Source organism: Pteronotus mesoamericanus, unplaced genomic scaffold (assembly GCF_021234165.1).
Source record: "Pteronotus mesoamericanus isolate MK-2021 breed Mesoamerican mustached bat unplaced genomic scaffold, CSHL_Meso_final contig_221, whole genome shotgun sequence".
Taxonomy (NCBI): domain Eukaryota; kingdom Metazoa; phylum Chordata; class Mammalia; order Chiroptera; family Mormoopidae; genus Pteronotus; species Pteronotus mesoamericanus.
Genome location: NW_026555092.1, coordinates 5,433,449 through 5,504,750, shown reverse-complemented (window position 1 = coordinate 5,504,750; position 71,302 = coordinate 5,433,449). Strand labels below are relative to the sequence as shown.

The 71,302-nt window shown below is 47.1% G+C and overlaps 1 protein-coding gene across 5 annotated transcripts; it reads right to left on the bottom strand.

Moving 5' to 3' along the window:
* Window positions 1-18,678: 18,678 nt before the first annotated feature.
* On the bottom strand, window positions 18,679-55,582 carry RPS6KA1 (ribosomal protein S6 kinase A1). Of its 5 annotated transcripts, XM_054571785.1 has the most exons (22): window positions 55,352-55,582; window positions 49,255-49,299; window positions 41,033-41,149; window positions 40,684-40,765; window positions 38,574-38,654; window positions 38,328-38,407; window positions 36,903-37,009; window positions 36,130-36,167; window positions 35,646-35,788; window positions 35,168-35,238; window positions 34,750-34,838; window positions 33,713-33,777; window positions 33,355-33,457; window positions 31,779-31,909; window positions 30,344-30,469; window positions 30,042-30,131; window positions 29,536-29,694; window positions 21,638-21,799; window positions 21,378-21,454; window positions 20,984-21,101; window positions 19,959-20,096; window positions 18,679-19,581 (listed from the first exon to the last, which is right to left on the bottom strand). In XM_054571785.1, exons 1-22 carry the CDS (start codon window positions 55,412-55,414, stop codon window positions 19,459-19,461), a joined length of 2,208 nt encoding a protein of 735 aa, XP_054427760.1. In that variant the 5' UTR covers window positions 55,415-55,582; the 3' UTR covers window positions 18,679-19,458. The 5 variants fall into 5 exon arrangements, with proteins under 5 accessions (XP_054427760.1, XP_054427762.1, XP_054427761.1 ...); XM_054571787.1 differs by lacking the exon at window positions 41,033-41,149; XM_054571786.1 differs by lacking the exons at window positions 49,255-49,299; window positions 55,352-55,582 and adding an exon at window positions 43,990-44,087.
* Between the last annotated feature and the right edge of the window lie 15,720 nt (window positions 55,583-71,302).

Genomic DNA, 71,302 nt, shown 5'->3' with positions numbered 1-71,302 from the left:
TGTGACTTTCTGGCTATAAACTTTTTATGATTATTAACTGGGGAAATCTAGAATATGTGGAATTTTAACAATTGGCTTTCAACCTCCATTTGCTTCTTTCTGAGAAATTTGTTGGCATGGACACAATAACCTGAAGCTCAGAATTTATGTTGGCTACCTTGGCTTTTCTTGCTGAAAACCCACCTTCTTATATATCTTACTTTCAATGAAGAGGCAGACACCCTCCAGTCTGTTTATCTCAGGAAAGAAATACATGTGGGAAAAGAAGCAATTTCTTCTTTTTGCAATTAAGTCATGACCACCTGTTGTGGGATTACCCTGCCATCTGCTGTTCAAAAGAGAAACAGCAGCAGAGAAACAGGAGGACCAAGGGTTTTGGAAGTTAAAATCTTCTTTCTTTTAAGGGTATCACTCTATTTTTATTATTGTGAGGTAGAGAAAATACGATTAATAGCAAGAGTTGCTGATGGCCTTGACTGGTGTGACTCAGTTAGTTGGGTGTTGTCCCGCAAAGCAAAAGGTCTCTGGTTCAATTCCCGGGTAGGGCACATGCCTGGGTTGTGGTTGTGGTGCCCGGTCAGGGTGCTTATGAGAGGCAGAATGGATCGATCCTGTCTTTCTCCCTCACTTCTCCTCTCTCTAAAAACAAGTAAATAACATCTTTTTTAAAAAAGAGGTAAAAATAATGTGGATACAACTCTTTTTGAAAACACTTGACAATATTGTATCAAGAGTGGTAGAATGTTCTTTGCCTTGACCTAGTCATTCCACTCTGGAAACCTGTTCTAATGGATGAATCCATTAGAGAAAGCCATGTGTGTAAAAATGTTTATCACAATGATCATTTTATATTGACAAAAAAAATTTTTAGGAAGCAACCGAAATGTCCACCAATTAGCAAATAATTAAAACTTGGTGAAATATTCTGAAGCTATTAAAAATATTAAAAGTGTGAGAGTACATGATGAAGAGTATATTTTATAATGCAACATAAAAATAAAACAGATTAAAACAGCAGATTAAAACCTAAGCATAGAAAATAAATATTTGTGGAGAAAAAAACGCCACACCAAAATGCTACTGGGAAGTAGTTTTTTGTGAGACCATGAAGGACAATGCACTTTTTCCTACTTTTTAATGTTTTATAAATTGTCTTTAATGACACATTAATTTCTGCAATGGAGGAAAAACTCATTTCCCCTAAAAGATGCCTGGGTTCTAATTTCATATTTTATTAAACTACATCAAAGAAACACATCATGAGTGACTATGGGCAACAAATTTTGCTTCTCTGTGGCACAAACCTTTCAACTGTCAATTGCTTCCCTTCTCTCCCAGAGTTATTCCAGGATCAACCAAATAATGGCTGTGACGGTACTGTACTTTGAAGAGTGTGATATTCCATATGATTTGTTATTAATAATTTATTTTGTCTACAAGTTCTCCCCAGTCTTATCCATATCCCTGGTTTCCTGCCCGGGACCAAAATCCCTCATCGTTGGTAAAATAATAATTTCTTATCTTAGTTAAAAGACACCACTCTCCACTCAGGAATCTAAGTCGTGTGGGTGCCTCCCTTGAACTCGATTTGGGTACACTAATCGTCTCTCCTCTGATATCCCTGTCTGGTCCCTCTTCCAACACCACGTGGCCTGCCTAGTGATCATTCTAAAATGCTAAGTTGGTCAAGCCATTCCCCAGCTCAGAATCCTTCAGTGGCTCTCATTGCCTTCTGGGATTAAGCTCAAACTCCTAGGTCTGGTATTCAAGGCCTCTGTGTTGAACTTTCAAGTCTCCTGATATATCAGGCTGTTTTATGTCTTTTTTTTAATTTTGTTTGTGCTATTCCCTCTGCCAGGAATGCCCTTCCTGGCTGGCTGCCTGACAAACCCCTCCCCATCTTTTAGGCATCAGCTCCACTTGAAACCCTCCCTGACACCTTACCCTGTACCACTGGCTCCATTGATCCACAGTGTGCGTCTCTCCCCCAACCCCTGGGCAACTAGTACTGTGCCTGATTTATTGTAGAATTTCAATAAATGCTTGTTGAATTTTTTTAAAAAAAAGAATTCATGTAACATTTTAAGTTCCAGAGGGCATTCATTATATTGTTGCATTTGATCCTGGTAACTAGCAAAGCAAGGACTCGAGCCCTGATTTTCTAAAAGGAGGAAAAACCCAAATCCTGTAGCAGATACTATTCTTGCTCAACCCATATCCTCTCAGATCTCTTGCTAGTTCCTCCCACCCTTCCTTTGGCTGCTGTTCACTTTTACTTCCAATAACCACTACCTGAAGCTCTTCTGAGAAGGATGGTCCTCAGGCTACCAGCATGGCTTTGATCCTTCATTGCCTCTTGGTTTATAGCAAATGATCAACTGGATGTGGGAGTTTGAAAGCCCAGTCTACTTGTCTCCAATGGAATTTATACTCCTGAGTTCTCTGAAGGATTAATCTACCCTCGCTGAGACTGCCTGAAGTCTCATTTTGCTTGGCTGCTTCTCCTTCCCTGACCTGCATCCCCTACGTCCTTACTGACTTCTTGGAGCACTTCCTTGATCTCTTACTCAGGAATCTTTGTTTGGGGGTCTACTTCTGAGGTTCTCCAGGCATCCACTAAGCATGTCCTTAGCTCCTACTATATGTTAGAACCCATTAGGGAAAAAAGTGCACACACATACACACACACACACACACAAAGCCATTATGTGCTTTTATAAAAGCTAGTTTATTTACTTCTCATAAACTCTCTATAAGAGTGAGTGTGTGTGTGTGTGTGTGTGTGTATACACAAATTTTATTACACTTGAATAAAGAGGCTCAGAGAGGCTGCGTAATTTATCCAAGCCCACACAGTAGTTGGGAGAGTCAACGGTTTAAACTTAGTTGTTTTTCTCCAAGATATATCCTTTCTACTGTCTTGATGACTCTTCAAACTCTAAATTCATTGTGTTTCTCTTTGTGAAGACTGTATGGTAAGCTGGTCAAGGTAAAATCATTTGGTAGGAACTCTTATTTTTGATGTTTATCTACATATCTGGTTGACTTATTTGCTAGTTTGTCAACTTTTAGTCATGTCAGATTGAGTGGCAAAAGCAGATATGAGACAAAAAGACCTTCATTAAAATAGGCTCTTTTTTTCTTCTACTACAGGATTTCCCTACTTTAGTCATAAGTCACTCTAATGATGTGAACTTTGGCAAGTTTCCTAACTTCTCTGAGCCTCGTTTTTCTTATTTTTAAAGTGGAAAAATAAGATAATAAGAACTCCTGCCTTATAGGATAGGTTAATAAAAAAGACACTTAGAATAGTGTCTAACACAAAGTGTGCACTAAATAAATCTTGGCTATTCTTCTTAATATTACCACTATTTTTAAAACATGTTATTCTCCAAAAGGCTGTAAATCATTTTGTTCAAATGTACATTGTAGTGCTCAACCACAGAGACTCAGGATGAACAAAACACTAACAATGATTACTCATATAAGCCCTGGGTGTAACATACTAAGAAGGAGCTGGTTGCTCAGATATCACTATTGCTATTTTCAAGAGGGTAGATAAAAAAATATTATTGAATTGTTTTCACAGTCCACAAGAGTACATTCCTATTCCCTCTTGTGGTAACTCCTAAAATTACTATTACCACTTAAATAAATCACAGACCTTATAGGACCAAATTTGGAAGAGTTCTTAGAGACTGCTGAAAGGCCACTTTTAGTTTAAAGCTTATCAAGCTGAAGCCCCAAACCTCTGTGTGTCAGAGAAGGGGTTAATTAATATTCCAAATTTTGAAAAAGTCTAGCTAAAATTGTTCAGTTACCTATGACAGAGAAAAAAATGTTTTCAAACATATTAACCCTTGGATCCCCATAACAATCCTTTGAGTATGGTATCACATTATCATTCCCATTTTACAGATGAAGAAGTTGATTCATAGAGACACTGAATAACCTGCCCTAGGAAGCAAATAGCAGAGATAGGTTTGAACTCAGGCAGTCAACTCCAGGGCCTGTATACTCAATTACTTTGCTATATGGTTGCAGTAATACTAGCTCTATTTCCCCAGCACCTTCTACGTGCCAGACCCCAAGCTCAGTTCATACCACACATCCTTACAACTGAGCTGCATTTTGCAGATGAAAAAGCTCAGAATCAAAGGGGCATAAGAAAATAAGAAGTTTTTGAGGGTGAAAGATATATTTATTATCTATTTGTGAAGATGGTTTCACAGGTGCACACAAAAGTCAGAACTCATCAAATTGTAGCCTGTGCAGTTTAGTGAATATCAGTTTTATTTCAATAAAGCCCTTTTTATTGATTTATTTTTAATGGTTTATTTTTATTGTACTTTTCCCCATTACCTTTCAATCCCCAATACCCTCTTCCACCTCCACCCCTCTCCTCACCCCGCAATCACCATACTGTTGTCTGTGTCCATGAGTTCTCAATAAAACTCTTTTAAAAAACAACATGGAGCTATCAGATTATAACATTAGACTTGCAAAAAGATTACTTTGAAATGGATCATAAACCGAATCATGAAACTTTTGCAAGAAAACAAAATAAAATCTTTGAGACTTTTTATAGATATAAAAAGATATAAAAAGCTCTTCTTAGAACACAGAAAGAAAATTAACCATAAAAGCTTGATAAATTGGCCTTCATCGGTATTACAATCATCTGCTCTTCTAAGATACCATTAAAAAAATGAAAAGGCAACTCGTGATTGGTATGCTCTGTGAGTTGAGCATCGTCTTGCAGACTCAGGGGTCATCAGTTTGATTCCTGGTCAAGGCAGAGGCCTGGGTTGCAGGCCAGGTCCCCTTTTCAGGGCATGGAAGAGGCAACCAGTTGATGTTTCTCTCCCTCTCTTTTTGCTCCCTCCCCCTCTTTCTAAAATTAAATAAATAAACAAATAATTTTTTTAATGAAAAGGCAAGTTGAAGACTAGGGAAAATATTTGGAAAAGACCTGTATCCAGAAAATGTAAAGAATTCATCAACTTAATGGAAAGAAAACCCAATGAGAAACAAACAAAAGATTTGTATAAACTCTTTTTCAAAGGAGACATATGAACAACCAACAAGCACATGAAGAGATGCTCAACATCATTAGGCATCAGAGAAATGCAAATTAACTACAATGAGATATCTGTACATGTTCATCTGAAAAGCTATAATTTAAACAGACTGATAATAGCAAGCGCTGGTGAGGATGCTGAGCAATAGAACCCTCATATGCCACTGGTAGGATTGTGAAATGGTATATAGAAGCATTTTGGAAAACAGTATGGTAGTTTCTTATAAAATTAAACATATACTGCCCTGGCTGGTGTGGCTCAGTGGACTGAGTGCTGGCCTGTGAACCAAAGGGTTGCAGGTTCAATTCTCGGTCAGGGCACATGCCTGCATAATGGACCAGGTCCCTAGCTGGGGGTGTGCGAAAGGCAGCTGATTGATGTATCTCTCACACATTGATGTTTCTCTCCCTCTCTTTCACTTGTCTTTCCCCTCTCTCTAAAAATAAGTAAGTAAATAAATAAATAAATAAAATTTAACATATGCTTAACTTAAGATCCACTGATTGGACAATTGCTTTGTGTACCATTTTCTAATAGGATGACCTTGGGTAGGTAATTTAACCTCAAACTCATAAGTAAAATGAATATAATCAAAGCTTCGCTCCATAAGTAAAGACAATAACACTTCTAAAGCACTTGGTTCAGGGGTTGGTACCAGATAAGCACTCAAAAAACATGAACTGTTGCCCTGACCAGTATGGCTCAGTTGGTTGGGTTTTGTTCCACAAAGCAAAAGGTTGCTGGTTTGATTCTCAGTCAGGGCGCCTGCCTAGATTGCAGGTTGGGCCCAGGTAGGGGCGCATATGGGAGGCAATTGATTGATGTTTCTCACATCAGGGTTTTTCCTCTCTTTCCCTCTTTCTCAAAATAATTAAATAAAATCTTTTTTAAAAGACCATGAACTATTGATTAAGGAATTTAAGTTCTTTGATATTCTTTTTGATTTAAGTTCCCTGACATTCCATTTTTTCATGTGTAAATAGAAATATTAATATCTCCTTTGCTGGAGATTTTGATAATTAAATGAGCTAAAGCAGTTAAGGCCCCTAGTAAAGTGCTGAGTGTGTAGTAGACAGGAGGAAGGAATAGATGGCCTTTTAACAAATACCAAACCAAAGTCATACTTTTTTCCTCCAAAAAATTAAGTGCTGGGGGAGTACCCAGAAAATGTTTGTTGATTGACAAATGAGCAGATGCCAACATCACTGCAATGTATAGTATAATAAATAAATTTCATCTTTCTAAAACGTAGTGTTTTTTTGGCAATAAAAATACTCACCTATCCCTACACAGGCTTTCTAGCTTCTTGGGTTGGGGATCAGCAAATCATTTTGTTTTGTCATAGTGTCCCTGCAAAGTATCTGGGGATTAATTAAGGTTTTCCTTTGAGACCCTAAAGGCAGGAAGGTGGCTCTATAAGACTATGGTTAAGGGTACTGCCAGCTATTTCTTAATCTCCCAACCTCTTCAATTCTTAGGACAAATGCTTGGGACAGGACTGGGTTGTGGAAACACATACACACACATACGTGTTTTTTTTTTAAGTATGAGTTTGTGGCTTTATTTTTCTGAATTCATATCTTCATTTTAGAAAGTTTGTCACAGTGAAAAAACACTAAGAAAAGAATCACTGTGAATATTTTGTTTCTCTCATTTTGGGTTTTTTTCTATACATATAACATTTTAAAAATAATTTGATCTTGCCCTGACTGGTGGCTCAGTTGGTTGGGCATCATCCCACAAAGCATAAGGTCACTGGTTCAGTTCTGTTCAGAGCACATGCCTTGGTTGCAGGTTTGGTCCCAGGTTGGGGTGTATATGAGAGGTAGCCGACTGATGTTTCTCTCTCACATCGATGTTTCTCTCCCTCTCTTTCTCCCTCCTCTCCCCTCCTTCTAAAAATAAATAAATAAAATCTTTAAATATTAATCTCATCCTTGCCCTGGCTAGTGTGGCTAAGTGGATTTAGTGCCGGCCTGTGAACTGAAAGGTTGCCAGTTGGATTCCCAGTCAGGGCACACGCCTGAGTTGCAGGCCAGGTCCCCCGGTTGGGGGCCTTGTAAGAGGCAACCGGTTTCCCTCACACACTGATGTTTCTCTCCCTCTCTCTCTAAAAGTAAATAAATAAAATCTTTAAATGTTAATCTCATCCAAAAAACAAACACACATACACACAAAATAAATTGCTCTTATACTCTACTTAAATACTTGCTTTTTAAAAGATATTATATCAGCCCTAGCCAGGTAGATCAGTTGGTTAGAGCATCGTCCCAATACACCAAGATTGTGGATTGGATCTCGATTCAGGGCACATACAAGGATCAACCAATGAATGCATAGATGGAGGGAGCAACAAGCCAATGTTTCTCTCTGACACCCTTCCTCCTTCTCTCTCTCTCTCTCTCTCTCAAATAAATACATAAAAAAATTAAAAGACATTATATCAAGGATATTTCCCCATGTTCTTAATAATTTTCTCAGTTACATATTATAGCATAATATATAACATATTATTGTACCGTATTATACCATCATATATTGTACTCTACGCATTTGTGACTTTATTGGTATAATTTAAGTTTGACCAACTTCCCACCAATATAAAACACTTGGGAAGAGATTAGCAAAAACATACATGCATAGCCTGTGGACACAGACAATAGTGTGGTGAAGGCCAAGGGAGGGGAGGCAGGAGCTGAATGGAGGTGGGCAAAGGTAGGGGAAAACGGGGGACATTTGTAATAGTGTCAACAGTAAAAAATTTTAAAAAACAAAGCACTGTGGGGTATACTTGTACATATTTTTTAATATTCATTCCTAATTTTCTCTTTAACATGAATTCAGTAGTATGCTGGAGCCTACTTGTACTGGCTCATGAGAACCAACTGTGAGCATCTCTTTACAACTAAACATTCTTGTTAGTAGCTTGAAACTGGCCATTGTGGAAAAAAATTACATCACAAAATCAGTAAAGACTACAAATCAGGGGTCCCTCTCCCTGTTCCTGTCAGGTGTTAAACATTTCCCAGCATACTACTGTATAAGTTCCTCAAAGTAGTATTTCAGAAGCATAGAGTATGTATATTTTATGCACATTTTAAATATTTTGTTATTACTATATTACCCTCCAGGCAATTCTACTAGCAACTTACGAGAATGAGGCCTGGCAGAGTTGTTATTTTTGTCAGCTTCCCATGGAGGAGCCAGGATAATCCTTGCAGGTTTTAAGAGTAGAAATCAATGAAATAGACAATAGAAAAATAATTTTAAAATTGATGAAGACAAAAGCTAGTTCTTTGAGAGTATCAAGAGAACTAATAAACCTCTAGGCAGACTGATAAAAAGAAAAAAAGAGAGAAAAGACACAAATTACTAATATCTGGAATGAGAGAGGGGATGTTACTAAAAATATCAGACATTAAAAGAATAATTAGGAGGTACTATGAGAACTTTATGCCAATAAATTAGATGCTAACAAATTTACATGAAATACCTTGCAAGACACGAGCTACCAAAGTTAATTCAGGAAGAAATAGATCATCTGAGTAGCTGTTTAGCTCAGGAATGCAATGTTGGTTGAACATCTGAAATCAATCTTTGTATTTCACCACATTAACAGACAAAAACAACAATAACAACAACAAAAACTTGATCCCTTCAAGAGGTGAGGCGTTTGACAAAAATCTAACATTTATTCTTGATAAAAGCTCTCGGTAAACTAGCAAGAGACTAGCAAGAGAACTTCTATAGCCTGATAAAGGACATCCAAGAAAACTCAACAGATAACATCAAGTGTAATGGTAAAGATTGAGTGCTTTCCCTAAAGACTGAGAACAAGGCAAGAATGTTTTAAATTTTAATATTGTACCAGAAGTTCTAGCCAATGCAATAAGCAAGAAGAAATAAAAGTCATACAAACCAGAAAAGAATAGGTAAGACTATCTCTATTTGCAGAGGATAAGATTGTCTATGTAGAAAATTCTAAGGAATCTCTAAAAATAGGTATTAGAACCAATAAGTTAAGCAAAATAGCAGGGTACACAGTCAAAATACAAAAATCAATTGTATTCCTATATACTAGCAACACACAGTTGAAATTGAAATTTAAGAAACAATGCCATTGACAGTATTTTTAAAAATCAAATTCACAAAGATAAAGTCAATAAAAGATATATGATCTGAATACTGAAGTCTACAAAATGTTATGGAGAGAAATTAAAGAAAACCTAATTAAAGATGTATTATGCTCATAAATTGAAAGACTCAATCTTGTTAAAATGTTAATTCTTCAAATTAAGCTATAGATCTAATGCAACTCCAATAAAACTTTCCAGATATTAAAAATTTACTTGGGCTTAAAATTATGGAGGGAGTAAAGCAGTAAAGGTGGAGCAAAGAGTTCCAAGTTAGATAGACAGACCTGAATTTAATCCCAAATTCTGTCCCTTGCTAGCTATGTGCCCTTAAGTTTATTTAACTTTTCACTATTTAGGTTTTCTCGTCTTTCAAGTAGAGATGATAATCTACGTCATGGAGGTGCTTGGTGCCAAGGGCTCGCTCAGTGGTTGGTATAATTTTCATTAAAATTATGGATTTCCCTTGAATTAAAATTCTCTGACCATTAGATAGATTAAAAAAAACAACAACTATTTAGATAGAAAAAAATGAAACAAAATTAAATTTGAGAAATAATTTGTATTTTAGAAAAAATTAAAACTTCTGCTCTTCAAATAAAATGACAAGTTACAGATAGGAAGAACGTATTCACAATACATATATCTGACAAAGATCTTGTATGCAGAATATACAAAGAATTCTTTGCAATCTATAAGACAAATAACCCACTTAAAGGTTGGAACAGACAAAAGAATGTATAGGAATAGCCAATAAGTATATGAAAACATATTTAGCATCATTAGTCATTAAAGAAATGCAAATTAAAACCACAAAGGGAAACCACTTCACACCCACCAGGATGACTATTTAAAAAGGTTAATACCAAAGATTAGCAAGGGTAGGAAGCAACTGGAACTCTCCTATATTGTGAGTCAGAGTGTAAAACGTACTTTGGAAAACAGTTCAGTAGTTTTTTTTTAAATTTTTAAAGATTTTACTTATTTTTAGAGAGTTGAGAAGGGAGGGAGAAAGAGGGGGAGAGAAACATCAAGGTGAGAGAGAACCGGTTGCTTCTGGTAGGTGCCCTGTTTGGGACCAAACCCACAAACCAGCCATGTGCCCTGACTGGAAATTGAACCGGCGACCTTTGGGTTTGCAGGCCAGCACTCAATCCACTGAGCCACACCAGCCAGGGCCATTTAGTAATTTTTTATATAGTTAAACATACACCTATCCTGTGATGCGGCTATGCCACTTCCACGTATTTACATAAGAAAATAAAAACCTGTCCACACAAATATCATACATGAAAATTCATATTAGCCAAAAACTGGAAAAAATGTCCATTAATAGATGAATAGATTAAACAAATTGTGGCATATCATCCAGTAAATACTACTCGGCAACAAAAAGGGATGAATGTGCAACGGCATGGATGAAGCTTCACAGACACTATGTTGAACAAAAGTCAGAGAAGGGAACACACTGTATGATTTCATTTATACAAGTTCTAAAACAGGAAACACTATTTATGGTTATAAAAATCAGAATAGTGAATGGTGGCTTCCTCTGACATTGGGGGAGATTGAGAAGGGGACATGAGGGAATTTTCTGAGCAATGAAAATATTCTACATCTTGCGAGTAGTATGAGTTTCACAGGTGTTTGACAAAACTTATCCAATCATACTTAAAAACCTATGCATTTTATTGTATGTAAATTAAACCTCAATGTAGTTGATATAAATATACATGTAGAATTCCCTCATGGTCTGTGGCTTGTGTTAGAGTTTAGGAAGGGGAAACCCCTCCCAAAGTCAGCTCAGAATAGGACTAGTCACAGAAAATGACCTGCCACCTGCAGGCAATTCATCAGCACACCCAGGTGGTGTGCTGACAGCTCCAATCTGGCTCCCTCAGTGTGACCTCAGGGCCTTTCTTATGGAATGCTCATCCTGTTGGTCTTGGCCAACCAGAGGAAAGTTGGGCAAACCACAGACCTTTGAGAGCCCCTCTACTGATGTGGGAGGTGGCCAGCTTTGCAGTCAGAGATCTGGGGTTCCTATCCCAGCATTTTGCTTTCTTCAGAAGTCTGTGACCTTGGCTATATAAATCACTTAACCTCTCCAAAGCGCAGTGCTCCGGAAGGGCAATGAGTGTCTTTTTATCTGCAGTGCCTGGAACATACATGTCTACTAAATGAACAGGAAGGCTATTCTACATACTTGTAAAGTAAAAGTTTTAGTTATCTGATCCCTTGGAGACAATGGTTCTTATTATTTTGGGGGATCAGAAACTCCATTAAGAATCTGATGGCCCTGACTGATGTGGCTCGGTTGGGCGTTATCCCACAAAGCAAAAAATCATGGGGTAAGGGCACATACCCGGCCTGTGGGTTTGGCCCCTGGACTCGGTGTGTATTAGAAGCAACTAATCGATGTTTCTCACTCACATCGATGTTTCTCTCCCTCTCTTTCTCCCCCCCTTTCCCCTCTCTCTAAAAATAAATAAATAAAATATTTTTAAAAAACTTAAAAAGAATCCGATGAAAACCCTATATTCTATTTTCCCAGAAAAATTCACATACAGACAACATTTGACATATCATTTTCACATTCCTGGGAAGCCCATGGACCCCACGTTAAGATCCTCTGGTTCTAGAGGGTCTCACTCTGCTCTGAAGATTCTATCAAGAATTCTTTTTCTTTTTTTAATTGATTTGTGGGGAGGGGAGTCAATCTTTCTTTTCTCCCTCCATTTATATGCATTCATTGGTTGATTCTTGTATGTGCCCCGACTGGGGATTGAACCCACAACCTTGGTGTATCAGGACAATACTCTAACCAGCTGAGCTCCCTGGCCAGGGTTATCAAGCATTCTTGCAACTCAGCTACCATTTATTTTGCACCTAATCTCTTCCAGAGCATTTATTCTCCTAACCCTTTGAAGATGGTTTACAGATGAGAGGAAATGAGGCTAAGAAAAACCCAAGATCACACAGCTAGTCATAGCTGGTATTGAGATTTGATTTCAATCTCATGCCTTCTGATTCCAACTCTCTACTTATTCCTCCAGGTGAGAATTTAGTTCCCTTCAAGTCCTTTTGGAATCCTATGCAAAGGGGCTGGTAACCATAAAACTCTGTAGTGCCCAAATCCAGCCTGGTAAGAACATTCTGCAATGGGTGAGTGACTCCAGGCCCTTCCCAGGTACACCCCTCATGTCCAGCTCAAATATCTGCTCCTTGATTTCTCAATTCAGACCACAGCCTGGGAGGTGGATGTGGAGTGGAAGAGGGAAGAGAAACAGAGGAAATTACTTATAAAAGGAAGTTTCTTATTGAGTCACAAACATGAGTTATAACTCTAGGAAAGGCTCTGGGGTAGGCGTGAAAAAAATAGAGAAGGTCCTATGAGAGGGCTCCTTCCTCTCCCCATTGGGTGAAGATGCTCAGATAGGATGACCTCTTTCCACGCTGTGGATGTGGTACCCTCTACTAAAACAGGGAAGAGAGAGAGAGAGAGAGAGAGAGAGAACAAGAGAACTGAGAGGTTGGAATCTATGCTCTGGAAGGAGTGGATAGTAGCTGACACGTATTAAGCACTTCCCATGTGAGGTTCTATGCTATGTGTTTCTGATGCATTACCTTGTTTCGCCTAGGCCACAGCGTAGACAATACTATTAAGCCAATTTTAAAGATGGCACAGAGGTTAAATAACTTGCACAAGGTCTTACAGGCAAGTTGTCAAAACTGGATTCTATCCCAGGGCTGTTTATACTTCAAGAAAAAAGTTAAAACAACAAAACCAGAACAGCCTAACCCCAGAGTCTGCACTTAACCACAACTCAAACAGCTTTCTACATCCTGGTTGCTGTTTGCTTATAACTGAGCAGCTCTATAGAAGCTTCACACCCTCTCCTTTATTTTTTCTTTATTTTTAATTTTTATTTATTTTAGAGAGAGAGAAAGATAAATATTGACTTGTTGATCCACCCATCTATGCATTCATTGGTAGATTCTTTTATGTGCTCTGACTGGGGATCAAACCTACAACCTTGGAGTGTTGGGACAATGCTCTAACCAACTTAGCTACCCAGCCAGGCACCCTCTTCTTTGATGTTCATAGTAGCCCTGTCTCACAGTTGAGAAAACCTCAAAGCAGTGAAATGATTTGCCTAAGGTCACCAGAAGGTCAGCGTTGGGGTTGGGATGTGATCCCTGGTCTGTCTGACTATATGTCCAGTGCTGTTCCTACTACCCACTCACTTCAGCCTTCACAGATGAGCTGGGCAGGAGTCGAGGCTGGAGGAGTTGAGGTGGGGGCACATTGCACATCCCTGGGGAAAAGGGGAGGACGGCCCAGGAGGCCTTTCCTGCTCGCCCTGAGAGGTCTTTCTCTCTTGTCAGTGCACAGCCTTAGCACTTTTGCCGGCCACTGTAGCTGCCTCCACCGGGGGTGGGAGCGCTCATTTAGGGTTTCCTCCTGCTGCTGTTGAGTCATTTCTCTGAGTTCTTTGGAGTTAAGTGGGAACCCCCCAAGAAGTAGGAGCTACCCAGAAGACCTCAGTTCAAAGAGGAGGAACTTTCCAACCATGCAGGGGGCTGCATGTGGTGTGATGTGGTGAGTCTCCACTGCAGGGGGTACTTGAACAGAAACTGGATAACCATCTATGGGACATTCCTGCACTGGGTGGAGATCAGCCTTTAGGGTCCTTCCAACTGTGAGATTTTTATGAGTCACTGTGGAATAAAATTTAGCTCATGCATCAGGGTGGTATAGCACGAACTTTGGGGCCAGGTAGACTTGGCTTCAAAACTTAGCTCAGCCATCTCCTTGCTGGGAGACTGTGGGCAAGTTTCCTCTCTTAGCCTCAGTTACTTTGTGATAAGATGGAAATTATAACACCACCCTCATGAGATTGCTTTGAGTATTGGGGATGACGTATACATATTGTGCCCTATGTAAAGCAGGAACTCAATAAATCATGCCTACTATTATAGCCATTAAATGAATGGTGGCCTTTTATTACAAATTTGGGTGAGAGAAATAAATCCATGTGTTAACCAAAGTACCAAATGTTTGGATACTTAACATACCTAGGGAAGCAGCTTTTTCTCTAAGAAGGCCTGTCTCAGAAATAATCATGGAAAACACAATACCTAAGTAGGTAAAATGCAAGAAATGTTGAAAATCTGATACTTTGACTCAGAGGAACCATGTAAGGTCATCTAAACAGTACCAGACTGGGAATAAGAATTTCCTCCAAGATTGTGACAAGTCTCATTAGTTTTCTGTGTGTGCAGCCCAGGCGATAGGGAACTCACTACCATATGAGACTGTCCATAGGAAACTCCCCTAACTTTCCAGCTTGTTCTCTACTGTTTGCCAGCTGGGAAATGTAATTTCTAACAACTTCAACCCCTAAATGAGAGCAAACCCCAGTATTACAGGAACCTTTATGACCACATGGTTGGCTGAGAAGAGTGATAACCTGACAGTTCTGTGGAACATTGAAATAGATCATGGGCATTCTCAGAAGCAGAGAGGTGAGACAGCATACTGGTTAAGAGAGAGTTTCAGAATCACACAGACATTGTTCTGAGTTCCGCTCCTGCCATTTAGCTGTGTCCTTGGGCAAATCACTTAACCTCCAAGCCTCAGTTTTCTCACGTATAGAATGGAATTAATCATATCTCCTTCACATAAGGATCAAATGAAGTGAAGTATGGAAAACACATGGTGTCCAGCACCTCCACATAATATTTGTTTAATAGATTGGAACCAGTATTCCTTGGGAAGGAGCCCCATACAGGGTGGGAGCTCAGGGATTATTATTTGAGCATTAAAAGGAACAGTGACTCTGGACCTTGGGGACATCAGGATTGGTAACTGTTTTCCCCAAGCTGGCTACTTCTATTAGTGGGTTTTGCCCAGGGAGTCAGCCCACAGAGAGGGAAGTTCCTGTCTGAGATGCTAGTGGCTGGGAACTATGTTTTTGGAGTCTACTGAGTTCTTAGGGAACTGTCCTAACCTTGTAAAACTTGGAACAAGTTTAGGCCTTAGCCAGATAGCTCAGTTGGTTAGAGCATTGTCCTGATACGCCAAGGTTGCAGCTTCTATTCCCGGCCAGGGTATATGTAAGAATCAACTAATGAATGCATAAATAAATGGAAAAATAAATCAATATTTCTCTCTCTCAAATCAATACATTTTTTTAAAAAGTTAAAAAAAAAAAAAAAAAAAGCCCTGGCTGGTGTGGTTTTGTGGATTGAGTGCTGGCCTGTGAACCATAAAGGTTGCTGGTTCAATTCCTAGTCAGAGCACATGTGTGGGTTGCGGGCCAGGTCCTCAGTTGTGGGTGCGCGAGTCAACTAATCGATGTTTCTCTCACACATTTATGTTTCTCTTCCCCTCTTCCCCTCTCTCTAACAATAAATAAAACATGTTTAAAAAATTAGAGCAAGCTTAACTGTACAAGCACTTATCTTCCTAAACTTGTTCATATTTATTTGTTCATTTGATCTCCAGGTGATGCTGTGAGATGAGTGTGAATTATGATCCCATTTAGCAAATGGGGAAACTGTGGCTCAGAGAGGTGAAGTATTTGGGTTTTGACCAACAAAATTCCTGTGGACTCGTACTCCACCCATCACCATTTCCTGGTTCTTGGTGCCTAGGGCAAGACAATACCTGCTCTGTGCCTCAGAGCACCAGCTTCCCTTTCTACCTCCCCAGGTGCCTTTCCAGGCTCCAACAACGCTGAGATGTAGTTTTTATTGCTTCCCCCAGCACCATCAAGTCCATGGGTCCTGCATTTTCTCTTACTCACCCATTCAACACTAGTGAGAACCAAAATATTGTGCCAAGTCTGGTGCTACGTGATAGGGAGTCCAAAAGTGAAAAGAACACAGGCCACACCCTCAAGTTCACAGGCTGGTGGGATATGGAGAATGAAAGTGTCGGGAATTACAAAGGAGGGCTACCAAACCCTGATCTGGGGTGTTCTGGTTGGCTTCCTGAAGGTGCCATTTGAGCTTTTCTAAAGGATGAGTTGAAGCTAACCAGGACCTGCAGCAGCAGAACCCAGTGGAGGGAGAAGCATGGCAAGTTCAAGTCTTGAGAGCTTTTACTGGGGCTCAGCAGGGGGCCAGTTCATCAGGACACTGATTGTCAGGCTAGGATACCTGGGCTCTAGCTTGTGAATAATGAGGAGCCATTGCAGGCAGATGTTGGGTCAGACTTGTGATTCTAAATGGAGGACGTTGGGGACACGAAAGACAGGGCGGGGGCGGGGGGGGGGGCGGTGGAGATCAATAGGCTTTGGCAAAAAACACAAATATGAGGACAGGAAGGAATGAGAGGAGGGCATCGATGCCAAAAATATTTAGGAGAGAATTGATGGGGCCAGGATGCAGACCAACTGTGGGAAGTGTGGGAAGGAGTCAGGGATGATGCTCAGGATTCCAGCTGTGGGAATTGGGGTCCAGGGTGGACAACCTTGGGTGGTGGGTGGGACAGGAAATGTTGGCTTCACTGCACAGATGAGGAAACCAAATCTCAGAGAAGCATAACACACAGAAATCAGGGGCTAAGTACTGTGTGTCAGTGTGTTCAGCCCTTGGGGATACCCTGCCCCTGCAGAGAGGCTGCCAGCTCAGAATCTTCATGCCTAGGGCAGCTCTGAAGCTGAGCTGCTAGAGTCAGAATCTCTTTCCTTTATAACAGGGCTTATTCACTTCTCAGGCCCTGCCTTTCTAATCTGTAAAGTGGGGAGGCTGAGAAAAAACAGGAGCAAAAGGACCTGGCTCCTAAGGCTTTGAATCTTCCAAGACTGTCAGGTCCCTGCTATCACGTCACAGTCTCCTGCTAGCTCTCCCTTCAGAGGCCCTGTCTTTAGATGCTCGTGTGAGCCAAGACTCAATCAGTTCCCCTTTTCTTCTCTGTTCTCAGTCCCTGTAATATCACTTCTCAAACTTTAATGTACACACAAATCACATGCAGATTTTGTTAAAACATAGATTCTGACTAAGCAGGTCTAGGGATGGGCCTGAGATCTGCCCTTCTAACAAGCTCTCTGAAGACAGCAATGCTGCTGGTCCACTGACCACACTTTGAAAAACCCAGCCTCTTGGTTCTCCAAACTTTCTCTAAATTAATGATTCCCAAATTTATCCTTGTAATCCAGACCTCTCTCCAGAACTCAAACTTCTAATTATGACTCTTAGTTAAGAGCTTTCTTTGGATATTTAAAGGCATCTCCCAACAGAGTTCTCAAACCTACTCCTCCCCAACTTCTCCCTCAGTGCTTACCTGCTTAAGCCAAAAATCTAGAAGATATCCATGGATCTCCTTTTTCTTTTAGCCTCTACACCCAAACTGCCAGCAAGTGCTACCTGCTTGACCTCCAAAGCATACCCTGACTTTGTCCACTCCCATCTCCATTCCCACCACCCTAGTCCAGGTCACCTCATCTCAGCTGAGCTACTGCACTAGCTACTGGCCTGGTCTCCCTGACCACCTCCTCCTCCCCATCAATTCTCTATTAGAGTGATCTTTTAAAAATGTTAATCAAGTCTGTCGCTCTCCTGGTTCAGTTCTTTTAGGATTTGCATCTCATTTAGAATTAAACCCAAGCTCCTTACACTGGCCTGCAAAGCCCAGCATGATTGGCCCCTGCCCTCCTTTCCAACTTCATCTCGTGTTCACCCCTGACCCTGGCATCACAGCTGTATCAGCTTCTCTTTGGGTCCTGAGCATGCCCAGCTTGTTTCTTCCCTGAGGCCTTTGTCCCGACTCTGCCCTCTGCCTCCTGGTCTTGGCTGGCCTCTTTCCATCATTCAGATCTTAGCTTCTGGATCATGTCCCCAGAGAGGTCTTCCCTGATCACCCTATATCTCACCCCAATTTTAACTCTGCACATCCTATCAGTAGTTGAACTTGGTTTAGTAACTGTCCATTTTCCTACCAGGAGGTAAGGTCCATGAAAACAACGACCTTGTTTTCTACTTGGTTCACAGTGTCTCAAGCAGGGCCAGAATAGGTACTCAGAAAAATTTTATTGTGTGAGGCAATGTCATTTCCTCTCTGAGTCTCAGTTTTTTCATCTATAAAATAGGGATGATTATAATAGCATCTACTTCACAGGGTTAAGATTAAATGAGATACACACATAGGGCCCAAGCATAGTGTGTGGCACTTGGTCACTGGTGGCTAATAATTCCATTACTGTTATCAATAGCATAATGGAATCTCCTGGCAGGAATGTTAGGGCAGAGGTGGCAGGACTCCCACGTGCTCCCCAAACGACTTGAGCTGTAAGCACCTGGGCTAATCGGCCCTCGTCCATTCCTTGTTTGTCACTGCCCAAGTCCTCACCACCTGATAGCAGAAAGAGGGCGAATTCAGGGATGAAAAGTGGAGGCGAGCGTGCTTCAACTCAACTGTAAGTTTATTAGAAAGGCCATGAATAGATGAACCCTGAGTTTCCAGCTGAGGAAAAAATGAAAAAAAGCCCCTGCCCCTCCTGACCCACCCCAGAGCTCTCGTACGAACTCTGTCCTGTGGCAGACTCCAACAGAAGCCAGTCAAAAGTGCATTCCGGGTCCTCCTCTGGGAGCAGCCCAAATTAACTGCAAGGGACCCACTGCTGGGGCTGATGTGGATGCTGGTGCCTGGAGCGGGGGGCCATGGGCCTTGGCCCTCTCCTCTAGCAGGAAGTGGTTCCAGACCCCCCAGCAGAACAGTACGGAAAAGGAGCTGACCAGGGATGGAGGAAGTTCTGCTAAACAACCAAGGGCTCTGGAAGTTGATGCTGGACTGCCTTGGAGGTGGGTGCAGATGGCTACAGAGAGCCAATTGTGGGGTTCCCAGGATAGGACCCTAAAGCTGCTCTAAGGCGTATCAGCCACAGAGCCCTAGTATGACTCAGTGTCCCTCCTGGGGATGCACTGGCTACTTCTGCTCCCAGAAAGGCAAATGGATCTTACAGAGATCCATGGTGGTTGATGTCATTTTTCCTTAAAAAAGGTAAGAGTTTGTACAGTGAATCGATTTCAACCAGCAGAGCCTGAGCTGAGAAGAGTCTGCTCTTGGGAAGAAGAAGGCACTTCTCACACCCTCACTGGGGTGATCTGGGCTGGCTGCTTCCTGGGCCCCTCGGGGCTCCGCTCCCTCTGGCCCTGTGACTCAGGCCTGCTCTGTCCGGGAAGTATGCCGCCTCCACTGAGCTAGCACTGCTCTGCGGCCTGGATGCCCTGGCCTCTCACAGGGTGGTGGACGGCAGCTTCCTCACCCGCCGCTGGGCCAGGATAGATGACTCGATGGGCTTCAGCTGAGGGGTGGGCTTGGAGCTGTTGAGTGCAGAGTATGTGGCTGCCATGGCTCCCTGGGAGAGAAGGTAAGAGGTCAGTTCATGATGTTGGGAAGTACAGGTGGGAGTGGGGCCTTTGTGTTCCAGGGCCAGACGAGCCCCTCCCAGTGATCCGAAGCCCGCCCTGCCCCCTGTTAACGCAGACTTGGCGGTTCTTCATGGTCATCAGTCCTGTCTCCTACATCAGACTGAAAGCGTCAGAGGTAAGGGGTCGTGTCCCCAGAGGACTGGAGGCCTGTGAGTACACTGTTGATACCACACTCAATGCTGTATGTCAGACTAGGGATCCAGGACAGACAGACATGGTATCTCCTGGCTCTACCACACCAAGTCTTTGACCATGGAACCTTAGCCTGGGCCCCCGGGTGCCCAGCAGCCTGGGGTGGCTGTACCTTCACAAGTTGTAGGTCCTGGTGGGACAGCTGGCTCTGGGGAAGCTTGTCTTTCTGGGTGATCCATGGGTGCTGCAGGACCTGCTTAGCTGTGAGGCGCTGGTGGGGGTCGACATGCAGCATCTTGGACACCAGGTCCTGGGGACACAGTGGCAAGGGGGTTGGTAGGAGAGGACAGCAGGGGAGCGGGCAGCAGTGTCCCACTGATGGGGAATGGGCAAGGCAACCATTTTCTACCATCTCCTGCTGCCTAAATCCTGGCAGCAGCCCCTCCCTGCGATCCATTCCCCACACTGCTCCAGGGCCTTCCTGAGCACAGGACCTTCTTTGGGAGTTCTTCCTAGAACACCCTGTCCTTTCTCTTTCACCTACTAGAAGCCATGCAGGAAGGTGAGAAGAACCTAAGGTTGGAGTTGGGCAGCCTCAGGTTCAAAATCTGACTCTTCTGCTCATCAGCTGAGCATCCTGGTCCATTTACTTCAACTCTTTGAGCCTCAGTTTCTTCTCTGTGAAACTTAAATAACAATAATACCTGCCTCATAAGGCTGATGTGAGGTGGTACTGTTCATTAAAGGCTCGACCCAATGTCTAGCACAGAGGTTCCCATAACTGGAAGCTTGCTAATATTGAAAGCACAAAGGTACCCTTCTCAGAAAAGGCCTCTCTGCTTGGCATGGTCAGTAGCTCTGCTCTGTGTCTCCACTTCCCATACCTGTGGCCAGGAAGACCCACTTCTCTCTGCAGCCTAGCATCTCGGTTCCTTGTATGCAAGCCTGTATCTCCTTCCACACTAAGTTCCCATAAGGCACAACCACAGCCCTCGGTCACCTGCAGTCCCAGAACACTGGAAGAGCTAGTAAATGATTACCCAGTTGTCCAAACAAGGTCGGGGGCAGCCTGCCTGGGAATCTTCCACTTAGAGAAACAAGGTTTCCGGTCACCTCTTCATAGTTTGCTGAAAAACCCAAGGATGGTACCCTGCCTCCCCACCCCAAATAATTGGGGTCCAGGTCTCACAGACTAACCTTGGCTGTCTCTGAAACTGTGTTCCAATTTCCCCCACTGAGGGTAAACTTCCCACTGCCGATCCGGGTCAGGATTTCCTCTGGTGTGTCATTGGGTCCATTGGCAAATGGCGTGTATCTGGAGAAAAGTCCATCCAGTCTGGGTATAGCCTCTGGCCTCCATCCTGGGGCTAGAGGTAGGGGGCCATGTCTCCACTTTCAGACTGGGTGTTCCCAAGGGCAGCATCTTTCTCCTCAAGAAGCATACAAAGATAGGGACATGTCCCTATCTTCACACCTTCCTGAGGCAGGGCTGAGTCTCTCCCATCAGATGAGTACCACCCCAGACTATACATGAGGGCTGGAGGAAGGGGCAAGTGTATTGGGAGGAGGCCTGGGCCAATGGGGCACTTACCCTGCCAGCATGGTATACAGCAGAATGCCCAGGCTCCAGATGTCACAGCCTTCATCATAGCCCTGGCGCTTCAGCACCTGGCAGGAAGACCAGAGTGTGGTCAGTCTGAGGGACAGTGGCAAGTAGCCCCATATGCTTGCCTGCTATTCCCCAAGGGGTAGGACATGGGTCCCAGCCATAAGCTGGGTCCCTCCTTGGTACCTGGGCCAAAGCCACACAGACTGTGCATCCTCACTCGCAGCTAAGGCCGGGCCACTCACCTCAGGTGCCACGAAGTTGGCAGTGTAGCAAGGTGTCATGAGGAGCCCATTCTCAGCCCGCAGCTGCTTGGCAAAGCCAAAGTCACAAATGCGCAAGCACTCAGGGTTCCCAGACTCATCCACATACAGGATGTTGCTTGGCTTGAGGTCCCTGTGCACAACCTGGGGGCAGAAAGCTGGTCAGTTCTCTATGTGGGCAGACTGCTACGGCTCAGATCGACTGCCCAGGATGGGGGAGTTAGGAAGATGGGCCCAGAGAATAGGAGAGAAGGAAGAGGACTCTAAAAGGAGGGGAAGGGGCTGAAATGGGGCCTTTAATGCTGCTGGTACTGCCCACTTGAAATCTGTATGTCATTGTCTATGGAGCAGTTCTTGCTTCACCTATCCACACTCAACTCCTTATTTCTCCCCTCAAATCTGTTCGTTACACGATCTTACCTAATGGCAACTCCATCCTTCCGAGTGCTTGGGTCAAAATCTTAAAAGGCATTCTTGTTTTCCCATATTCCTCAACCAATCCATCAGCAAGCTCTGTTGGCTCTACCATTAAAATAGACCCAGAACCCAACCACTTCTCAGCCCCTCCACCAGGAGCACTCCGATCCCAGCCCCTATCATCCTACCCCTGGATTACGGCAAACAGCTCATAACTAATTGGTCTTCCTGCTTCACCCTCGCCTCCTATAGTCTGTTCTAAACACAGCAGCCAGAGCAATCCTGTTAAATGTAAGCCAGATCACATCATCTCATCTAGAAACCCTTTAAGGCTTCCCTTCTTAAGAGGAAAAGTCCTTACAATGGCCTAAGGTGCGCCACACAACCTCTCTCCTGCTCCTCTCCCACATCTCTCGCTCTCTCTGGTCTAGCCACACCCGCTTCTTTACTCTTCCTTCTACACACCAGGCACACTTTGCCTCCTGCTTCCAAAAGAGTCTTTCTGGAAGACTCTTCCCTCAGGCATCTACTTGGCTCATTCTCTGTTTCTTTTAGGTCTCAGCTTGCATGTCACCTTATCAGTGAGATGTGGACCACTCCATATAAAATAGCAATCATCAAGCAATGCTCCTTGGTTTCCTTCTCCTGCTTTACTTCATCCATAGCATTTACCACCATTTAACATAACATTCACTTGTTTTCTGAACCTACCTACTGGAATGTAAGCTCCATGAGTTTTGCTCACTGCTATATCCCATCCTTTAAAAAGTTCCTAGCACACAGTGGATATTCAATAAATACCTGTTGAATGAATGGGTGAATGACACTTACTATTGAGGCCTTAAGCTAATGACATTTCTCTGGTTTCCATTTGCTTATCTGTAACCTGAGGGGTCTGAACCACTTTACTTTTCATCCTCCCCCCTCCCTCTGTACAATTCTATTCAGCCACACCTCTAACTATCACCTAATTATCAACAACTCAGATCTTTGACCCTAGCCTGGACCTTCCCTGAGTGCAGTCTTTTATAGCTGCTTACCAGATGGCAACCACTGAATATTCCACAGACCCTCCTTACACCTAACACAACCCAGACCAAACTCCTACTCACCCTTCTGCTCCTACTCTCATAAGCTAATGGTACCTCCCATTGTCGAAAGTCTTTAATGGCTCTCTCTACCTACAAGATAAAAACCAAAGTCTCCGTTCTAGTGTAGGAGGCTCAGCTATCCAATCCAAGTCCACTGTATCCCTCAAACGCCGAGCTCAGGCCAGTGGGGGCTCCTTTGGCCATAAACAGTCCTATCTGTCTGTGAAACACTTGCTCACTTCCAGCACATAGCACAGGGCCTAACACAGAGCAAGTGCTAAATGAACTCTGCTCAATGAAGGAATGAATCACACCTCCGAACACGTAACACCTTGGAGGTTAGATTCATCATGTCTGGTAGATTAGTTGGCTTTATGAGATGGTCCTTTCATAGTCCCAGCTGAGCCCTCTAGCACAGGAGTCTCCAAGCTCTAGTCCATGACCTATTAGGAACTGGGCCACACAACTGGAGGTGTGCAGAGGGCAAGCCTGTTAGGAATGGAAAAACTGTCTTCCATGAAAATGGTCCCTGGTGCAAAAAAGGCTGGAGACTGCTGTTCTAGCAGATGTCACAGGGTGGGCAGGTAGGAGGGTAAACATGACCTAGGATAGCCCACCTCTATAAAGAGAGAAAAGTGTCAGTTAGATGAGGAGTAAGGGCTTCACTGGAAGGGTGGTCCCCGTGATGCAATTAATTGCATCTTTGCCATAGGGAAGCCCCTTCCTGGGAAATGCCTGCCCAGCCTCTAGGGCTCTCTCCTGGCCCAAAGGACAAGCGCAGGCCCTCGAGGATGTAGACTCTTCTCTTTGCCCTGCAGAGGGCGCAGTGAAGCTTCCCAGATGTCAGGGAAGCTCAGCTTGGCTGAGAACGTCATCTATGCTGGACAAGTGATCTTCCTGGTTTACAAAGTACTTTCCCAACCATGCTCTCTTTAGGGCCCATTTTACCTTGGTAAATATGCAGGGCAGGGACTGCAGGCTCTATTTTACAGAGAAGGAAACCAAGGCAATGAGAGGAGAATTGACTTACTTCCATAAGTAAGAAGAGAGGTAAGACTTGATCCCAGTTCTGACCTCAGTTCCAGTCTTTCTAGTTTAGTGTAGCACAGATGACACTTGGGGAACAGGGATATGAAAGTTTTCAACACAACGTAGAGAAACAACAAACTCCTACAGGAAACTGTGGCTCACCATAGCAGGTAGTCCCATAAGTGATTAATACCTGCCCTATAGGTTATATGTGGGGAAATGGGGAAGTATATCCTCATATCTCACTATACTGAAAAGTGCAATAGGCTGGGCAAACAGTGAGTGAGGCCAGGCTGAGTGGAGGCCATATTAATAAGTCTAAAAGGGTATCTGCTACTTACTCCAGCTTACAGTCACTATGTAGCAACTCAGGCCTAGGTTCCAAAAGCAGTCACATTACCAAACCAAAGCAAACTCCAAACAGAAAAACGCCCTGCATCTTGTAGGCCAAACTAAATGTGTAAGCCAAATGCAGACGCTGAAGTCAATAGGCAGAGTTGTGATTTCAGTCAGGAGTCAGGCGCGCCAGGGTGTGAATCCTGGTTTTACCAGATGTAGCTGTGTGATCTTAACCTCCCTTGCCCTTCGTTTTCTCACCTGTAAAATGGGACTGGTAATAGTGCTCAGCCCCCAGGGCTGCAGGAACACGAGTTGTTTACCAGCAATATTTAGCAGAGGGCTTGGGAAATGGCAGCTGCTGTCATAGCAACCCCAGCACTTCCTGGGGCTGAACCCACCATCATACTGAATGTTAAGATACAGTGACTGCTTGCCAAGTGCACTTAAAAATTAGAGGATAAGAAGGACAGGACAATTAGAGGGCAGGTGCTGTCTACAGCAGCATCTGATCACACACAATTAGGAACACACACTCTGGCACCAGATTAGCTATGAGACTTTTAATTAAGCTCCCAGAGCCTCAGTACCCTCACTTATAAGATGTACATGATGATAATACCTGCTTCATGTTTGCTGGAACAATTAAATGAGTTTGTATATAAGTGCTTAGAACTCTGTCTGGCCTGTGGAAAGTGCTACATAGTGCCAGCTGTCACTAGCAGCAACAGCATCTCTGTCATCGCCAGCATCATTGGAGGATGTGCATTTAGTTGCCTGTGACCGGCCAGAAAATAAAAAGATGACCTTCTTTTATGTAAATCACCTGTTAAACAGAGAAGGCAAGGTGTGACTTTCTATTGAGTTCTCAGGCTGTCCCTGGCATGCTGGGGACCTTACAGAAACAATATGAGGGAAGCTAGGCATTTAAAAGGGATCCACATGTTAAACAAAAAACTCTTGCGAAAGAGGATGAAAAGGTAGACAACCCAACTTTTAAAGATGAACAAAGGACGTGAACAGGCATTTCATAAAAGAGGCTGTCCAAAAGGCAATAAACACACAAAGAGGTGCTCAACTTCATTAGTCATCAGGGAAATGCAAACTAAAACCACTATGAGATACCACCCCACATCCACCATAATGGTTATGATTAAAAAGATGGAAAATAACAAGTGCTGGTGAGTACAGAACTCTCACACGCTTCTGGTGGAAGTGTAAATTGGTAAAACTTTGGAAAACTGTTTGGCAACATCTACTGAAGATGAACGTACACATACACTGTGATCCAGCAGTTCCAGTGCTAGGGTTTATACCCCATGTTAAAACATACATATGTTCACCAAAACACAGGTACTAGAATGTCACAACAGCATTATTTGTAATAATCAAAAACTGGTAGGTAACAACCCAATGTCCACTAACAGTAGAATGGACAATTAAATCATGGTCTGTTCATACACTAGACACTATACATTAAGAATGAGTACACTGCAACTACACTACAAAGTGGATGAAATCTCAGAGAATGTTCAGTGGCAGGAGCCAGATAGATATAAAAGGACATGTTTGTAGAAAATTCAAAGATAGGCAAAACTAATCTAAGCTATTAGAAGTTAACTTAGAATGATTATTTGGGAAGGGAGCAGGGACAAGAAGGGGTACAAAGGGATTTGGGGAAACTAGACATATTTCATGCTTTGATATGGGTGCTGGTTACATTGGTGTATTCACTTTTTGAAAATCTATTGACTTGTACATGATTATGTTTACATGATACTTCAAAAAAAAAAGATATAGGAGATCCCAGTGGACCCTGCTCCCAATTACCTCCTTCCCATCCCTTGGTTCTTATGGGATTCCCAACTTTGAGACCACAGATACTGCCCGTGTGTAATCAGCCCAAGGACTCTTCCTCCGTATTTGGATTCAACAAAAGCTTCCCATTTCCTCATCATCTGCCCCTGGTTTTTGGAAAGGGCCAGAAGCTTTGGAGACCCACAGACTTCTGTCTTTAAGAGACAATTTTCTCCCATAATACCCCCACCAAGTGGCGGTCTGTACTTGGAGTTAGTGGAGGGGCTCACTACTTTGGAAGCAGTTTCCACTCTAGAAAGTCTTTCCTTGTTCTGACCCACTGAAACTCACTGCTTCAGCCCTGTCTTCTAAATCTTCTTGGGAGTAACTTTCGTACCCATCTGAGAATAAAACAGGAAAAGGAAACACATTTACTGTCTGACCTGACATATTTAAGTATTAGTTTGTTGAACCTGGCCATTTCAAAAAATCAAAAGCACTTCAAACATGACCGTAACAGTACATGTGGTAACCAAACTGAAGTTCTGGTTATGAGGTAAAGTTCTCTTTTACAAAAGCATCCCCTCTAATAAATTAGACAGAATCAGACATTGCCATTTTTTGCAAACCCTAATAATTGATTCAGGCAAACATCCTGAGGGGATGAAACCATTCTGTGAGATGTAGTTGAGGATCTTTATCATTAGCCCCACCCACCACCAGCCACCTGTTCACCAATCCCTGGACTGTTACCACCTGACAATGATCAGTAGCCAAGGGGGGCAACGTGACACAGCACTTAAGGATGTGATGCTGAAGGAAGTATACCACGTCCCATGAAGTAGTTCTTAGCTCCTCACTCTCAAAAAGAAGCTAAAGCTGAATCTCAGTGAGATGTTAGAGAATTTGAAGTTTACAGAAAATACAGGTAATAGAGAAACAATTAAAATTATGCCATGAGGAAGCAAACAGATGCATTCCACATAAGAACTGATCTCTTCAACAAGACAGTGGCGGAAGGCCCTGGCCAGTGCGGCTCAGTTGGTTAGAGTTCGTCCATTAAACCAAAAGCTTGTGGGTTCAATTCCTGGTCAGGGCACATGCCTAGGTTGCAGGTTCATTCCCCTGTTGGGGCTCATGCCAGAGGCAGCAAATTGATGTTTCTCTCTCTCTCTCCCCCGCTCCCTTCCCCTCTCGCTAGAGTCAATAAGCATATCCTTGTTTGAGAATAAAAAACAAAATAAATAAATAAAAATAAATTTGAAAAAAAAAGAAAATGAGCTTTTACTCTGGAGGTTACAAGAATGTCCACATTTAACAAACCTTATCAAATTGTATACTTATGATCTACTGTGTGCAAATTTTATTGCAATTTTAGAAAAGAGACTTAAGGGATAGAATAAATGAATAAAATGTGTGAACCTTGCAGAAACTGATTCCAATAAACCAATCACGAAAAGATAATCGACAGGGGAAATGTGTCTATTGATGGGATACTATATGAAAACAAGTAACCATTAATTTTGTTAACTGTTATGAAAGAAAACGTTTGCCTTTTCTTTTAGAGTTACAGATATATAACAAAGATGCTGTGAGGTCTGAGATATGCTTTGAAGTACTTTATACATATTTATAAGTCAAGTGTCATAAAGTTTGCAAGTTTTTTTAAATGTATATATATATATTTACATAGAGAGAGAGAAAAAAATCTTAGCGATTTAGAGAGACAGAAAAAGAAATAAAGCAAATGTGACAGGCTGTTAAGATTTGGTGAATCTACGAGGAAAATGATTTCCATTGTACCATTCTTTTAATTTTCTTATAGGTTTGAGCTTTTTAGTCAATAAAAAGTTGGGAAAAATATATCAGTAACACCATGAAAGAAAGAGAAAAAGAGGAAGGGAAGGAGGGAAGGAAGGGAGAAAAAAAGAAGAAAGGGAGGATAAGAAAAATCTCGGTAATTCTTGAATCCAAGTAATGGGGATCTGGGGACCCATTAGCTATTCTTCTAGTTTTGTATAGCCTTGAAAATTTTCAGAATAAAAAGTTAATTTTAGCCCTGGCTAGTGTGGCTCAGTGGATTGGGTGCTGGCCTGTGAACCAAAGGGTTACCAGTTCGATTCCCAGTCAGGGCACATGCCTGGGTTGTGGGCCAGGTGCCCAGTAGAGGGCGTCCGAGAGACAACCACACATTGATGTCTCTCTCCCTCTCTTTCTCCCTCCCTTCCCCTCTCTATAAAATAAATAAATAAAATCTTTTTTTTAAATAAGAGTTAATTTTTTAAAAAATCATAGCAACAATCTGGTCCTACTTCCCCCTAATGTTTACATGCCATCTTCCACTGGCCATGGTGCTTTCCCAGTGCAGCACCTCACTTCATCCCACCTCCATGGGTGGAGGTCTTGTTATTGGAAGTTTGTAGATGGCAGGTGAGAGAGTATCAGAGAGGTAAGACTTTCCCAAACTCACACATAGGACTTGAACACAGGCAGTTGGATTCCAGAGACTACACTCTTAACTCCCACGATGTCTGACTGGTAGGCCCTAAAACATCATCTCCTCCAGAAACTCATGCTAACTCTGTTTTAGCTTCAATATACTATAAGGAACTTTTCCATCTCTGCCTTGTGCAATGATAAAGGCCAAGTTTTACCGTTTGGACATGCACTTCTCCTGCAGCACCTGTTGTGTTTCTAGCAACATTTCTTCCTGCATCCACTTCCTCTGTCCTAGCAGCTGAACTCACAGCCAGATTCTCCTCCCTGGCACCTTGAGTGCCCCACAGTGACCCTGCTGCTTCCTAACTCAAAAACCCACTTTCCGTCTGTAGCTCCCCAAACAAATTCCTCAGTCAGACACTCTGACTCCATTCTTTCCTGCCTGTGTGACCTTGGGCAAGTAACCTCACATCTCTGAGCCTCAGTCTTCTTATCTGTAAAGTGGGCCAATAATGGCAACATAGGGTTTTGTGAAAATCAATTGAGATAATGTAAGGAAAGAATGTAGCAGGTGCCTGGCACATAGTAGGTACTGAATAAATGTTCCTTTTCACAATTTGGCATTGTCTTTTCCTCTCTCCCTTCCATCAATCCACTCATCCACCATCCATCCTTAGCCTCCCCTCTGTCTTGTTGTTGCAGATTGCCACTGCTCATGCATTCTTCTAATAGTATGACCCTCCCATTCAGTGCCTCCTACACCAGACTTACCCCCTGGGAGTGCAGATACTCTACAGTCTTGCTGATGGTGTGCAGGACAAAACTGGCCTCCCGCTCTGAGAAGAACTTCTGCCGTAGGATCTTGTCCAGCAGCTCCCCGCCCCGCATCAGCTCTGTCACTAGGTACACGTGTTTGCCATCATCGTATACCTGCCAAAGACCTTGCCATCAGGCCCCTCCCCTCAATGCCAGGCCTGGGTCCCTTGGTCACCAGTTCATCAGACCAGGAAAGAATGATGAGCTGGGGCATGTGTTCTGCTCTGTGCTTCAGTGGCCCTGGTAGGGTCTTAGCATGTTTGGGCCTTTGTCCTCCCTTGACAGGAGGATGCTGGTACTTGTCCCCTGATTGAGGGCTCCTGGGGTACAGTCAGACTAGAGGCACCAGGGTCCTCCTCTTCCTATGAGCAGAGGAAGATCAAAGGAATGGCAGCCCTGAGACAAATCCTACAGTCAAGTGCCTTTTAGTCGCTACCCCATTTTCTCCCACTATCACTCACATCTTTTAGAGTGATGATATTAGGGTGCTGCCCGTACCGCAGAAGAATCTCAATCTCTTCTGAGGGATCCCGTTTGCTTTTGTCAATGACCTGAGGAAAAAGGGTACATGTGACAATGTCAGGGAAACAGTCTCCAGAGTCCCTCCCTGCCACTGAGCCCACACTGCAGGGCCTAGGGTCCAGCCGCACAGCTTCATGTATCCACAGAGCCTCAGGCATCAACCCTCCTTGTCAAAGAGCAAAGGCTACATTGGCTTCCCCTCAGCCCAGCAGCCACAGCAGACACATGGTTGGAGGCCCACCTTGACAGCATACTCCATGTTGGTGGCCTTGTGGACACAGCGCTTGCACACAGAGTAGGAACCCACACCAATCGTCTCCTTTACCACGTAGCCATCACTAAAAACCAGGTTCTTCCCATGTAGTTGCTGCAGGAGACAAGAGGTGAGGCTGACCCTCTGCTTTAGAATGCAGGGAAGTTCCCCAGCACCCAAGGCCTTGGCTCAATGCAGATGTCACCAGACAGGAGCCAGGAGGCCTGGGGTAGAATGCTGGCCATGTGACCTTGGGTAAAGATCTGCCCTTCTCTGGACCTATATGATGGGCACACTTGCTGGCTCCTACCCTGCAGTCAGAGGGTAGTGAAGTGGGCAAGCTTGAGAGGGTCACGGGAGCCCTGAGCTGGGTACCAGCTTTGCCACTTACTGTGGCCTTGGGCAAGTTGCCTTCCCTTTCTTGGGTGTCACAAGAAAGTGTTTCTTGTGACCTCATAAGGTGTTTTAAGGTTCTGAGACAATAATAGCAAATGCTTCTCATAATGCTTAGTGTGCGGCAGGCACTATTCAAAGCATTTTCTATCAGGTAACCTCATGTCCCATAGACAGCCCTGATTTATGCCTGTTGCTCTCACATCCAGTTTGGTTTAACATTTGTCCTAGACAAAGATGTCCAAGTTGGGCCCTGGCCAGGTGGCTCAGCTGGTTGGAGCACCATCCCATACACCAAAAGGTTGCAGGGTCAATCCTGGTCAGGGCATGTACGGGAGGCAATCAAGCAATGTTTCTCTTTCACATCGATGTTTCTGTTTCTTTCTCCCCTCACTCTGACTCTAAAATCAATGGAAATATCCTCAGGTAAGGATTAAAAAAAAAGAAAGATGTCCCAGTTGGAGAATAAATTATAGCCATATTAGCTTTACACATATTAATTTATATAATCCTTACGATGCTATCGAAAGTTTTATCATCACCCTCATTTGCAGACAAAGAAACTGAGGCACCAGGAGGGTAAGTGTCTCAATCAAAATTCCTCACCTTAGAAGCTCTGAATCCAGGCAATGAACTCGAGTCTACAATTCTTGCCTCTCGATTCTAAATTTTCCAGAGCCAGGAAAGTGTCCAAATGGGGGAAAAGTGTGAGGAGATATGAGCCCCCTGATACCCACCCTTGTTGGGAACTTGACAGTCACCTGCCAGCACCAACCTGGGCGCCCTCTTGCACTTATCCAGGCTCTACAATGTTCCTGGCCGTGCCAGAAAATTTGTATCTTGTTGTCATCTTGTTTTGCAAGTGGGAAAACTAAGGCCCAAGGACGTTTGAGGGCCCAATGGGCTACACGATGGCCATCAGGGATTGAACTCATGTCTGTCCAACTCCAGAGCCTGTGTTCTCAGTTGTTCTGCCTATAGCTTCTAGGTGGAAAAGGACAACTGGGCAGCAATTTCCTGGCCCCCTCACCTGTACCACTGAGTGCAGTGGTGCCTGCATGGTCCGAGGCTTGCTGTCATCCTCCATCAAACCAGTGGCCACGAAGCTGAAGCCACGGAACAGCTGATGGGCACCAGCGCTGGGGGGGATGCCCGGGGAATCTACAGGGGTAGGAAGGGGATGCAAGCCTGAGGAGGTGCTCTTAATCCCGCGGTAGCCCAACGAAGGGTAACTACAGGGCTTCCAGGCTTGCCTCAGCAGCTGGCTGTGGTGGGAGCCTGGGTAGGACCCTTCATCCCTGCCCTTAGCTAGCCCATCTGTTTATGTGTGTTTAGGCCAACCCAGCCCTGATACACAAGAATAAAAGACCCACACATTCAGTGTCCGGTCCAGGCCAAGACACTTAAATCCTCCCTCGATGCCTCCTCCTGGCCTCCCTGCCTCAGGTCTGCTCTTTTAGATCCATCTTCTGTGCAGCAGCCAGAGAGATGGTTCCAACCACAAATCTATCCCTGTACCCTTCGAACATTCCCCTCTGCCCACAGGAGGAACCGCAACTCCTCACCCTGGCAATTGAAGTCCATGTGATCTTAGCCTCCTCTCCCTCGGACTTCTCATATCCTTAAAGGAGACTGAGCCACTGCACATGCTGTTCCCTCTTGCTGGATAATTCACTGCCTGTCTATCTTTCGAGGCTCAGCTCACCCTCTCTCCCCTCTGGAAGCCTTGCCTGAGGTTGCTCCTCTAGCCCCTATTAAGCTGCACTTGTCACACTGCCCAGTAGCTGTTTTCACATCTCTTCCCCCATTACAGCCTGAGCCATGTGAAGGCAGGGCCTGAGTCTGCCTTGTTCACCATCAATCCCGCCATGACTGGCACGCAGTAGGGACCAGGGACACATTTGTCAGATAAATGAAGAAAGATGGGACAAAATGCTTGGAGAAGTGCTAAGCTCCCTGTCTTCACAATGTGCAAGCCACAGTGAGAAAAGCACCCCTTCTCCCTCTCCAGGAGGCCTTCTAGAACTCTCTACCCCTCATCCCCCACAAAAACTGGCTAAAATGTTAAGATTTACCAAGCTTCCTCCCAGAAGCCCCTTCCTTGGCTTCTTACAAGAAAAGAAGGGACTGAGTGGGTCTACGGCTGAGCCCATATTCCAGGTGAGTGCACTCAGTCCTGGCAGTAGAGTAGCTAGAGCAGTTTCCCACACTTGCCCCTGACCTGTGGGCACTGTCGCCTCTGCTGTGCCAGAACATCTCCACCTCATTTTTTCTGGGTCAGATTCTTTACCCCTGACGTGAATGTGAGCCTGATGTGTTTGGTCTTTCCAGTGGGCTGGAAGGTGCGTGGGGCAGGGTCCTGACTTTTCCATTGTGGCCTTAACCACCCGCTCACCCCCACCCTCTCACCCCAGACACAAAGAGCCCATAGAGCCCCACAGTGGGAGAGTCAGGAAGAACAAGATGGGGACAAAGAGTCAAAGACCCACCCATCTGCCCACACACCTGGGACTGCCAGAGTCCTGGCCACCACTGTACCCCAAGGTGCCCCCGACTCCCTGCTTCCCTCCTACATCAACCCAAGACAAATCAGACAATGGACGCACCCTTGGGTGTACGGGATGTGAACTCAGTGTCAAAGTAGAAGGTGTCATCGGGTTGCGCCACGGCGGGCTTAAAGGGTGGCTTGATCTCACGACGGTACAGCTTCTGCAAAGTGGAATGGGCATTCCGTTCACCACAACATCCCCACAGCCTGTCGGAAGCCCCATGAAAGAGGAGGTGATAGGCCTGGGGCAGTCAACACAGATGGGAGCACAATTGCTTGCCCTTGGAAGGCCAGCCCTTGCCTCACAGGCCATGCTGTAACTCTGCCCCACCTAAGGCCTTCAAACCTAAGGCCTTCACCAGTAGAAGCCCCTCCCACCACAGCTGAAACCTTGATGGGGTGACAGACTCACTCACATTCCAGTCAATGGTGGAGTAGAAGACATGCCGTTTGATTTCCTCTGCCCCATCAGGGCCGGACCCTGAAAGAGCCCAGAACAGGGATACGCAGATGGTTCAACCTCCAGACACCACCAAGCAGCCACAGTGGTCTGAGACCAGCAGCTGAAGCGGTCCACCAGGGCAAATGGGGAGGAGAGGCTTATCCTGCCCCAAATCCTCCCAGCCATCACTCTAGGGCCTTTTGTCACTCAGCATTTTCCATTTTCTGGGGCCTCTTATGATCAAGCTCCAACATACTGATGAAAGAAGGAAGGCTCAGAGAGGTTAAGCAACTTGTCCAAGGCCACACAGGACAGAGCTTGAACTTGTTCCAAGATATGCTAAGGGCGCCTCCCTCCCTCCCATGCCAGGCCTCATCTCTATTGTTCTTATCCCACTGCCCTTGTCAGTCACCAGACAGGCTCTCTTTCCAGTCAACCCCAAGGACCTGGTTCATGGTTCAGGTGAGCCCAGGAGCCAAGACATATTGAGCAACTTGTACACACCAGACATATTCATGGCACTTTATTTAATCAACAAAGCTTGACATCATCCTATCCCACGAAGATGAGGACCTGGAGCACCAGGAGGTGAAGTCAACTGCCTTGGGTCACTTAGTTAATAAATGGCACTCATTCATTCAACAAATATTTATGGAGGGACTACTGCATGCCAGGCAGTGCGGGGACCTGACACAGGGCTGGGATTGGGACCTGAGCCTTCTGACGCCTGAGCTCATACTCTTCCTCTTGTGCCAGCAGTCTTGGTGGAGGAGCTATGTGGGGGCCTCTGTCCTTGTCCCTAGGGGAAGTGGGGATGACTCAGTTCCTGCCTCTCCCCCTACACACAGGTCACCCCACTGCCCCAAACACCACACATGGAGCCAGAAAGCAGGATGGCCAGCGGCATTGTCTGCCCACACAAAGGACAACGGTCCCTTTCAGCCCCAGATGTGGCCCCGTGGCCTGGGCTGCAGCTGTATCCCGCTCCCCTCCCAAGCTGGGGTTGCTTACCGAGCCGGTTTGCAGGATTCCGCTTGAACAGGGCCCGCAGGAGGCTCTGGGCTTCTGTGCTCAGAAACTGGGGCATGCCTAGCTTTGCCCTGAAATAGCCCCCAGGTCTCATCAGGGCCAAGCTCTGCTGAGACCCCGTCTCCCCTTCCTCTTCTGTCCAGGTTTAGGCTCCAGCTCAGTTCAGACGAGCTATCCACTATCTCACCTCCCAAAGACTTCTGGGATACCGCCCCCAACCCCCAGCCCCAGTCACAGGCCCTGATGGATGAACAAGGGGCTCTAGAAAGCATAATGCTTCGCCCAGAGGAGTGTCTCATTAATGGGGGAATCTGAGGCAAGTATAGGTTATTATTCTGGCCACTAAACTAGGGCCAGCCATGAGGGGACCCTGAGGTGTGAGAGAGGAGCTAGTGCTTACTTCAGAATCAGTGTCATGGTCTCCTTTCGGTCCTTCCCCTGGAAGGGCAGGGAGCCTGTCAGCATCTCAAACTGCAAAAGACAAGGGTCTATCAGGCTCTGGTCCCCATCTTCTATGCCCCCCACCTCCTCCCACCCAGGCCACTCAGCTCCACTCTCAGGACTTTTGCTAACCTGTTGGAGGTTCACCTGAATCAAGAATTATGCCTGTCCCTCTCCCCTCTGTTAGAACACCAGGAGCAGTAAGTAATAAGGGCCTAAAGCTGGGGAGGGGCCCAGTCACAGGCTAGAAGCACCCCAGTTGGGGACAAGCCTGGAATTCTTCCAAGGAAGGAAACTGCAGCTGGGTGGAGTGTGAGGCCAGCTTGGCTATGAGGGGACAAGAGAGCCTTAGAGACCATCAGTCCCCTGCCTATACAGATGAGGAAACTGAGGCCCAAGGCCTGGGCTGAATACCTTGTCCCTGCCTGGGCACTCACCATCAACACCCCATAGGACCACCAATCTGCACTGTGGGTGTGGCCCTGGCGGTTGACGACCTCAGGGGCCATGTATTCCACTGTCCCACAGAAGGAATAGGCCTTCTTCTCATGGTCAATGGCCTCCTTGCTCAGGCCAAAGTCTGTGGCAAAGAGAAGAGGACATACCTTCAGGAACCCCTGCCTTCTTTGCCACCACCCCCTGCACAGCCAGCCACCCTGCCCAGAAGCCTGAGGGCATCACCCCCAGGACATTCAGGAGTAAGTTGAGGCCTGGAGAGGCTAGGTAACTTGCACAAGGTTACACACTAGGAAGCTGGGGTTCAAACCCAGGCTATTCCAAGTCTGGGGCCTGGGCTTTTGACCACTTCTGAGTGTCTGGCATAGCCTCTCAGGAACAGATCCCTTAGCACTCAGCTCAGACCCATCAAGAGCCCATTCTGCCCTCTCCTGGGACCTGAGGGAGCAGGTGCCCTCTACTCACCAGTGAGTTTGATGTGGCCCTCCTCATCCAGAAGGATACTGTAATGGAGAGAGGGGAGTCAGGGCCCCTCAGCTGTGGCTCCTTGATCAGTTTTAGTGACACCATGGGGGCCGTGGGGGTTGGCCCAGCCCAGAGGTCATCCACCCAGATGCATCTAATGAATGGGTGGGTGAAGCAGGGTGGTGGCAGTGCCATACAGGTCTATCGGCTACCTTCTTTGCTAATCCTTGAAATACCATGTGAGGTAGGTACTATTTTATAGCCCTATTTTAACAATGGGGACATTAAGTCTCAAGGAGGTTAAGGAACTCCCATTGGTCACAGAACTAGTAGGTGGTGGAGACAAGGTTTGAATTCAAGTCTAACTCTAAAGCTAGATCTCATTCCAACTTAGCACCTGTCCCTGCCTCCCAAGTTACCATTTAAGGATATTTTGATGTTAAGGAAAATTCTAAAGGGGCCATATCAAAGAATAACCTTTAATGGTAGCACCTCAGATGTCATACCAAATTAGAAAAAATGGAGGCAATGCACCTTCATGGAGGTACCTGGCCCTTGGTAATGGTCACACGGGTAACTAGGCGGCCCCCCAAGGTGAGCCTGCTGCCGCCACTGCACTGCACCCACCCATTCATGGGGCAGCCCAAGAGAGAGAGATTTTCTTGGGGAAAGTCACAACCACCCCCACTGGGGCAACCCTGTCCTAGAAGAGGCCCCAGGGCCTGCCTCTGCACTCCCCAGGGAGGCCGGGGTGAGGCTGGACCTTCACTCACTTCTCAGGCTTGAGGTCTCTGTAAATGATGCCCAGGCTATGCAGGTGGTCCAGGCCCAAAGCCAGCTCAGCCAAGTAAAATTTCACATCCTCCTCCGTGAACATAACCTACAACAGATGGGCAGAGGCTTCAGCTGGGATTGCCTCTTCTTCAGGAGCTGGGCTTGGGCAGTCAGCAGCTTCCTAATCCTCAAAGTCCAACTTGAGGAGGACCTTTAGAGACTCCAGTGCCATCCACCTCACTCTTTATAAAAGGGTTTGAGGTGTGAAATGACTAATATACATGTCACTCATTGTGGCATTTTTTGGAAATAGCTAAAGGTTGGAAAACACCCCAATGATCGAGGAGCAGAAGATGGAAATATCTGCCTCTCCCTGCATGACGGAGTGCTGGGCAGCCATAAACTACAGAAAGAAATTTCCCCATGTTCTGATATGGATAGATGTCTCAGATACACTGCCTTGAAAAAAAGCAAGGTATAGAACAGTATCACAGAATAGTACTTTTATGTAAAAATGTGAGGGCTGGGCCCTGGCTGGTGTGGCTCTGTAGACTGAGTCCTGGCCTGTGAACTGAAAGGTCACTGGTTCAATTGCCACATGCCTGGGTTGCAGGCCAGGTGCCCAGTTGGGGGCACATGAGAGGCAACCAATTGATGTATCTCTTGCACATCAATGTTTCTTTCCCTCTCATTTTCCCTCCCTTCCACTTTCTCTAAAAATAAATAAATAATATCTTTTTTAAAAAATGTGGGGGTTGGGATTCAGAACATATTATCAGAGTGGTGTATAGTTCCAAAGAGACATGGGAAGCTTAAACAAGAAACCAATAAAAATGTTTACCTATGTGGGGGTAGAGGGGGCTGGGGTGCGCTGAAGACATCTCAATGATCTTTTTCAATCACATAAATGGTTTACATATTCAAATATTAAAGTAACATTAAAAAAAATTTTTTTTTAAAGTTTGGTTCCCTTCTAAATTTTGAATTGTATTAATGGTCCCACTTTTATATGTGGCTCAAATTCTTTTAGGTCAGTTAAAATCCTTTTGGTTAACACATGGGATATAACATTAAAGTATCTAGCTTTCTGGGTGTATTTGGACTTCTCCCCATCCTCATGGCCCTGCCCAAAGCAGCCCTGGAAGAATGGAGGTTGAGAGATGATAGCCACCCTTAGCTCCATCATCACAGTGGCATCAGATCCAAGACCTGATCCTCTTCAACCTATCTTGAAGGAAACTCTCAGAGGCTTTGAGAGTATGAACTCTGTCCCAGGGTAGGTTCCTGAGTCAGGGACTGCTACACCGGCCTACGTGGTTCCAGGTCCAGGCCACAGTGGACATGTCCTTCACAAGGCCCAGGGATGGGAGGACTTGTCCTTCCAACTCCATCCTGCGCTCTCTGGTGGTAGGGTGCCAGCTCACCTCTTTGGAGAGCCTTGTGAAGAGGTCCCCGCCACGTAGAAAGTCCAGAATAAGGTAGAGCTTGCCCTCGGTCTGGAAGGCTGAGGAAAGGGGAAAAGGCAATGGTGGAGTCAGCTGGTCCCTGACCCTCTGTCTCCAGCTCCCTTGGATTGCCAGGTGGGCAACGTACAGGAAAGGTAGCAGCCCATAGGCAAGGGCAAAGGCTGGCAGGTAGGGTGGTAACTCAGGTAGGGTCTGCAGTCTCACCATAGTGCAGCTTCACCACAAATGGGTGGTTTACATCAGCCAGGATGTCTCTCTCCATCTTGGTGCGAACGCGGTCACGCACTAGACAGAGGAGAAAGGGGGTCGTCAAGAGTCTAGTCACTCTCAAGTCCTGGCTAAGAAGAGTTCCCTATTCCATCTGCTCCTCACACTTCATGACAGTGCCCAGGGCTCACACTTCATGGCACTGCCCATCCCTCTGGCCCCATCTCCCACCATGTCCCATCAAGGGCCATTCAGGCCAGTCAGTCTGAGCAGCCCGTTCTTCTGTGTGCCCTCAGCCTTTGCCCCTAGGGCTCCCCCAGGATGCCTTCACCAGACCTCTCTCCATCTGGCATAAAAATCCCCAAATCCAGTCTGGAGGCTGGTGAGAACAGTCACTTAGGGAGCTACTTATAAAGGCAGATCCCTGGGGCTTCAAATTCAGATTCACAGGTCAGAGCAGAGACCACCCTCCCGCCACAACACACACTTTTTTTTTAAAGAGTAAAAGTCCCGTCCTGACTGGTGTTGCTCAGCTGGTTGGAGCATCACCCTGCAAATCAAAAGGTCTCTGGTTCAATTCCCAGTCAGGGCACATGCCTGGGTTGCAGGTTCAGTCCCTGCTCAAGGTGTGTACAAGAGACCACCAAATGATGTTTCTCACATTGATGTTTCTCTCCCTCTGTTTCACCCTCCCTGCCCCTCTCTCTAAAAATAAATAAATAATTATTTTTAAAAAAGAATAGAAGTCCCTAGGCAATTCTGATGACCAGCAGTTCCTTCTTTAACTTAGTTTAAGCCTCACCTCGTCTAGGAAGTCTTCCTTAACCCCTAGGGGCCCTCTCCCCTACAGTGCTCTGCTTCCCCCTCTATTTTAATATTTTTATTTTCCTCACCAGATATGGCAGGGACCATGATGGAGTTAACTGCTCCAGTCACTGTTTCCCAAATACTGTATGCCTTACATTTTCAAACCACCCCTACAATTCTGCTCAGGCAAACAATTGCTCCTTCCTGGCGTACCCTTCCTTTCTCACTGTTAGTCTGGAGAACTCCCAATTCATCCTGCAAGGCATAACTTGACTGGCTACTCTTTATGTGAGCCTATCCCCTGGGAGTCTGCACACTCTCTGCCCCTAGGCTCCCCAGTCACAGCGCCAACTGCACTGCACTGCGGGGTCTGCTCAGCCTCTCCAGTCCCAGCCTGGGAGCCCTCCAAAGTAGGCACCAAGTTTTCTCATCTTTCTCTTCCCTGTGGCTCCGATCATCACTCCTGGGGAATGACTCCCACTCCTAGCAGGCTGGCCTTGGGGCATCAAAGCTACATTATCCCACTGACAGCCCTTTGTGGGCCTATTCTCAGCCACCCCTTACCCTGCACCCCACCTTATCACGAAGACAGGGTCCATTCAGAAGAATGGACCTGAAACATCCCTAAGGCCAACATTTCCAATTTTCCCCACCTCATCCCAGCCCAGGCCCACTCCACCTGGTCAGTAGCCACACTGGCTCCCAGGCCAGTCAGAGTCACTGCCCAGCCCAAAGCCCACTACCAACTACCCCCATGCCCTTCCTAAGGCCTGGAATTCTAGACCTGGGCTTGGGCTCCCTCCTGAACTTCTCTGCCATCCACCTCTGTGGCCCTGCTTTGACTCACCCTCTCCTACCTGCCCAGCTGTCTCATGTCCTTCTCTACCCTGAGAGGTCTCCCTCAGACTCTTCCAACATCATGAGGCACTATGCTGACTGCAGGCCTCTGCCCAAGGAACCTGATGCCGATGGCCCCCGCCACAGACACAGTGCCTTCCCCACCTGCCTCCTTCCAGACATGCCCCTCCAGCTATGGTCACTGGCCCTTGGTGTGCGGGGTGCGGGTGGGGATGCAGTTAACCCTGGAAGTCTTTTCTTCTGAATGGATCCTGTCTTTGCGATAAGGTGGGATGCAAGGTAAGGGGTGGCTGAGAACAGGCCTGCTTCTCCACCTCCAGACCAGGAGCTCCTAGAGCTTGATCTATCTCTTCCGTCAGACACAAGGCCCTGGAGAGCTGGGCTGTCTCTCTTGATCCTGTGCCCAGCCTGTGCTCTGCATGCGGAAGTGCCCTCCACTCACCTTTCAGTGTTGCCTTTTTCAGTACCTTCATGGCATACAGGTGCCCACTGTCAGGTCGTGTCACCTTCCGCACCAGAAAGACCTGGGAAGGCAGTTGGGGGAAAAGCTGAGGAGAAGCTGGGGCGGGGGCTGAGCCCGTCAGCTGCCATCCTTGAGATCCCAGGATGACCTCTAATTTCCCTGAGCCTCACGTTGACCTTTTGTCCTCCCTGGGTACTAAGGTGATCTCTTGTCCTACCCTCAGGCCCATCAACCCTTGTCCTCTGATCCTTTGAGCCCCAAGGTGCCCCTTCAACCCCACCTCTGACGTGACCAGTGCTGCCCTCCCAGCTGTGGGCTCAGGACTCACTTTGCCAAAGGATCCCTGGCCCAGCACCTTGAGCAGCTCAAAATGGGATGGATCAGCCTTCTCAGAGCCAGCCTTGACATGATGCGTGATGGAGATCTCCTTGAGGACACCCTCATCCTGATGGAGGGATAGAGCTGGTGAGCATGGTGAGCCCCATCCGGGTCAGCGTGGAGCATGTCCCCCCTTCCAAGTCCACTCCTACCAGACATCAGCAGACAGGGCCCTGCAGGCCCAACCATACAGCTGCTCTGAGAGGGGCAGCCTCTAAGTTCATCAATACCAAAAGGCTTCAAAGGCTAGGGAGGCTCAAACTATCGAGGTGCCAGGTCAGGTGAGGCACTGTTCCTATTGCTCTGGCCTATTCGGGTCCAGGGCGATGTGCAGGCACAGCCAGGCTGGCCAGGCTGAGCCAACCGCAGGCTCTGTCTTAGGCCCAGAGACCTGCCTCAGGTCCTCCCCTCCCCCTGCTGTAAAGGTTTTGGTTTTGCCACAATAGGAAGTAGGGCTTCTTCACATACTGGGGAAGCAGAGCTGGGCTTTTGTTACTGGACAGGACGGATGACAGGATCCCTCTGGCCAAAGGACAGGGCTGAGATGCATAGAGACCCACAAGTCACCTGAGACTCTCCCACCAACTGAGTAAGTGCCAGTCTAGGATGGCCAGGAGCAAAGGCCAAAGACTCAATGCCCCGCCCCGCAAAAACTCATTCATACACATCTACTAGAAACCCCTTACCACATCACAGTTGTTCTAGGACCCCTCTGCCCTCCCTGCAATCTGTTGGTATTATCCCAGTGCCCTGAATTGCCTCACTTCCCCAGGAAACAAGTCTGGGCAGAGTCCAGTCACCCAGCAGGGCCCAGGCCTGGGCTAGGAGAGCCCAAAGCCAGCTAAAGCCAAACTGGCTGCCCAGGCACCTGCTCCAAGGGCCACGGCCAGGCCAACTCATCTGGGCACACTCACCGAGTCCCGCCTGGGGCCAGAGCCAGGGCCGGGGGCAGGCAGAGGGATCTGGCTGATCCTGGGCCGCTGCTTCCTGGGCAGCCAGGGGAGCAGGGCCCAGAGCCGCAGACGGGGCGGCTTGGGATCCTGCTCCATCCGCCCGGCAGGGCCAAGGCACCATGGCAGGAGCAGACAGCCCTGGGGCTGCCTCAGAGGTGGCCAGGCCCAGGGCGGATGTGCAGGTTGAGGGCGGGGGCTGGGCCCTGGCCGCCAATCACTCGGGGCTTGTGGTTTCCTAGCTCCAGGCCTACACCCTCACTATGCTCCCTTCCTCTCTCCTCCCCCCTCCCCATCGCCTGAGGTCTGCCCTCTGGCCCTCCACCCCCATCCTCCCTATGGGCTTACAAAGGGAAAGCCCCATGCCAACTCAGCTGCTGAGGAGAAGATAGGTACCCAACAGGCAGAGATAGGCACCCAACATGTAGAAACAGATAAAGAGGGACACCCAACAGGCAGAGGCAGGCACCTAACATGTAGAAACAGATAAAGGGGGACACCCAACAGGCAGAGGCAGGCACCCAACATGTAGAGGCAGATAAACAGGGACATCCAGCATGTAGAGGCAGGCACCCAACAGGTGAAAACTTATGTATGTGGGCATCCAACAGGTAGAGACGGGAGGATGCACATGCCCAATGGACAGGGATGGATAGAGACACAGACCCAAAAGGCAGAAGTAAGAAGAACACATATCCAACAAGCAGAGGCAGGAGAGGACTCCTACATAATAGGTAGAGGTGGACAGAGACTCATACCTAACATGCAGAGGCAGATGGGGACACATTCAACAGGCAACGATAGATGGGGACATGCATCCAAACAGCAGACACAGGAGGTGACATGAACCCAACGGGCGTAGGCAGATGGGGGCCCAACAGGCAGAGGCAGATGGGGACTTACATCCAACAGGTGGAGACAGATGGGGACATGTACTCAACAGGTGGAAACAGAAGGGGACGTGAACCAACAGACACCTTACACATGACATATACCCAACAGGGGAAGACAGGCCTTCATCAAGCAGTAACAGACAGGAGCCCAACGACAGAGGCAGGTGGGCGGCACACAGAGACAGCCAGTCAGTGAGGCCCAAGTAGATGGACAGGTACACAGAGCAGACACACAGGCAGGAAAGACACACAGATACCCAGGAGGTCAGACCCTGGGCTCAAAGGCAGAGTTCTAGTTCTTGCTGGTCCCCGTGGGAAAAGAGGTGAAAGGATGTCACCTGCAAACCCCTAGCACTTGGGAGAATAGTGCAGCATTTGTGGCAGACCCATCCCTAAGGTCCTCCACTTCGGAGGGGAGCCCAGGAATAGAAGAGTAGGCAAGAGGGACATCTAAGTGCAATCTGATGACTTTGACTCTGATCTAAATATCCCAAAGACTGTTATGCCCATTTCAGGAACAGAAAACTGAGGCCGAGGACAGTGACTCACCCAGGCTCAAAGTGAAGGGGTGGCAGAACCCAAGTCCTTCCCCTGGTTATTGCCGGGCCTGCGGTTGGCAGGCCTCAAGTGCCAGGAAAGGGTGGGTAGGTAAGTCACCCACCCAAGCCTGCCCCCTCCCTCCCTCAGTACTACGGTCAGTCTGGGGACTTGCCATTCCACGTCTTGACCCTTAGAGACATAGCCCCATCTTCAGGGTACCCTGAATAGCCACAAAAGCTGCAGCCACAAAAAGCTACAAGCTAATCAGCTCTGTGTGTAACAGAAAGTCACAGGTGCTGAAGTGCCAACACAGTGGTGGGACAGGCAGAAAGCCACACAGCAACCCCTGCCCACCCCACCCTGAGGTCTGAGCTTCCACTCGCCTATCTGTCTGTGACTGAGAACACTCCCTAGGGACAGAGTCAGTCACCCAGAAACCCCAGGAGACAGAGCTACCCCCAAAGCCATTCCTTGCGCAGTCATGGTGACAGACACTGCTGGAGGCAGACCAACCCTCTGCTCACCTTTCTGGGACAGGAGAGTGAATCTTTTTCAACCCTAGGGAAATCTGCCGGGGTCTGCATGGTACGGCTCAAGTCTGTGGCCAGAGTGCCCCATTACTCCCCTTACTTCTGCTTTTTCAGCCTTCCCAGCCCACAAGGCAGGGTCCCTGACACTCTCCTTCTCACTTCCCCCTCTGTAGGGAGGAGGGACAGAAGATGGGTCTGGCTCCCTTGCTGAGGAGGGGACACTACAGACCCCAAGCCCATGACTATTGGGTGGGGGAGGGATATACTCGTCCTGTCTCCTCTGATCCTAAGGAGGGAAGACTGGAACACAGAGTCACAGCTGATGAGGCGCTGACAGCAGGCATGCAGCTCCTGCAAACATTCCTTAAGAGAATGAGGAGCGGAAGTCAGCAAGCCATGGGCCCTGACTACCCTGGGCGCAGAGAGTAGGCGCTCCTTACCCCATAGTGACTGTCCCATGGCTAGGTCCACCCAAAGTGACAGCCCATAGAGCAGGCACCACTATACCCAGCCCGGCCCTGAAGAGCCTGACAGTCCAGAGCCCTGGGATGAGCAAGGGGGCTGAAGGCCTTGGCCAGGAGCCACAGAGGCCTGAGATGAGCAGCAGGTAGCCTTGGGCAGGAGGGGTTGACCAGGCCCAGCCCCCTTCCATGTGACCTCGCTGCATCACTCACACCAGTATACCCACAGGAACTGACACACACACAAATACACCAGGCCGATGATCGGAAATCATTTCCACACACATCCCCTATGTGGAAACACGCCCCCGCGAACACACAGACTTCCCCTTCCAGTCCTCAGAGGGCCTCCAGTAACACTCTGATGATGGCCTGCCAGGGCTGTAAAAGATGCCTTCTCAGACTGAGAATTCTCATTGCACCCCAGCTTCTTCAGGCAGGAGTTGGGGGATGGGACAGCCCTGGATCCCTCAATGCTGGAGTCCCTGAGAAGCAAAGAAGATTCTCTGTGGCTAGCAGGGCACAGGAAGGGGCAATAAGAAGGAAACAGTCTCAGAGCTGCCTTCACTGAAGGGTATATGCAGGGCCCGTGAGGCCTCTGGGTGGCAGAAGGGTGAGGACAGGCACCAGACCACATCCCCTGGTCCCTGCCCCATTCCCCCCTACAGATACTTCCTCTTATTTACTTCCTCCCACACGGCAGCTGGGAGAGAAGACCAGAGCCCCCTGCCTCATCCCTTGTCCCTAGGGTTCTCACCCTGGGCCTCCTTCTACCAGCAACAGCCCAAGTACACCTGCCAATCTCTGGCCCTAACGAATAGCAACCGCCCCTTCCCCAGCTGGCAGCACCTGCAGGGCCTCCCAGGTGCTGCCCCTCCAGTAGGACAGCTGTCTACAGACACATCTCCCAGCATGCCTCTCGGCAGGTGAGGACAGGTCCATAGTTTCCAGGCATCCTTGATGGGGGAGCTGGCCTCAGCACTAGGCCAGGAATGGAGTGACAATGAGAATTGTGCCTCCTATAAATCGAGCCATTTATTGCATGAGGCCATTCTTTCCTTCAACTGTTGCTGGTGTGGATTCTGCCAGGACCTGTGTCTTAGTCCCATTTTAGAGGTAAGGAAACTAGATTCAGAGATAAAATGTCTCATCCAAGGCTGCAAGGCTAGAAGGTGGGAGAGCTAAGAGCAAAAATCAAAGTCTGTTTGTTTCCAAAGCCTACACTCCTAGGCATTTCATTATTGCCCTCCCTGAAAGGCCAGTCAGCCAGTGTCCCATTTGGACATCACTCATAGTTACTGGCCCCCTGCTATGTCCCCCAGGCCGGAAGCCAGATACTAGGAAGCACACACATTAAGGCAGATGCCAGTCTTGACCTCAGGTAGCTTCAAAAAATAAATACATGATAACAAAACACAATTGTTCATCGACAGAGCTACAGTCAGGGGCTGTGGGTGCCCAGAGGCTGTAACTATCTGCGCAGGGTGAGGTCCAAGTACCTTCCAGAGATGGGGCAGTCCAGCTGGACCCTGAGGAGGAACAGGAGTTGGTCAAACAGAAAGCAGATGTAGAGAGACCAGGCTGAACAAGAGGCCTAAGGCCAGGAGGGCAGGCTGGGAAGTTAAGAACTGTCCATTCATTATCTGAGTGCTCCCAGGCAAACTCTCTCCCTAAGCCTGCTTCCTCCCCTGTAAAACAGAGGTTAAAATGAGATGTTTCTAGAAGCAAAATGGGCTACAGGGGCAAAGGGACACAGTAAACAGAACTTCTCCCTGGATTCGTGGGCAGTCTTACTGCTGCAGTGTCTCCTCTGGGCAGGCAGAAGGGATGCAGCCCAGCCACAGGGTCCCAGGTGCTGAGAGGGCGGGCTAGCCCGCCCTAGCCAGTCCAAGGGAAGTTCCCTCTAACACCTGAGGCTCCCAAGGCTCTCTAGGCTCCCTGAAGTCCACAGTCACATCCTGCCTGAGCTCCAGCCAGGGGAGCAAGAGGGATCCGGGAGGGATCAGGGTTTCATAAACAGGAAGAGAGGAGGGGAGGGGGGAGAGGCTCAGCTCTCAAAATAGACCTACATGCACTTCAAAGGGGTCCAGCTCCGGAGATAGCCAGGGGAGGGGGCCTGGGGTGCCCAGTCTACCCCCAGGAAGGAAGGGAGGGTAAATGGAACCCCAATGTGCCTGAGGACACCAGGTGTGTCCTAGGTGCTGAAAAGATCCAGGGAGTTCTCACCCTAGACTGCTGGCCACACTACAGCTGCTAATCCCAAATCCCCCTTTCTGCTTGAAATGAATAAAATAAACAAATGTCGAACACCAACACTGTACCTCACACCGTGTTAGATTCTTTAACTTATACGCATCTCATGCCCTCCTCCATGCCTCCCTCCGGGTAGCCCTGAAGGATGGACTCAATTCTCCTACAGGAGGAGCATCTGAGCTTCAGAGGAGCAAACCACTTACCCAAGGTTATGAGGTAAACAGGAAAGAAGGGAAGGATTCTGAACTCAGAACGCCTGACTCCCAAGTCCCCCTCCCACCTCTTCTCCAGCTGGAATACCCATTTTTCTCTCCCGCTGCCCAAATCCTGCCTTTCAGGGCCCAGACAAATGCCAGCTCTATAGGGAAGATGGCCTTGTGACCTACAGCCCATCCCAGTGTCTCTTCCTCTGCCACACACAGCAGTAACCATCCCTCTCGTCCACATTCGGTCTTAAGCTCGCATGCCACTGGTAGGGTCCCCCAGGACATGCTCATGTCATCATGCCACCGAGGGAAGTGTGGGCACCTGGAAGGTGGTGTATTTCTCTGCCCAATATGGGGCCTGGCGCAGAATGGAAGTTCTATGTGCCCACAGTCATATTCTTCCCCATCACAGGGCCCACCACAGTTTTCCTGTCTCCACCTGCCTCCTTGGGAGCTCCCTAAGGGTGGGGATATTGATTTCATTTTGTGGTTCCCAGTGCCACAGCAGGGTACACGGAAAGTCTGAGGAAGCAAAAGATAAACCAGCCCTTTGCCAGCTCATTCCACTGTACAAAGCGATGAGGTCCTCACCACAGGCTGAGCGCCCCCTAGTGTGTTGGGCCCAGAAGTGAGCACAGGGGATACTGTGCAGTTCTGGGGCAACAGAGAAGATGGATGAGTAAATTCCTAGGAATGGTGGAACTCGGGGGTCATAGGGACCCAATGTTCCTCCTCTTCAGCACTGGGTGTTCCCTGGGCTGGGAGGAGTGTGGGCTCTGTGGTCAAACAAACCCTGACTCCACTGTCCACCAGCTATGTGACCTTGAGCCTCAATTTTCTCATCTCATAATATGAGAATAATAATTTCTACCTCTAGGGGTATTGTGAGAACTAAAGGGGAAGCTCCTGGTGTGGTGCCAGGTATGTGTTAAGCTCTTTTTCTTCCTTAATGTGGCATTTGAGGCTCTTACCACCCCATCCATTCCCAGCCTCGTCTCCCCCACCCCAGGACTTTCTGCTCTAGAGCAGAAGTTATAGGCTTGAGAGATCAAATGTAGGTTACCTGACTGGGTGAGCTCTTGTCCTCTCTCAACCAGCCCCTCTAGCTCTTGAGATGAGAAAATGTACTTACTACCAGTTCCCCCAAAGCTGCAACCCCCAGAACCTCAGCTCAAGATATTTACATACTGGTCCTTCATTAGGGACCTAAAGCCCCTTCATTTTGTTACCAGGCAACTAGGGGCATCTACTTTGTGGTAGGAGATTCTGCAGGCATGGGTCCAAGCAAACCAAGGGGATCAGTCCCCACCACTTGTCTGGCTTCTGGTGGCCCAAGGTTGCCATAGTAACGAACAGAAGAGGGGGTAGGAGCCTACTTCTCTCACCCAGCCCTACCCCAGGCACCTCAGCAACCTTATCTTTGGGAGGCTGAGTCAAGACAAACATGGGGACCAGCCCTGGGTCTATCTCAAAGGTCGAGCTTATGGCAGGTCTAGTGCCCAGGCTGACCTAGGCCTAGAGGGTGTGGCCACTGGTAGTAAGCAGAGTTGAACAGGACACTGGGGTATTCATGCTGCTGGTGCTGAAATCATTGTGTGTCAGGCAGTTACTATCTCATATGTCTTTCACATCTCTCATATGTAGTAGGCACTATTATCTCCAATTTACAGGTGAGGAAACTGAGGCTCAGAAGACAGAAGAACTTCTGGCAAAATGGTGATGGTGGAGCCAGGACTTGAACCCAGGTCTGCTTTACCCACATTCTGCCTGCGTAGGGGGCTTCCAAAGCCTCTTCACAGCCAGCAACTCTGTGACCTCACACAATTGAGTGTGGGAGGAACCCAGGGGAAGCAGAGACAGCAGGGGTGAGGGACTAGCCTCACGTTAGGAGGTAGGAGCCTGCCCACCAGGTCCCCTCCAGCGTCACATGCCCAAATGATTGCAGGCCCTTGTCAGGCCCAGCTGATCTGAGCCTTTCCCATCACTCCTTCAGCCCTCTCCTTATAGCCAGCCCAGCCACCAAGAGTAAATAAACAAAGGAAGTGTCCTCGCTTGGGTGATGGGTAACCATACTTCTAACATGGATTCTGCTTCTGATCCTGCCCGGGCTGCAGTCCTCTCACCTAAGGAACAGGAAGGTTTGAGCAAGTGATCTCCATGCACAGGGTTGCCCTGAGGGTGAGCTGGGACCAGGAAGGAAGGCTGAGCTGGGAAAGGGGCAAGAGGCGCCAGGCCCTCACATGCAGGTGGGATGAGGGCAGGCCTCCTTCCTTCTCCATGGCCATGTAAACAGCGCCCCCACACAGTCCTTAGCCCAGGCTGCTAGCCCTAGTCCTCACCTTGGATGGCTGAAGTCCAGCTTCTTCCCCTGAAGGCTGTCCGTTCTGTAAAAGAGAAGAAAGATTAGGGAACATTGTCAAGAGTTTACCAGCATGGGACAGAGCAAAGACAGACCCTGTGAGGCTCCCCATCCTCGGCTGCTCCCAGTAACTAGGGAGGCCATGAAGGCAGGACAAGAGTTCGGGGTGGGTCTCCCACCTCCACTTGCACAGTGAGGGCACAGGTATCAAGTCCTCCTGCACCAGCTTTTCATCACCTAGGCAATGCACTTCCCGATATTCCCTCCCTCAGCTCTCTGCCTGGCAAAGAAGACTATCTTTGAAGACAGTTCAAATGTCACCTCCTCCCAATAAGGAAAGGGTATGTGTGGCTCCCAGCTCTGCCAGAGAAAAACTGTGTGACTTTGTGCCAACTAATCAACTGAAAGCAGCCTCAGTTTCCTGACCTGTAACATGGGGGTAATTAAAGCCACTTCCCAGAAGTGTTGCAAGGGTGGAAAGACACAAAGTCCGGGTAAGTGTCCAGCCCAGAGACAGCGGCTACTCTGGCCTTGACTCCTCTGGGGCCCTTGCACCGCGGAGCGGAATCCCTGCTGGGCCACTATGCCCCTGCACTCCTCCACTGTGCCACTTGTCACATTGCAGGAACTATTTACACACAGGCTTGCCCTTCCGAATTAAGGGAGTCCTGGGAGGGTAGAGATTAGGGCTCCGTGCTAACAGCTGCTCTCTTCCGAGCCCCTGTCACACGCCAGGCGCCGGGCTCAGTGCCTCACACCTGTGGCATCATTAAATCCTCATGACCTAGGAGGGAGGACCTAGCCCCATGACAGAGGAAGAAACTGAGGCTGAGGGGCCTAGTAATGACATCTCAAGTCACACAACTGATAAGTGGGGAATCAAATTCTGGTCTCTGACACCCAAGAGGTGCTCAGAAAAGCTCTGCTGAAGAGCAGCCCACACCCCAGGCAGGGGAACAACCTGCAGAGGAGTTGGACCCATCACTGGGCAGCCCTGCTTTTTCCAGTCCCCAGACTTCACATTTAGGTGGACATCATTCACCCTGGGGTATACAAAACCCAGTGATACAACCCTTCCCCATGTGATACAAGGTGACTACATTAACTTATCTGGGCCTTGGGGAGCTGAAAGGAGATGTCCCCACCCCTCCTGGCACAGCACACGTATGGTGAGGCAGACAGAGGCTCTTAACAGCTAGGAAGACCCAGCCTAGGGCAGGTCAGGACTTTGGAGCCAGAGGCTGGGTCCACAGGGCAGCTGTGCCTTTGCTTGGCAGCAGCAGGCACAGCTGTGCTCTGCCCATTACATAATCTTCCTGCCCCTGGAATAGCTCCCCACCGCTGCTCCCAGGACATCCTGCCCCCTGAGCCCCTTTAATGCCCCTAATCCTCCCCAGGGTCAGCGTTCTGCAGGCCCCTCCACACACATATATATACACGTGTCATCTCTCAGCAGCCTGGGGAGAAGGGCCAGGTTGATCAGAGCCTGACGGGAAGCAGGGTGCATTTGTAGTTTGAGCTCCACTTCATCCAACATTCTAAACTCTTGACAGAATTCCCACAGATGGTCTCAACAGCCTACACACCAGCCCCCCACCCCAGCCTTCACCTATTCCAAACACTTGTCCTTCCGAAAACTTAACTGTCATCATTGCACTTGGGTCACTCACTCATTACTTAGTGAGAACCTGCTTTGTATCAGATCCCAAAACCTCCCATCGCTTCCCACTGCCTGCAGAATACAGTCCCAGCTCCTTAGCATGACATTCAAGGCCATCCTCTCCAGCTGTCCAACAAAAGTGATTAAGAATGTGGGTTCTGGAACCTAACCTTCTTAAGGTTAGAACACACAAGAATGTGTGTTCAAATTCTAGCTTCTACCATCTGCATGACCCTGAGGTTACTTCATTTCACAGGACTTCAGTCCTCATCTGTGAAATGGGATAAAATTAATGTACCTCATCAGGTGGCTCTAAGAAGCCATGTACTCGGCCCACAAATAATAGCCATTATTATTATTGGGCCCTATTCTTAAGCTAAACTGAACGACCTGAAACCCTGAACAGACCAGCTTTTTTCACATCCTTAAGCATTATCATGATGGCTCATTCCTTCTACCAAGAAAACCCTTCCTGCCTTGTCACCTTGGCAAACTCCTGGTCTTCTTCAAATGTAACCTCTTCTCTCCACACAGCCTCAAGTCCTTTCCTCCTTCCTGTGGGTCCCACAGCACTGAGGAATTCACAGGTTAGCTCAGGAAGGAGCCTTGGCTTGTCTGTCATCATCTCCTTGGCATCCAGCTCAAGCTCAACCCAGCAAAGAGAGCAGGGAGGCCAGAGCAGGCTCTATTACTCCCATTTTTCAGACAAGGCTCAAAGAGTAAAGGGATTTACCTGAAGTCCCTCAACTAGCAGGGAGGACGCATAGGGCCTTAACGCAAAGTCACACGGTTGTAAGCCTAAATCCCTGATGAGGGAGGGGAGTAGGCAGTGGGTGCACCCAGAGGTGTGGGTTTACTGAGCAGTGTCCTGGATGATTCAGGGGACACCACAGGCCCTGTGTGGCTGCCTCCAGTCCCAGGGTGTCTGCCTTGGGTGCCATCCTCATGGAACCCTACACCTGGAAGACCTGATTTTTAAAGTCTCTAGAGGGGGTAGGGAATGGGTAGGGAATGACAACCCTGGAGAAAAGACTGGGGGTACAAAGAGAGACCACAGGTGAGCTTCCCCCTCAGAGCCAGGGTCCTGGGAAGACAGGGTTCACTTGTCCTTCGGGTCACAGAGCATTTCCAAGGTGAAGTTCCTGACTGTTGCTTGAATTGAGGAAAGAACACAGCTCTGCAGCAATGAAGACACAGCCACTAATTCTAGTTCTGCCAACCGCTCACTTTGACCTTGGGTTTATCACATCATGTCTCTGAACCTCAGTTTCCTCATCTATACCATGAAGGCAGGTTTGTCTTGTACACAGCTGCATCCTGTTGTTTGGAATAGTACTTGTTACATGGTAAGTGCTCAATAAATTTTTGCTGAATGAATGAATGAATGGAAGGGGACAACAATGCTGACCTCGCAGGATACTGAATGATGGACCTCACCTAAGAGTCTAGTACAGGAAGGGCCCTTCAGCTTCTTAGAAGATAGAGACCCACTCTCTTCCCTATTTTTCAAAGGGAAGCTGTTCATTGGGACAGGTGCCCAGGGCCCCAACACCACTGTGCCCCTTCCCCAGAAGTCAGGGGTAAGTTCTAACAGGCATCCTTCCTTCCCACCCAAGCAGCTCTGTTTTGGGAAGAGAAGCAGGCCCAGGGCAGTTTCTGGAGCAGCCAGGCAGCAGATGGACAGAGACAGCACGTGCCCCGCAGGCAGGAAGCAGCCCCAGGAGCTGGGTTCAGAGCCCAGCACTGGCAGCCCTGCACGCTGCTGGAGGCTGCGAGCCAGGTGCCAGAGCTGGCTGGCACCACCCATCCTCAGCAAAGGTTGGACAAGGGCCCTTTGGGACGAGGAGAGTCTGCCAACATCCGGAGCCTCTCCTGGAGTACCTTCCACCTAGGCCAGTTTGATCCCAACCCCTCCCCATCCTTAAGCCTCCCCCAAAAGGAGAGACCTGGGTTCTAATACTGACTCTGACATTACTTCATAGGCCAGTTCTCTCTGAGTTCAGTTGTCTCATATGAAAATGGCAGTAATAATCCCTACCTTGAGAAGTTGTTATGAGAATTATTTTATTTAAATAAGGTGACACAGGTGAAGCAGGGTGGATGGCACATAGTAAAGCTCTGTACCTGGTAGGGCTGGACCTGGGGACAAGGTTACTGCTCTCAGGAAGATCAGGGAAGGCCCAGGAAGAACCCTCACCCGTACTTCCAAAGAGTTTGCTCCACCTGGACCACACCCTGAGCCAGGCCCTGCCTCCCAGCAGCCAGTTTTCAGCAGCGTCATGGGGAGGGCAGGGCAGTCCAGATCCCAGGCCTCTTGCCAAATGCCCCCGCCAGCCCCTTGTCTGCCTCCTTCCCGGCCAGGAGCCAGCAGCAGTGCCTATACCTGCAGGTCAGGCTGCTGTATCGCTTACATGTCACCTGGGCTAAGAACAGCGAGGCCCTGTTCTCCAGTGAGAACAGCCCAACCTGTGCCCTGGCTGCCCCATGGCTCCTGTTACCCAAACAATAACACCCAGTTGCCTGGCGCCTCCATGGAGTTGGGGGCAGGGGAGAATGGGCAGCAGTACCCAGGGCTGTGTACCCTCCCAAGTCCAGGAAGCAGAGGCTAGAACCCAGGCCTGGCCACTAAAGAAAAAGAGGCCCAGAGAGGCTAAGGACTGACTAAGGGTCATAGAGCATTTCCAAGGTGAAATTCCTGAAGAAATCATCCCCTCCCACCCCCTAACCCCCCGCCAATCCTGCGAATTAAGCAAGTCTTCTCCTCTCACAGTTTAAATGCAGTAGTACACAAAACTGAGTCGAGTTTCCTATTGATACCTGGCCTCCAGATTAGGCTGGGTCCTGCCCCAGGATTCCCTAAAGGGAAGCAGGAAGTAGCTCCTTGGACTGGGAATCAGGCTCCAGGGCGTCTGCCTATCTCCAAAGTAAGTCCTTGGGTGAAGTTCCTCCCTGGCCTCTCCCAATCTACCTACCTCTAGAGAGGCCTATGTTGCAGGGACAAGCCAGGGCAAAGTAATCCACCTCAGAGCTGCCCCCACCTCCAGGCCCTAGTGACCCAGTCCTGGGGGCAAGGGGGAAGCAAGGTTAGGGGCTGCAGAGGGCAGAGTTTCTCACCTCAGAGGAGGGTGAGTCAGCGGGAGAGAACCTCCACGAGCATGCAGGGCCTGTAAAAACCCCATGGCAGGGATCCCAGAGCAATTTACTCCAAATTGCGCCTTCAGGTTGGTTACCTAATCCTGCCTCGCCCACCCTCCAATAGCCAGTGTCAGCCATGACCATCCCTTTAAAGGGGCAGCACACCTTGGATGCTAGGGACCAAGGGTCCTCAATCTGATCTCAATCTGTGATCCTAAGAGACAGAGCCCTTGGTGGTTGCCCCAGGTAAGAGAAGGCAGAGAAGAGGACCTGAGAAGAGAAGGGAACCTAGGCAGAGGCTGGGAACCCCAGCCAGGAGAAAATCACCTTGGCTCCCAGGCTCACTGAGGTTTCCACACCCTCCCCTCATATTCCCCACATACCCTTTGGAAAGGGAGTATCACCTGCCTTCTTCCCAGCAGGAGGCTGAGGAGAAAGTTTTCTTGCCCTGGTTCAGAGGCTTGACCTTGACCCTGAGGGTCAAAAGGTACAGGAAGAGCTGGCCTCCAGCATGCTTAGGGCCTGGCATCATAGAATTCTCCGAGGAGGGCAGGAGTTGCTTCTGGGAGAGGCCAGACTGGCAGGAACCAAACTACCCAGGGTCCCAGCCCTTCCTATGGGAGGCGGCACCAGAAGGTAGCAGGCACCAAAATCCTGCCCTCTCCAGGAATAATCTCCACAAGGTCGAAGGGCTTTGTTCCCCCTCTCTCCACAGTCTGGGGCAGGGAACAGAGGTATCCTCTGGCCCTAGCCTCAGGGTAAAAAAAGCCAGGAGTTTCAGTCCCAGACCAGCAGTTGCACCCCACATTCCACAACTGCCAAGGGTGAAGAGGGACAATCCTTCCAGGATCAGCAGCAGAGAAGCGGAAAGCTTTGCGGGCAGGGCGCTGGGAGACGTCAAGACGTGGGGGTCTAATGACCCTTTTCTCTTGTAGAATTCCAGACATCAGGCACTTCGGCCCTGCCTGTCTGCGCTAATGGAGAAAGCCCCGACAGCTCCCGGCGCGGGTCCTAGGTGTGTGATCTGAGGGAGGCCAGAGCTCAGTGCCCCACGGGATCCCCTCCCTGGACTAAGCGGGTTCTCGGCGCTTGGCGGAGCTGTCCCTCACAAATACACACCCGGGGCAGCGGGGGGTGGAGCCGAAGAAGGGGCAAGAGATCGGAGGGCACTCGCGCCCTCCCGGGCGCCCGCCAGACGGCAGCGGCGCCGCGGGCTGCCCCGCCCCGGTGGGGATCCGGGATCGCCAGCCGCCAGCGCCGGTCCCCCACTCCGCTCACTCACCTCCGGGTCCAGCGGTACCAGCTCCATGAGCGGCCAGGGCTCCTTGAGCTGAGCGAGCGGCATCGCGCCGCCCCCGGGCCGCTCGCGCTCCTTCGGCGGGCGGGGCCAGGCCGCACCGCCTCCGGGGTTCCGGGGTCCCCGGTTCTGCGCCCCCGCGCCCTCGCCTCTGCCTCACCAAGACCCTCACGCCCGGGTTGGGCCGTCCGGACCGCCACAGCCGCCACCGCCGCAGCCGCCGCGGCACTCGCACTTCGGCTCCCTCCGTCATCCGGCGCCGCCGCGCCCATTGGCTACCTGCGTGAGGGGCGGGGTCGCAGAAGCTCCGCCCCACCCCTCGCCGCAAGGCTTTCCCGGCGCGGACCCCAGCCCATGCAGTGAAGGGATCTCTGGCCGCTACTTCACCTCGAGACCGTGGCCCTTGTTCTGCTCGGCTAAGAAGCCCTCCTGGCTCCTCCCTCCCAAACCTTGTTCCCTCTACCCTACCTCACCACACCGACACTGGTCACTCCAGGTCCACCGCTGTCTCCCCGTCTCAGCTCATTTGGAATCTCTCTCTAGATGTGTCTTCGCCCTACAGCTGGAGGGAATCCCCCTGCTTACTTGCCCTCAGTTCCCCGCCCCCACACACACACCAAAAGTCCCAGGCCTGATTCTGGCACAGGCTTGAGAGAAGCCTGGGCCCCAGTCCCCTGAGGCCCCTCCTCACGAGCCCCTAGGGATCCCCCTAGTGCTACGAAAGTCAACACTAGGATCCTGTGGGAATCTCGGCCATCCAGCTCCAGGGAAGTTCTAACAAGGTCATCACCATCAGAACCCACAGTGCTCTCAGAGTGATTTCTTAATACACATCTTTTTGGAACCTGTGCTTGAGGGGAGCTCATTTCAAGCCAGGTCTCCCCAGAATCTCTCAGCTGCAGGAACAGATCTGGGCTGGTTTGGACTCGCGCCCCCTCTGAGTAGGGCAGGGACCGGGCTCCCAGGATGGATGACACTTGGGCTGCACTTGGAGTAAAAGGCCAGGGAGAGCTATTCTCCTTGGAGACATTCAGCCTCTATCTAAAGAGGTAAAGAGGTTAGGGGGTTCAGGTTTGGTGAGATTTATTCACACATGGGCGAATGGAAGGATGAGCTAGCAGGTTCATGGGCAGGAAGACTGGACATTTATAAAGCTGTTCAGGGGGATGGGAAGTATTGTTTATCAAAAGCCTTCGGTGAACCAGCCTCCACCAACGTGTGATTTCCTTGAATTCTCACCACCGTCTAGATGACAGATCATAAAACAGCCTCAGAAAGATGAGATGACTTACCCAAGGTCACTCACAGAGCAGGTCAAGAACAGATTAGGACTTTAAAAAATTAATGTGGATGAGAATTTCTCCTAAATCCAGAGTTCCCTTTATTCCTTGTTCACAGGGTAGCACCTCAGCTGTTGAAGTGAATTGAGTTTTCAGCAGAAAAGCCTTTAGAACCCAACAAATCTGGATTTGAATCCCAGATCTGCCACCTCCTTAACACTGATTTTTCCAATGTTAAGGAGGTGGCAGATCTGGGATTCAAATCCAGATTTGAACCTCAGTTTCCGTATCTGTAAAAGGGGAATTATAATCCCAACCTTTCAGGTATACGCTGAGGACTAAATTCATTTTAATTCAATAAATATTAATGGCTACATATTACATGCCAGGCCTTCTTCTTGAGCATGTATCATACACCAGGCCTGCCTCTAGATGCTGAGGAATTCACAAAATAAGGCCCCTGCTCTCATGGAGTTTACATTCAGTCTAGTGTGGTTGAATAATTACAGCTAATACTAACATAGCACTTACTATGGACCAGGCACTGTTCTAAGCACTTTACCTGTATAGCCTCATTTAATCCTTACAACATTATGAGGTTGGTGCTGTTATTATTGTCACTGTACAGAAGAAGAAACTGAGGTAGAGATATCAATTATCTCATTCTCTGGGGCCCTCCAAGGTTACACAGTTGGAAAATGGCAGAGCTGAAAGACAACCCTGCCGCCTGGGCCCAGACTTTGTTCTCTTGTTCACTCATTCTCCACCTCCCTGATGAGAAAAGCAAGGACTGCCCTGGCTGGTGTGGCATAGTGAATTGAGTGCCAGCCTGCAAACCAAAAGGTTGCTGGTTTGATTCCCAGTCAGGGCACATGCCTGGGTTGTGGGCCAAGTTCCCCAGATGGGGACATGCAAGAGGCAACCAATGGATGTATCTCTCCCTCTCTTTACCCTCCCTTCCACTCTCTAAAAAGTAAATAAATAAATAGATAGATAGATAGATAAATAAGAAAAGTGAGGGCTAAACCCGAGGCAGCCTAGACTAGAGTTGGCAGCCGTTATTAACATCACTGTTGGTATCACCGAGTTCAGTTGCCCTGAACTAGCTTGTGATGCCCCAGCTGCCACTGCTCAGGGCTAGCATTGTAATATTTGGACATAGTTGTTTATCTGAAATTAAAAATTGCCTGGGTATTCTGTATTTTGATTTGTTGAATCTAATAATCCTACTCGAGGCTCAGAACAGACCGCAGGCAGGTGCTAAATGTCTGGCTGCAAGCCAGATCGCAATGAGACTTAGGAAGAGACACTGAAACCCAGAGAATAAGGGCAAAATGACTCAGCTAGGGAGATAGGGTGGCTGGATGGGAGTGGGGAAAATGAGGAGAAAGCAACAGTGATTTTACCTTCAGTCTGCCCCTATCTTGGGGCCTCTAGTCTTCTCTTTTCCTTCTTACAGAAAAGGATTTTCTTCCAAACGCCCTGTCTCAATTTAAGGACTGAGTAGTGATTGTGTTTTCCTATGAATGAGTTTTACTTCCTGTGGCCTCTCACTCGAGGGTATTGGAAAGATTGTGGGTCATGATGGAAAAAGGGGGTCCAGAGCACACCCAAGCCCTACCTGGGGAGCTTTCTCAGCCCAGCTTGCCCATTTCTGTTGTAGTGACAGCAGTTGCTCAGTAGAGAGCTATAGAGACCAAACAACAGTCTGCAATGTGCTATTGTGCACAATGTGCAATGTGTCGCCTGAGCTTACAGTTTTTCCTCTCTAGCCTCCAACCACAGGGCCCTTGTACATGCCATTCCTTATATTTGAAGCCATCTTCCCTCTTCCTCAGGCCAGCTTATCAGCACAGTCACTTCCCCCAGGACACATTCCTTCACCTCCCTGTTGTACACAGTCATAGCATTGGATACTTCTCCTTAGCACTTCAGCACTCCCCTGCTTGAAACCCTCCTGTGGCTCCCCCATCACACTTCAAACCTTTATAAGCGTTTATGTGATTTAACATCTGCTTCTTTGATTACATACTAAGCTTTGAGAAGGCAGCAATCACATTTTCTTGGTTCTTCCTCGTGTTTTTGGCACCTGACACACTGCCTGGCACATAGTAGGTGCTCAAATAAGCTAAGTCATATGTCCAACATCACCTAACTATGAAATGGTAAATTCAGGACCCAGACCCACGTATTTTAACCCCATGCTCTGAAATGCTATATTCTGAGTAGTGGATAAATGCTGGCTATTATTATTAATAATAATGGGGTTAGTAGAACGGGCTGTTCTGGGCAGTCACGTGAGGTGTTAAATAAGTGCGACTCAGGAGTGTGAAAGGGCTTTGCTGGATTGAAGTGAGAGTATTATTCTGTACCCTGTGAAGAGATCATTCTGGCATGGAACAGGGGGGTGCTGTACTGACAGGCGCTAAGCGCTGGGTTTTGGGTCCCTCTACTGCAGCCAGGGCATAGACTTGCTATAATATTCAAGAACATAGGTTCTAGATGGGCCCTGCTCCAGGAGAGGGGAGAGGCCTTGTTATTATTCTTTCTTGACTTTTCATGTAGAGGAGGGTCTTAACACATGTGTCTTCTGGTAGCAGGTGGAACAAAGTGAGGAGAATAATCATAATGGTGGTTACCTTTCACAAGTGATTACAGTGTCAGAACTTCGCTAAGTATTTAAATAATAATAATCACCAACTATGAGGGCTTATTGAAAGAGAACTGTGTGGCCTGCCTGGAGCTGAGGGTTTTCCAAGCAAAAATTCATGAAATCATCCCAACAATACCATGAGACAGAAATTATTGTCCCCATGAGAAGACTGAGTCTCCAAGATGGGCAGGATTGCCTATGATCAGACAGCTAGTAAGTATTGCAGCTGGATTGGGAGCCCAGTTCTCTCAATCACTTCACCACACTGTAAGCTCAGAAGGGGGTGCAGAGCTACTCAGCGTGCAGACAGTGGATAGTGGTGAACAGAAGGGATGGAGTCTCTTGTTTGCCTCATGCAAGTCTGAGGGACAGGGGTGACAGCACTCCCCTGCTTGAAACCCTCCTGTGGCTCCCCCATCACACTTCAGACAAAACCTGGACTGCCAGCCTGCAAAGCCCCACAGGACCTGGGCCCCTGTTCCCTCTGGTGACTCCTCTCCTTCCATTTACTCACTGCCCTTGGCCACTCACTGACACATCAGGTACAGTCTCACCTCAGGTTTTTACTACAGCTGTGCCCTCCACCTGGAACATTCTTTTCTTCAACTCTCATGAGAGCACACTCCCTCACTTCTGCTCAAATGTCACCTCTTGAGAGAGGATGCACCTTATCTAAAATTCTCCCAATTAATGGTATTATATCTGTTACCTTCTTTTCAGGGCATGTCTCTCCGCCAGCAATCATATTGTATGTTTACCTGTTTACTGTTTGTTTCTCCCACTAGTTCCGTGAAGCAGGACTTACATATTTCGTTTACTGCTATATTCCTAGATACACCTGACATATTGCAAGCCCACAGTATTTAATTATGAATGGAGACACACCAACCTGGGCTTTAATCCTGACTCTGTCACTTCATAGCTGTGTGACTATGAGCATTTTAGTTAGTCTCTCTGAGAATCTGTAAACTAGGGATGGTTATGAGTATAGTCATTCCTTGGTATCTGCAGAGGATTGGTTCCAGGACCCCTGCTGATACCAAAATCTGAAGCTTCTCAAGTCCCTTATATAAAATAAAGTAATATTTTCATATAATTGGCATCCTCGTGCAATCTTTAAATAATTTCTAGATTACTTATAGTACCTAATACACTGTAAATAGTTGTTATACTGTATTGTTTAGGAATTGGAGCATGGAGAGTTCACTGGGGTCTTCACTGGCAGGAGATGACAATGTGAGAAGAGGCTTCAGTTTGAAGGAACTCTCATGATTGTGGTCACGAGGCTGGTAAGAATGAGACCAAAGACGGAGCAGTGAGGAGGAACAGAAGCACACAGGTGCGACAGCCCGAGGGCTGCCGGGGAACTGATCGGTGGCCTCCTCTGCTGACCTGGAGCCTGAGGGTGAGGCAGAACCTTGTTGCTGCTGGTTAGAGAGGATGGGAGGTGGCCCTGGAGGTGGATACAGCAGCAGCAGCAAGAGAATGGGATGGAGTTGCAGGTAGAGAGACAGAAGAGGAAGCAGTTGGTCATCGATAGACATTTATTGCAATAGACACTTACTGGACACTGGCTATGTGCCAGGCACTGTTCTGGGCACTGGGAATACAGCAGAGGAGTAGACAGAGAGGGCTCCTGTCCTCCAGGATAGGGGTGGGTGAACTATGGCCATTGGGTCAAATCTAGCCTACTAATTTGGTATGCCTAGGAGCTAAGAATGGTTTTTACATCTTTAAATAGTTGGAAAGAATCAAAAGAAGACTATTTCATGATGTGAAAATTATATGAAATTCAAATTTCAGTATCCATAAATAAAGTTTTATTGGAACACAGCCATGCTCCGTTTACGTATGGTCTAGGGCTGCTTTCACACTACAACAGCAGAATTGAATAGTTGCAACAGAGACCATATGGCCTGGAAAGTCTAAAATGTTTACTAGCTGGCTCTTTAGAAAAAAAAATTGTCAACCCCTATTCTAGGAACTTAGATTCTTTTTGGGGAGACAGTTAAACAAGCAGGTAAGTGAATTTTAGGGTGCTACTGAGGACAAGAACCAGATGGCATCAGCATTTCCTCACACCCTGCTTCTGCCTAAGCCACCTTCTGCTGTAAGGGAAGTGCTCCATCCAGGTGGGCTGCAATACAGCAGCAGAGGAGCTGGGGTCATTGTGATCAGCCCCCTGCCTCTGAACCAAGAGGATGGATCTAGTATTTTTCTAGAAGGGAAAAGTCACACATAGTGATTCGTGAAGTCCAGTGCCCACTGGATTCCCCTTCCCTTCTCCCAGATCCTTAATCCAGGAATGATTTTTATATGATTTCAGAGGAACAGCGTCATCTTTGTCATCAAGGCCTGCCACCTGTTTATCTGCTGCCTGTGTGGCTCCCTCTTTACAAAAAGTCTTCTTCCATGCTATCTCCTGTAACTCTTAAAGGGGTAAGGCATGGATGGGTTGGGTTTACTGTTCCCATTTCACAGATGAGGAAACCCAGACTTAGAGAAATGAACTGACTTACCCGTAATCACACAGCTTGAAATAACTTGCAGAACACTGGCTGGGTAGCTAAGTTGGTTAGAGTGTCATCCCGATAATACCAAGGTTGAGGGTTTGATCCCTGGTCAGGGTACATACAAGAATCAATCAATGAGTGCATAAATAAGTGGAACAAATTGATGTTTCTCTTTCTCTCTTTCCTTTCCTCTCTCTAAAATCAATTTTAAAAAATTAAGAAAGAAGGGAGGAAAGGAAGGAAGGAAGGAAGGAAGGAAGGAAGGAAGGAAGGAAGGAAGGAAGGAAGGAAGGAAGGAAGGGAGAGAGGGAGGGAGGAAAGGGAAGGGAAGGAAGAAAGAGAGAGAGAGAGAAAGAGAGAAGAGAAGGGAAGAGAGGAGAAGAGAAGAGGGAGAGAAAGAGCTTGCAGGGCCAGAATTAGAATTAGAAAGTAATGGAATGTCAGCTGTGGAAAGAGGCCTTTGGAACTGTCTTAGGCAGAGTTGGAAGAAAACTGGTGGCCTGAGGCAGAGGTGAATCAGGTAAGGGTGGTGGCGTATCCTCCATGAACAAGAAATAAGGCGTGCATTGTCTGTAGAGAATTTAAAAACATTAGTGAAACTGGGTGGTTCTGTTTTTTATTGTCACCATGCCCTGGCAATTCTAAACAATATGGGTGATAAAATACTCCTAAAGAGATGTTTCTGTTGGTCCAAGTTCTAAATAATTGCTGGGATTATTGTGAGTTTTAATATAATATATATGTAAGCTTCAAATGGGGACATTTTTTATCACCTAACTTTTAAAAACAATATATTCCAAGTGGAAGCTAATTTAAAGAACTCTCAGTTACACGACTGGCCCCCAACATACACCTTCATCGGAGAGTTCACAGCAGGCCGGAATCCTCGGAGCTCACTTCAGGAGTGTTCCTGTCTCCTATCTCTGCATTTACACAGCAGATTTGAAATCAACAATGATAGCACAGTGATTGTGAAAATGAAGAAACAAAATTTGAGTTACTGCAGTTCTTTTGTTCTCTGTACAGATCATTCTTTGGACCCTTCAAGTTGCTTCTTTAGGAGATGTTTCTTAGTGTGTTTGTATGTGTGCCTTTTTGTGAAAGAAATTAAAAATGCAATAAAGATTATTAGTCCATCACTTTTCCCCCTGGTGTACTATAATTTTTACTTTACTTAAAATATTGTATTGGGCAATGTGGCTCAGTGGATTGAGCACCGGCCTGGGAACCAAAGGGTCACCGGTTCTATTCCTGGTCAGGGCACCTACCTGGTTTGTGGGCCAGGTCCCTGGTTGGCCCTATGTGGGAAGCAACCAATCGATTTATTTCTCAGACATTGACATTCCTCTTGCTCTCTTCCTCCCTCCCGACCCTCTCTCTAAAAGTGAATAAAATCGTTTTAAAAATTATATTGGTTTAAATGTATATAGGAAGTGTGTATATGAAGTATATATATGACATTCAATAAAATAAAATTCTTAATGTGCTTCTTCTCTGACCATTATTTTGATTTTTGCTTCATTTCATAGTTATTATTGAAAATAATTCTGTTATGTTGGGGTTAAAAATAAATGATCCGTTCAGTGTGTCAGAAGAGGACCCACAAACAATGACATCATCTTCTCAATCATAACCATTGTTATTTTATTGAGTGCCTACTTGGTGTCAGGCACTGTTTAAGGTTCAACATGTATCATCTCACTCTTTTTTTTTTTTTTTTTTTTTAAGATTTTATCTATTTACTTTTTAGAGACCAGGAGGGAGTAAGAGAGGAAGAGAAACACAACTGTGTGGTTGCCTTTCGAGTGCCCCCTACTGGGGACCTGGCCTGAAACCCAGGCATGTGCCCTGACTGGGAATCAAACAGGCTGGAGTTCAATCCACTGAGACACACCAGTCAGGGTGCTCAATCCACTGAGCCGCAGCAGCCAGGGCTCTCACTCTTTTTTTTTTTTTTTTTTTCCATTCAACACATACTTATTAAGATCCCATGTCCCTGACTGGTGTGGCTCAGTTGGACTGAGGGCCAGCCTGCAAATCATAAATGTTTCCGGATCAATTCCCAGTCAGGGCACATGCCTGAGTTCTGGGCCAGGTCCCCAGGAGGGGGCGTGTGAGAGGCAGCTGATGGATGTTGCTCCCACACACATCGGTGTTTCTCTCCCTGTTTCTCCCTCCTTTCCGCTCTAAAAATAAATAAATAAAATCTAAAAAAAGTTATTAAAAAAAAAAAAAGGATGCCACCATGTGTGAGGCACCATTGTAGGTGCTGTGGATATGACAGTGAACAAAGTCAACCTCTTTCTCTCTCACCCTTTAACCACTGGGCCTGCAGGTGGAATGGGGTTCTCCTTATATATCATCTCATTTTAAAATTTAGACAGAATTCCACAGGGCCAGGATTAAGGTGAAGTTGTGAGGCCATGTCAGCACAAGGTCAGACCCTGTCTTTGTTTAAAATGTTGGTATTTTGTTTATCACGGATTTTTTTTTTTTTTTGCACTACTTTTGACTACTTTTTTAAGATTTTATTTTTAGCCCTGCCTGCTGCGGCTCAGTGGATTGAGCATCTGCCCATGAATCGAAAGGTCATAGATCCAGATCCCAGTTAGGGCACATGCCTGGGTTGCAGGCTAGGTCCCCAGTTGGGGGCATGCAAGAGGGGCAAACAATCCGATATATGTCTTACATATTGCTGATTCTCTCCTCTTTCTCCCTCCCTTCCCCTCTCTCTAAAAGTAAATAAAATCTTTAGGGAAAAAATGAAGATTTTATTTTTATTTTTTGAGAGAGGGAAAGGGAGGGAGAAAATGAGGGAGAGGAACATCGATGTGCAAGAGAAACATCAATAGGTTGCCTCTTGCATGCCCTCAGCTTGGGACTGCACCCCAGGCACATGCCCTGACTGGGAATGGAACAGGCGACCTTTAAGTTTGCAGGCTGGCACTCAACCTACTAAGCCACATGAGCCAGGGCACTTTTGACTTTTTAAAAAATATATTACATTAAAATGTTAATTATCTTGATTGTTGTGATTTTTTTGGTGCCCTCTTAAGTTGGTGCCCTCTTTTTTGGTACCCTCTCGGTGCACCCAAGATGCACCCTCATTAACCTCACTCTGTTAACTCATTCTACTTCCGTCCTTGCTCATTTAATCCTCACAACCCTGTGAAGTAGGTGCAATAATTACCCCCCTTTTACAGATAAGAAAAGCAAGGCGCCCTGGCTGGTATGGCTCAGTGGATTGAGTTCTGGCCTGTGGACCCAAAGGTTGCTGGTCTGATTCCCAGACAGGGTACATGCCTGGGTTGCAGGCCAGGTCCCCAGTTCGGGGTGTGTGAGAGAAAGTAGATCAATATTTCTCTCACACACCAGTTCCTTTCCTTCTCTTTCTCCCTTCTTTCCCCTCTCTAAAAATAAATAATAAAATATTTTTAAAAAGAAAATTCAGGCACAGAGAGGATAAATGGTTTGTACAAGGACACATAGTTATTAAGTGGTAGAGCTGGCACATAAACTCTCATGTTAGAGCCCATGCTCTTAACCTGCTTTACATTTATTTTGTTTAGTCCTTAACAGGTCCCTAAACATCTCACATAACTTGCCATTACCGTAATTTAAAATGAAAAATACAGCTTTCTGCCCTGACTGGTGTGGCTCAGTGGGTTGAGCGTTTTTCTGAAAACCAAAAGGTTGCTGGTTCAATTCTCGGTCAGGGCACATGCCTGAGTTGTGGGCCAGGTCCTGGTTTGGGGCGTGCCATCATTCTCTCCCTTTCTTTCTCTCTCTCTTCTCCTCCCTCTAAAAATAAATAAATAGATAGATATCTTAAAAAAAAAAAAGAAAAAAACAGGTTTCCAGCTTCTTTCAAGTCTGGCCACCTGGGCTCACATCTGTTTTGCATCCACAAGCAGGATGGAGTGGTAAGGAGATCACCGCCCCCCTTCCCACCATCCACTATTGTCTCAACCCCTCACCCATTTCACTCGCTTGTTACCTGCCTGCTCCTGGGGGTATTTGGATTTGGACCCATAATCTGACCATTTCACAAATGGAGGAATCCAAGCCTCAGAAAAGAGACTTACCAGCTCAAGTAGCATTTTTATGATAAAGCTGGGCTCCAAGCCAGCCCTCACACAGCCCCTCAGTGACAGGAGACAACTGCGAGTGACTTTACATGTGATAGGAGCTCAGAAAGCAAGTTCCCTCAAATCAAGCTAACTCCCGTTTCCTGAGCACCTTCCACTGGCTGCCACCAAGGTGGGTATTTCTATGTGCACATCTCATGTGATTCTCCCAGCAACTCTGGCAGGTTAGTCTTGACAATCTCCATCTTGTAGGTGAGAAACTGTGGCTCAGGAGGTTAAGTGACTTTCCCAGGATCTCGCTGAAAGTTTGTGGCAGATTGGTCTAACTTCAGTTCACAGGCTCTTGACATAAGACCAGAAGAATCTGCATCTTCCCTCCAACTCCCTTTCTCTTTCTTCCTAGGACTTTCTTGGACTGAGGCTGGAGTCATCTCTGGCTAAATTTGTACTCCTCCAAGAGGATGCTGACATAGGGCAGCCTGAGAGCTAAGCTGGGGTTATCAAAAACAACTATTACATGACAGGCATGTGCTAGAAGTTTTTCACAAGGCTTATAGTCCCTTTTTTGTTTTTATTTGCATCCTCTTAATTTCCCACAACATATATATTTTACTTCCTGTACAAGAAATTGCTTAATCTAGGCTTGGAAATGATTCTACTCAACGTTTGGGAAAGTTGGGAATTAGTTTCCCCAATTTGCAGCTAAGGAAACTGAGACTCAGAACAATTGCCTGACGTCACACATGTAACAAGTGATGGAGTCAGGATTCTGTCTGAGTCCAAGACCTGTGGTCTTTCCATTCTATTGCTCTGCCTTTTTGGTTTGTTTTGTTTTCACCTTGTTCCACAAAAGAGTTCAGACAAATTTCTTTTTTTTTTAAAGGGCCCTGGCCAATATGGCTCCATTGGTTGGAGTGTCATTCTGTACATCAAAAGGTTGGGGGTTCAAGTCACATACTTAGGGCACATACTTAGGTTGCAGGTTCAATCCCCATACCAGGCGCATATGGGATGCACCCAATCAATGTTTCTCTTTCACAGTTTCTCTTTCTCCCTCTTCCTGTTCCTTTCTATCTAAAATCAATAAACATTTTTTAATTAAAAAAGAAACCCAAAAGGAATCAAGTATTCTTTCTTATATAAACTGTATTTCAGAAAAATTAAATAAAGTTTTTTTTATAGAAGAATTCCAACTAATGAATGCAAAAAGAATGCTAGAATTAGAAAATTACCAGTTTGTAACAACTAATGAAATAGTGGATCATTAGTGGGTGCCAAAAACCAATAAACAAAAAGCCAATAGGGAGTTTTATAATGAAGAGAGGGGCCAAGAGTTCTGAATCCATGGATCAATCTGTAAAAAGATTTCAATTAAATATTATGTGCCTCCAGATATAATAACAACTACATAGCACCATCTCCAATAAGGTATTCTTGCCAAAAACATTAAACCTGAGTCTAATCAAGCCTCCAGATCCAACTTTCAGTTTATTGGAAATACAAGGAACAGAAAAACAAGTTAAACACCATCAGAAAGCAATCAGCCAAATCTTATGGTATATGGGGACCTTTACAGGACAAATGCTTTGATATCTTTGATAAATAAATAGCCTGAAAAAAGAAAAGAAAGAAAAGTGGAACTGTTAAAGATTAAGTTTCTTCAGACATAGCAACTAAATGAAATGTGTGAACCTTATTTGAATCCTGATTGGAACAAAGACAACTGAACATGCACTAGGTATTAAATGGTTTTAGAGACTTTGTATTAATTCTGTTGGGTATGGTAGTTATGTTTGAAAAAGCCCTGTTAAAGATTTATGATGAAATAATTTGGATGAAATGATATGCTATTTGGGGTTAGCATTATGATACTCCAGACAAAGGGAAGAATGAAGAGGTAGATGAAACAAGATTGACAAATGTTGATAATTATTGAAGATGGGTGATAGGTACAGGACAATGGGTTACAATCACTCTACTGTTATGTATGTTTGAAATTTTCCATAATAAAAAGTTTAAGGCTGAAAGTAACAAATTAAGAAAACTGGGACAAAGAGAAAATACACATCAAGAAATAGAAAAGTTTCAAGCAAGTTTTTAGTAGTCCAAGCCAAGAGGGGAACAAGTCATGCTCACCTAGAGTTGAGAAGAGCAGTCTCAGGCCTGCAGACTTTTGACCCCCACTCAGCTGCAGAGGAATGGGCCTTGGGCCTGTAACACTTCCTAAGAGACAAAGAGCACACACAGCCTGTGCTGGGTTTATCATTTTGTGGGGAAATATCTTTCCTTGGTTTTTTTTTAGGTGCAATGGGTACTCTTTTGTCTCTGCTTAAAGCATGTGCGTCAGTCATCGGGTATCTGGCCAGCCCCATTGCTGTGTTTCTTCTCAGGGAGATGACAAGGTTGGTCCTTCCTCTGCAACAGGAGAAAGGGGAGCATGGGCGATTTGCCCTCTGTTGGCCTCTGGGAGGGAACTGCTGGCCATGAGGAACCAATGCCCAAGATTGAAGCTGATCTGGCTCTGTCTCGTCCCTATGTGTGTAAAGCGGTGACTTTCAACAGGTACACCACAAGAAATTTTAAAAAATGCAGTATCTATTTAGTCAGGGACACTCTTTTCCCTTAGATTGTCAAATAAAAAAAATGACAACGGCCAACACAATAGTCGTCTGGTGTGAATGAATCAAAATTATACCTACTTTTTTGTTGTCAGATCGGCAAAAAATATATTTTTGGTGTACCACAGAATTTTAGTAGTTTATGTGTACTGTAAGATGAAAAAGGTTGAAAATCACTGGAGTAAAGTATTGTTCCATCCAGCGCTTGACTACCTGTATTGTCCTTGGTGACTCAGATACCAAGATGCAACGGGTTAGAAGGTTCTGGAGACCTCCCCTGGGATTGGTAACCAGTGCATAGCACTCTGTTCTCTTGGGATTGATAACTGGTGCACAGTCCTTAGCTTGACACCAAGAGATTGAGAAAACCAACAAACCGGCATAGTTTCTTGTAATCAGAGATTCTGGTGATAAAATTCCCTATTAATGGCCTACCAGTTCACCAGTAGGTAGGCCAGTCACATGTCCTGATCTGGGCTATAAGAAGGGATTTGCAAAGAGCTGGGGCCACCAGGAGGGGTAAGAGGCTGAGCTTAGAGGATAGGGAAAATACAGAGGGGAAAGGCAGGGTATTTTAGGTGTAGTGTCAGAATGAGCAAGGACAGAGAGGCTAGTTATATCATTTTTGTAAAAATCAATATATTATATAAAATGTATGTGAACCCAAATAAAGCTGGTCTTTTTTTGCTCCCTCTTACCCCAAAAGAAATCCATCTACCTCCAAAAAAGCACTGACAGGAAACAAAATCTTTATCAAAAGTCTCTGGAGGACACTGCAGAGATTACATAGCATACCTCACAGCAAGGAGTCCTTTCGAAATGCTCCTAAATCTTCTCTCTTCCTCCAAGTTCCAAACTATCAGTGTAACGCCCAAAACCTTCTTTCTTTACCTTCTTTCTCTTTTTCCCAAACTCCTGACCACCCAGACTCTGCCAGGTCACTCCCCTGCCTTCTCTCAGTGGCAGCTTTTCCTGAGTGGGACTGGGAGGAAATTACTCCAGGTCACTCCACTCTTTTGCTTAGATCTATTCCTCTCCCTCTGCCCTCCTCACAAAGACTCCTTAGAACTGAGTCTGGGAAGCAGGAAAAGCCATGAATATTTACATGCAAGTATTTTTGTCCCGTTTCATTAAAAAAAAAAATTAATAAATAACAAGATTGGAAGGAAATACACCCCAGCGTTAACAGCAAGAGGCCAGCAGTGCCTTCAATCAGATAAAGGTGGGCCCAGATCCCGGCTCTGCCACTTTCTAGTTCCGTGACCTTGGACAAGCCTGGTTGGAAATATTTCTCCAAACCTTACACTGTTCTGTGAATTACTTAGCATGGTATTTGGCATATACTAAGCATTACATAAAATGTAGCTTAAAAAACAAAGGAGTTATCCCTAGTTGATAGGAATATAGTGAATTTTGTCTTTATCAATGTTTGCCTTTATCAATATTTTACTTACAAATGTTTACAATAAACACATATTTGTAATTTAAAACACCGTAAAGATTATACAAACATAAACTAAATGTTTATCAGAAGACTACATGAATTATGGGGTACTTGCGTTCTTGAATATTATAAACTTGTTAGAAATAGGGTATTTCTATAATGACATGAAAAGATGTCCAACAGAACAGGTTACAAAATGAAATGTGTAGTATGACCTCTTTATATATATATTTTAACGTTAAGTATGTAAACAGATAAAGTGCTGGAAGGATACTCAACATCATGGCTATCTCAGCAGTTAAGATGAAGGTTTTTCATTTTTTAAATCTATTTTTGTAAGGCTTAATTTTTTCAATAAGACGCATGAACTACTTTTACGTAACAGGAGAAAGTTTAAGGGTGGAGGGGTAACAGGTAGGGAAGGTTTTCCAGGCTCCACCAGCAGAACAAGCATGGCAGAAGGCAAAGGACTCCAAGACTCGCCGCACCTCAGTCCTATCTCTGCGCAGTTGAGCTCCAGCCAGCTACCGGGTTGGGGGGTTGGGGTTAGCCGCACCCGTCTTCAACCCTCCAGGTCAGCCCCGTCGTCCTTTCTTAAAAAGACCGCAACACAAAGGACCCAGTTGAGGTTTCTCCCTCTTCCTTCCCAGTGGTGACCCCTCCAATACCTCCGCTAAAGAGAGACAGGTTTGCTGGAGCCTCGAAAAGAGCAGGGATTAGAGGAAGACCCTGGAGCCTGGAGATTTTTCTAGATGTGGCTTGTGGCCCCGGAGACTCCCCATCCCCCAATCTTGTTGAAACTGAAGATGAAGGCGGGCTCTGGAGGGACTGCGATGCCTTGCGGGATAATCAGGACAGGACCCGCCCTGCAGCGTGTGGAGGGAGCCGCTGAGTCCTCCACTTGGGGGACAAGCCTGAGCAGCTCCTGGAATGCGGGGAAAGTGTGCGCGATGACACATTGGGGGCCCCTATCAGCCGTCTCTATAAGAACCATGGCCTCCAGATCTAGCCCCCAGATTAAGTCCCAGGATTTCCTGGCTGGTTCCAAGAACCCTGCCCGGAAAGTGGGCGGGGTTCCTGCCTTCCTTTCCCCTCCCCCCTCCAGCCCTTCTTGTAAATTTTGGCCTTAATTCTAGTCTAACCCCGTTCAGCACTCCGGTCTAGTTGGTTCCTCTCTTCCCAAACCCCTTCCCGGTGCCCGCCCCTCCCCGGCGGACCTCCGTCCTGCGTCCCACGCCTGCACCTCCCCCCAGCCCAATTTCCGCACAGTTCCCGCTCCCGGCACCCCGTGCGCGCCTCGCGTACCTCCTCGGCCCGCGGTAACCCGAGCCCGCCGCCTC

Bases quoted from the DNA above. Each gene is read 5' to 3' on its own strand.
- RPS6KA1 (XM_054571789.1), bottom strand. From the start codon at position 42,131: ATGGAGCAGGATCCCAAGCCGCCCCGTCTGCGGCTCTGGGCCCTGCTC. The intron at 41,150-41,996 runs GTGAGTGTGCCC...TCCCTCCATCAG, and splicing joins CTGGCCCCAGGCGGGACTCG to GATGAGGGTGTCCTCAAGGA. The intron at 35,789-36,129 runs GTGAGTAGAGGG...TCTTTGCCACAG, and splicing joins GGGCCACATCAAACTCACTG to ACTTTGGCCTGAGCAAGGAG.